General features: G+C 45.5%; 6 protein-coding genes across 14 annotated transcripts in view; 3 read left to right on the forward strand and 3 right to left on the reverse strand.

Annotated features, from left to right (window-relative positions):
* Nucleotides 1-1,093: 1,093 nt before the first annotated feature.
* Nucleotides 1,094-19,177, reverse strand: ppcdc (phosphopantothenoylcysteine decarboxylase). Of its 8 annotated transcripts, XR_008896473.1 has the most exons (9): nt 18,916-19,177; nt 18,064-18,159; nt 17,434-17,562; nt 16,523-16,691; nt 13,794-13,914; nt 10,583-12,483; nt 4,836-8,240; nt 4,287-4,321; nt 1,127-3,341 (listed from the first exon to the last, which is right to left on the reverse strand). XR_008896473.1 is itself a non-coding variant. In XM_056598392.1 (5 exons), the coding sequence occupies exons 1-5, from the start codon at nt 19,048-19,050 to the stop codon at nt 13,829-13,831; spliced, it is 615 nt and encodes a 204-aa protein (XP_056454367.1). In that variant the 5' UTR covers nt 19,051-19,177; the 3' UTR covers nt 12,567-13,828. The 8 variants fall into 7 exon arrangements, 6 of the variants coding, with proteins under 6 accessions (XP_056454365.1, XP_056454363.1, XP_056454366.1 ...); XR_008896472.1 differs by lacking the exons at nt 13,794-13,914; nt 16,523-16,691; nt 17,434-17,562; nt 18,064-18,159; nt 18,916-19,177 and having other exon boundaries at nt 1,094-3,118; nt 3,256-3,341; nt 10,583-12,480; XM_056598392.1 differs by lacking the exons at nt 1,127-3,341; nt 4,287-4,321; nt 4,836-8,240; nt 10,583-12,483 and having other exon boundaries at nt 12,567-13,914.
* Nucleotides 19,178-19,250: 73 nt separating this feature from the next.
* Nucleotides 19,251-22,921, forward strand: hacd3 (3-hydroxyacyl-CoA dehydratase 3). Its single transcript, XM_056598406.1, has 11 exons — nt 19,251-19,414; nt 19,998-20,040; nt 20,139-20,212; nt 20,301-20,465; nt 20,913-20,958; nt 21,107-21,217; nt 21,341-21,468; nt 21,553-21,665; nt 21,849-21,955; nt 22,045-22,176; nt 22,256-22,921. The coding sequence occupies exons 1-11, from the start codon at nt 19,328-19,330 to the stop codon at nt 22,330-22,332; spliced, it is 1,083 nt and encodes a 360-aa protein (XP_056454381.1). The 5' UTR covers nt 19,251-19,327; the 3' UTR covers nt 22,333-22,921.
* On the reverse strand, nt 22,770-28,763 carry ints14 (integrator complex subunit 14). Its single transcript, XM_056598403.1, has 12 exons — nt 28,499-28,763; nt 27,969-28,228; nt 27,738-27,845; nt 27,450-27,605; nt 27,045-27,163; nt 26,047-26,189; nt 25,866-25,958; nt 24,677-24,821; nt 23,950-24,083; nt 23,706-23,824; nt 23,500-23,565; nt 22,770-23,393 (listed from the first exon to the last, which is right to left on the reverse strand). The coding sequence occupies exons 2-12, from the start codon at nt 28,188-28,190 to the stop codon at nt 23,160-23,162; spliced, it is 1,539 nt and encodes a 512-aa protein (XP_056454378.1). The 5' UTR covers nt 28,191-28,228; nt 28,499-28,763; the 3' UTR covers nt 22,770-23,159.
* Nucleotides 28,764-29,681: 918 nt separating this feature from the next.
* Nucleotides 29,682-34,662, forward strand: slc24a1 (solute carrier family 24 member 1). Its single transcript, XM_056598397.1, has 10 exons — nt 29,682-30,758; nt 31,029-31,088; nt 31,192-31,300; nt 32,090-32,165; nt 32,540-32,571; nt 32,628-32,719; nt 33,106-33,363; nt 33,468-33,557; nt 33,893-34,059; nt 34,413-34,662. The coding sequence occupies exons 1-10, from the start codon at nt 29,682-29,684 to the stop codon at nt 34,660-34,662; spliced, it is 2,211 nt and encodes a 736-aa protein (XP_056454372.1).
* Nucleotides 34,663-37,373: 2,711 nt separating this feature from the next.
* Nucleotides 37,374-61,467, reverse strand: dennd4a (DENN/MADD domain containing 4A). The gene is made up of 30 exons (XM_056599712.1): nt 61,304-61,467; nt 58,188-58,537; nt 57,408-57,654; nt 57,199-57,268; nt 56,863-57,032; nt 55,681-55,916; nt 55,343-55,409; nt 55,011-55,069; nt 54,472-54,616; nt 54,069-54,244; nt 53,603-53,703; nt 53,096-53,314; nt 52,205-52,350; nt 50,271-50,404; nt 49,665-49,797; nt 48,984-49,190; nt 48,099-48,227; nt 47,843-47,987; nt 47,484-47,606; nt 46,783-46,890; nt 45,797-46,078; nt 45,141-45,706; nt 44,318-44,537; nt 42,115-42,206; nt 41,769-41,950; nt 39,878-40,271; nt 39,656-39,773; nt 38,815-38,977; nt 38,649-38,713; nt 37,374-38,477 (listed from the first exon to the last, which is right to left on the reverse strand). The coding sequence occupies exons 2-30, from the start codon at nt 58,499-58,501 to the stop codon at nt 38,341-38,343; spliced, it is 5,148 nt and encodes a 1,715-aa protein (XP_056455687.1). The 5' UTR covers nt 58,502-58,537; nt 61,304-61,467; the 3' UTR covers nt 37,374-38,340.
* An 841-nt stretch (nt 61,468-62,308) lies between these two features.
* The window catches only part of LOC130389270 (inner centromere protein-like), a 7,254-nt gene continuing 982 nt past the window's right edge, over nt 62,309-68,580 (forward strand). The window contains exons 1-14 of one of the 2 annotated variants that reach the window (XM_056598976.1): nt 62,309-62,658; nt 62,836-62,943; nt 63,226-63,929; nt 64,090-64,138; nt 64,319-64,379; nt 64,743-64,872; nt 64,977-65,010; nt 65,231-65,312; nt 66,216-66,356; nt 67,048-67,151; nt 67,256-67,367; nt 67,551-67,658; nt 68,031-68,188; nt 68,308-68,416. In XM_056598976.1, the coding sequence (XP_056454951.1) occupies nt 62,519-62,658; nt 62,836-62,943; nt 63,226-63,929; nt 64,090-64,138; nt 64,319-64,379; nt 64,743-64,872; nt 64,977-65,010; nt 65,231-65,312; nt 66,216-66,356; nt 67,048-67,151; nt 67,256-67,367; nt 67,551-67,658; nt 68,031-68,188; nt 68,308-68,416 (2,040 nt within the window). In that variant the 5' untranslated portion in view covers nt 62,309-62,518. Of the gene's footprint in view, nt 62,659-62,835; nt 62,944-63,225; nt 63,930-64,089; nt 64,139-64,318; nt 64,380-64,742; nt 64,873-64,976; nt 65,011-65,227; nt 65,313-66,215; nt 66,357-67,047; nt 67,152-67,255; nt 67,368-67,550; nt 67,659-68,030; nt 68,189-68,307; nt 68,417-68,580 lie in introns of both variants that reach the window. The other variant, XM_056598975.1, reaches the window with a different exon arrangement.

The raw sequence follows: 68,580 nt of genomic DNA on the forward strand, positions 1-68,580 counted from the left end.
CGGGGTCGAGTGCTCGCATCCCTCCAGCGCAGAGTCCCGGATGCCACAAGGCGGGATTCTCGTCACGCTTCTTTGAAGAGATCTTTCGGTTAGTCTAGACATTGCTTTAAACCAAGCTACGCAGATGACCTTGCCGTCAGCCCCGAGCAGACAGACAGACACAGACAGGTGACCGGAAGAGGAATATAGGTCTGAGGCTTGTGGAATTTATTTTGTAACGCTGTTCTGCTTTCGCATTCAAGCCTGTGTTTTTCGCACACATGGGTTGAAGATTAAATATTGAAATGTTGGCGCCCCTGCAGGTGTTGCATTGTTCAGTGTGGTGGTTGCTCTGGATGTCAAGCTCTGCTTGTAAATGCATACGTCTGTGCTACAGCAGTCTTCACAAGACTGACTGGAGAGGACACCAATATACAGCTACTAGTGCAAGTCTGAAGACAACAAGGTGTCGACATCTTTCAAACACATCCTTTACACCAGTTTAACATTTTTGGGACCTCCCCCAAAAGTTTGTGTTTAAAAAAATCTATTATTTTAATCCTAGCAAAAATTTAAAAAATGTATGGTTTATTTGAATAAATGTCATGAGAAATATCATAATTGGGAGTACCGTGTGAGTCATTAGAATAGGAGTGGTCGGGTTCATGACTAACCAAATGTTCATCCATGATGCAACCCTGTACTGTCTATTGTGAATGCACTCTGACAGAGCCCTCGTCTTCCAGAATAAGGGGAATATTGATAAAAACTGAATACAATTGTTTTAAATCAGGCCATGACCGCACCACGTAAACTAACGGTGTCAATAACGATGCCTAAGTGGCTGTGTGATGTTACGTTTCTATTCATTTTTCTTTCAGTCATTTCATAAATATAACGACAAAGTTGGGTGAAATAGGCTTATCCAAGCACCTCCTGTTTATGTCTGCTAGTAGTTCATAAGCAATTAAGTTAATATTTGCAATCAAAAGCTAATTTCATCTAATTGAGACATCCCAAAAACTTTTAATACTTTTCTACATATATCTTTTCTTTATGCTATTAAGTGTTTCTTATTTACATAGTGTAAAAATGTGGAAATACATTTTAGTTGTCTGTTTTTGAGAAATATATTAAAGTGCAAAATGTTGCAAACATCCCTTTTGGCATGGGTGATTGTTTCATAATGCATACAATATACATGTATGCTGTGATAAACCGATTTTATTAAAACTCCTTACACCCACTAAAAAAGTGAATATACACAATAGGAATGTATTTTCATGCCCCAGTTACCTATTAAGCTTGTGTTCTATACTAAAAGGAATTTAGTGATGGAAGCACACAACCATATATAGACTGGATGGAATGTGTTCTTAAGCCACAGGTTTGTGATGAACATACAATTCGGACCATTGCACAATCTTGACCACACAAGGCCTTTTGTTCCAAGTGATGCAAATCACTTGATGGTAAAAGTAATTCACCCGTTTGATATTTTACTTGGATTTTCTGTATATTCTTCACATTGAGTACAGTATGTGTATGGATGAATAGCTGCCCGCTATCCAAAATAACCCTCAAACTTAACTTTAGTGTAGACTAAAGACCAGTTTTTCCTTCAAAGGTTTACTTCATGTCATACGATAGAATCCAACAATGTTAAAAACATTTCATACAAAACAAATACAAATCTAATGAGGGGAATTTTGACAATTCAATCAGAAATCCCCTTTTTCACATCTCAGACAATTAGCAGCGCTGATATCCATAGTAATGCCAAGACCAGCAACTATAGAACATGCATTCAAACACGCTATATATAAGTGACTTGATGTTCCAAAAGCAGAGTGGTTTGTGTATGAATTGCAAACAATGTTCACTTCAGACACATAAAACAAAGATTTTGTGATCACAACCAAACCATTAACCCTTTAAGTAAGTTAAGTCTATCAAAGGTTTAGAGAAGCGTGAAATTGATCTATCCTGCTAGTTTTGAGTCAAACGAATTAAAGATTGCTTTTACCCACCAGAAAGTTGCATATAATTATAATAATAATTCAACAGCAATAAAGGGCACTCCCTCACACATTTCACAAACAGCTGTGAGATCCTACTTTAATAGTTTGATTATACAAAACGTACAAATAAGACTTAGAAAAAAGTAAGTGCAAAGTCACAGGTCTATAAAACAGATTTCAAACAGTCCAAACATCCCCCACACAGAAGAGCTCCAACGAAGACCTACTCTGCAATCTTCAGCCAACCTTTTTTAAAGTCCATCAACAGCTCCAGGAAGTACGTCCACTCAGGTTCACTGTCGTATTTGACCTCAAACACGTTCTTCAGGGGGTTGGGGTGAGCCTCGTGGATGCTCACCACATCACCCCTGTACCACACCTCAGACTTGTCGTCCTCCTCGTACAGATGCAGGATCTTCTTTCCCACCAAGTCCGGGTAGCAGAACTTGATGGCTCCCTGAGCCCTCTGCACGGCCGAGCGCAGCACCCAGCGCCTCCGGTGCTCGGCGCTGTGGCAGGCAGACAGGTACGGGCAGTACTGGATCTTTAAACGGGATCTGCTGCGTCTTTGAGAGCCGGAGAGAGAACGCAGGGCCCAGGAGAAGCCCTCCCTTCTCTGGTTCCAGTTGGGGACCTTGGTCGACCTACCAAGGAAGAGGTCCTTCTTGCCTCCCGGCTTTCTGGCCTTCAGCCTCTCTCCGTTTTTGGCCCTGGTGGGGGAAAAGTCTGAAAAGGTCCCAGAATGAGACACCGTCTTGTAGCATGCGGTTCTACCATTGAGGCCCTTACTAAATAGCACTCTCCGCAGTTTGAGAATCATGCCCGAGGGTTTCTTTGGTCGCATTTTACCTTTCACAGAGTCTAAGGCAGGGTTGACCAGGGAGGGGATGGAGGATCCCTCCATCTCCATGTCACTGGATGATGTAGATAATTCATCCGAAGATAGGGGACAAGTCCAGGTGTTCTCTTTGCTCCCCGGGGAGCCTACCAGTGCTTCAACCCTTACGGACCCTTCTTGACCATTTTGCACGTCAGTTTTGGTTTCCCCCAGTGAGTTCACGTCGTCCCAGTTCCTCTCCTGCTCCTTGTTTTCAACTTCAATGTTCGGCGAGGAAGACCTGTAATCCAGAAACGCCTGCCTTGAACATCTCTTCACCCTGCTTTTAGATTTCCTTTTGATAGGGTACAACGTTTCCCCCTCTTGCTGTGGATGCATCTGCCTGTTAGACCCTGGAAACGGTGGGGCAGTGAAAACCTTAATGTATGCAGGAGTGTTGAGGCCTTCAGGGTCCTCTGAGCGGTCTTCTAGCTCCGTCTTTAAGAACCCATCCAGCTTTACTCCTGCAACACACATAATGGAGACCAAATGTCAGTTTCAAATTTGCAAATCACACATAGTATTAAACATTCATTTAAAAGAAGCCATACATAACCTACAAGTCAAACAGGTATGCAAAACCTTTATGTATCTCAAGTCCTAAAGAAGTTGAGATTGCCATTTCACCCATAATAATCTTTAATCAATCACAAATAGCATTTATAACTTATTTATAACCAGGTATTGGTGTTTCCAAATTACATAAACACTGAATATGAGCTACCTACTCAAATTATACATTGAGATGAATCAAGTCATATGTTAGCTCTGTCTGAGAGGAGATTGTCCTCGGGCAGTTTTCATATACAAGTCAAGTAAAGCAAAAGGCAAATCAAAAATTGGAGATGGAAAAATTGCCGCTACAGAAGTAAGTGCCCCAAAGCGTGCCAAGCCAACACTACCCTCAAACAGGAATAGAACGGATTAACTGAACTTGACGGTCCAACTGAGTTCAGTGAATTATGAAAAGACAACGATAGAAATCACTAAAAATAGTCCCAGGAAACAGTCGTTCTGAGTCGTATGACAACGTTGCTGAAAAGTCAAATGGTTAATTAACAGTGTTATTAGTGAGGCGTTAATCATGGGCCTCTAGGGCTTCTGAAGAAGTGAAATCCCTCCTACCCACACAGAGCCAAAGATGCTAGAGTATCACTTCCTCCTCATGAACTCTCACATCCCATAATCTAACTCTCACAAGTCATAATGCTCGCTCGTCACATCTTTGACTTGTTCAGCCATTCAGCCAAAAGTCAAGCCAAGATCTGAATTGAATGAGGGAGAAATAAGGGTGCAAGGGACTTGAACCCTAATTTGAATAGTGAAGAGCAACTATTCATCAATAGTGATAATGGGGGAAAAGCAGTGAATAGAAAGCAAAGTTGGTGACAGCATAAAATAAAATATACCTGTACTTTCTTTTGGAGATCAGATGTGGACGATTCTGTAAAAAATAAACGGATTTGAAACGGAACACTGTCTTTTAAGAAAAATAAATTATAAGAATACAAAATAATATAAATCCTCCATCCTTTGAAGAAGTACCAACAGTCTGAATGTCTCCTTCTAGAGGGATACATGGGTTTAAAAGAGATAGGATTTCTAGGAATGTAATAGAAGGAGCCGGAAAATGATACCAATAACATCAGACTGGGGTGTGTATGCATAAGCTCGTTGTGCAAGTACTTAACATTTTTATTGTTGTGAAAGTTATATTGTTCCTGGGGAACAATGCAACCATACAATGTAGTAAGATGACACATGTAACCTCAACTTTCTTTTACAGTTGCATTACTGCTACTCGCTAACTCCTGTGAAGAAGGAAGTAGGTTCTGTTGACTCAAGATTCGTCACATGTAAATGCATTGGGTTATTTTCCTGTAATGTTGCTAAGCATCCAAATGTAATACCAAAACACAGATATTCTAAAAAGAAAATCAAAGGGATTGCAATCTTACCTAGGCGCTTGGAGACACAAGCATGATGGAAAAGGTTTAGCACATCGGTGTAGATGTGAGGCAGGTGTTTGAGGGACATCAACCTGCGGAGTTTGGACGAGAAGGCTTGTCTGTGGAGCTGAGTGAGGTGCTTCTCTTCAGACAGAGTGGTGGGCCGCAGCTCCACCTTACGGTTCTGCAGCACCTGGTCAATATGGCCACCCTGGACCTGAGGGAACAGCAACTTCTTCACCACCATCATGGGGATAAACACTGCCCCGGTCCGCATGACATGTGGAAATGGACATTGTTCCTGTGAGATATATTCCTCAATCCTGAGTAGCACCTTGTCCAGAGCCAACTGGATCTGTACATTAAGCCAAGCTTGTCCGGCTTCGACGCCCGGTAGACAGGATATCCTGTGGTTTTTGTTAGCAGAAAGTGCAGAGTTAACCTTCTCCACCTGACAAATCCAGTCTCTGAGGGCCTGCTCTGGGGAGACCGATACCACCTCAGTCACCAAGTTGCAGAGGCAATGGTGGAGCTTCAAGAAACGCTCACGGACATGTATGGGAGGTGTTTGTTGCGGAGGAGGGTGTTTGAACTCAGCCACCAACTCAGGTAGAGTGAGTGGCTTGTTGACCACCACAATAGGTTGAACAGGGGGCTTGTGGACCTCCACAATAGGTTGAATGTTGACCTCAACCATAGCCCCAATCGGAGGCTTGTTGGATTGAAGGGCTGGCTTCTCTATTGAGCGGCGAGATGCAATGCCGTGGGTATCAGGTAAGATTAATTTGTATTTGGAAATAGTAAATTGAGGGGTGCTTTGGGTGCCGAGTGTGTCCTCTGATTGCACAGCAGGTGTAGTTGATTTAGAGGATGTTTCACTCAATGCCTCCAGTTGTACAGGGGGTGGCTGGACATCTTCTTGATGGGAAGATTCTAATCCAACATCTGGTGTGGTATGGCATGTTTTAGAAGTCTCATCTAAAACTTCATTTGGAGGGGTAATGTCAAACTCTTCGGGTTCACACTTCTTGATCACAAACATGGGGCCAGTGTCAGGAATAGAAACCTCTGCGGCCTCCCCTTTTACTGCAGCCTCGGAACAGTCCGCTGAAATCACTCTACTATGACTGTTTACACAGTCATCCATTTCAAGTTCCTGCTTCTCTACCTTCATTGCTTTTTGTTCAATAAGATCTGATGTAGGCTTCACTGTTGTGTTATTACTGAAGAGCAGCTCTTTGGGCACTGGGCCGTCGTAAGGGGGCTCTGCCTCTTCTCTTGGTCCTTTATCTTGTATAGAAGGGTCTGTTTTATCTTCACATGGTTTAGTGCACTGATCAATGCTCCAAAGCCTTTTACTGGAGAGCAGCATACCAGAAGCCTGCAGGAGCGCTCTGTAGGGGGCCAAACTAAAGACATTATCAATGATTGGCATTGGATGATGATCTGTTGAATTGTCGTTCTTCATTAAATCTCCCTCAAGTTCCAACTTTTGTCTTTTGATTAAAAGTTCCTCATCGGGTGAATCACATTTTTCCATTTTTATTGGTCTGGTGGTGAAGGCATTGGGAACCTGTGAATAACTCCTCTTGAGTTTTCCTTTAAAAGCTGTTGTAGAGAAACAAGATGGCGACGTACCATGGTCTTCATTAGTCACCAGAGAAGACATGTCCGTCGTTGACGCCCTGTTATGACCATGACTGTAAACTTTGTGAATACGTTCTCCATAGTGAGTTGGGGACATTTGGACTGCTGTAGGATCTGTATGGTCCTTGGACTGCTTTGAAGTTATGACATGGACTTTATGACAGGAGTAGTCCAGCGGCCGGTCCGGGGTAATGGTGGGGGGGGTACTGAATCGCTCTCCATGCGGGCTATTGTGTGGAACTTTGTTCCTTGGTAATCTGCCTGGGGAAAGATATAACTTTTCCACATGCCCGCTGGGCCTTTTTGCCTCGACATGCATGTTCAGCGGGGAGCCACATGGTTTATCATGTGATCGGGCGCTACCGCTGTCATTATGCAAGTAGACTGGTGAACCATGGGGCTGGCCTACTGGAGATGTAGTGAGACCATTGGTGTGATAGATCAGAGGTGTGTGTTGTTCCTTTGGTGAGCCTCTCACTTGGCTGGCGGTCATGTGAACCCTTGGAACTGGATAGCGTGGATCCAAACCTCTAAAGAATGAGGGATTTGGCATGGCAACAGAGTTAATCATAGAAGTCTCCCCATGATCAGGCTGATAGAGAAGGCGATGTTCCTGTACGTTTTTGAACAAATGATTAGAAAATGCAGAGGCACTTTCTCTATGCATCTTCTCAATGTTTTTACATACTGATGCACCCTCCATCCTCAAATTTTCCTCAGGGTAATAAAACCCATGGTGCTGTGGAAGATGCCCATATTTGGACATCGGAGAGGGTTCCTGACAAACCTGTGATGGAAGTCTATGTTGTGTTGAGGTCATATGCTCGAATGGGTGAGGGTGGGATGGAAGAAGGCCATGATATCCATTTGGGGGAGTCTGCAAATTCTGTGGAGTTAATGAGCCAAACAATGCGTGAGTTGGGATGCACGGGTAACTACTAAAGGGCGACTCAAAGTAACCAGGTATAGTCCTTGCTCTACATGGTCCTAAATTCTGGTATTTTCCCCCATTGGAATCCTTTGGCAACGCCCTTTCTCCACCATGTTCAAAGTGAGTCCCTTTTTGTTGCAGAGACGACTCTGGTGCAGTTCTGTGAATGGGAGATGGACGGCTGTAGTGGGCACCAGTGTTCATCCAGTCACTCTCATGGACGGCGCTAGGCACCCTCTGAGTCACATGCTCTACACCATATCTTTGTCCTAAAACACAGCCCCGCTCAGAACAGCATGGCCTTTGTCCATAGACCGCCTTGGGGATGGCTAGATGCATGGAGGTTTGAGGTGACTGGGATGCACTGCTACGTCCTGCTGTTTGATTGATGACAGATGTTGACGAACAGGCCAAAGGACTGCTCATATCCGGACTTCTTGTGTATTGTGAGGAAACGGGCTTGCCTGGGGTGCCACACACTGAGGGGGAACGTGAATGGCATTCCTCTGGGCTGAAAGTCTTCTTGTATGGCTGGTAGACGCTCTGGCTGTTGCCCCTCATGCCAGACTGATGACTCACAGCACTCCTGCCTTCCGCCGTCAAGCCAGCACTCGGCCCACTCCAGGCGAGAATCAGCCCTGCTTCGTCCTTCTCTCTCGGGTCGTACGCATAGTAGGGCACGGGATACTTCTGACCGCGGGGACCAAGGAACCCAGGCATGGCGCCTACGGGCGTCTCCTCAAACAGGAGCATTTTACTCTGAGCCGCGGGGTCCTTGAGACTCGGAGCCCGTTGGCTGTCCATCATGTGCCCACTTCACCAACAGTCCTCCTGTCCTGAGGAACAAAAACACTTCATTAGATACCGCCTCTCTTAGTTCCATGTGTTTACTTATTTGTTGGCTGATTTAAGGCTCTTAGAAAACAGTATAGGAGTATTGGCATATTGCCTCGTTAGGTTTAGAGGAGATTATTGATATACAGTACATATGTGTGCAATGGACAAAATGTGTTTGTTCAAGTTGGTATATAAAATGAAAGGAAACCCAATTTCTGAGTGAAGAACAAATACAAACGATATTCGTTCCAATAGGTCAAAAACTCAAGGGTTCTGTCTCAGAATCAGTGCATATACAATTTTGCAATGTTCCTCTGACCAGCGCTCCTTAATGGAGAAGGAGGACAGCAGCCTGGTCTACCCAGAATGCACTTGGGCTTTGTGGGCTTGGGGCGTGGCCCTCATGTCCCTACAGCTGCAGAGGCAGGGCCTCGTCGGAAAGGAAGTGTCCGGGTAGTCACGGCTTGCCCTGCTGATCTGGTGTGTTCTGGCCCCGGGGAGCACAATATGCATCCAGGTTTCGACATGCCGACCGGTCTGATCATGAACATCCCTCTTTTTCTTTGAGAACATACTTGCTAGCCTCAGGAACGAGCTGCCTATTGAAATGTTAACCAAAAAGTATTGGCTACAGCTCAATGACGGAGTTTAGTTTTCCCCAAAAGGGGAAGAGTCCATCCAGCACGTGATAACTGCTAGTGATGTTGCCAGGCTAGCTGGAGTCTCCAGCTCTCTAACCCTGCCAACGTCGTCACTAGGTGATGGGCAACATTGGATGGCATGTTTGACATGTATGCGTCATAGCATGCTGCCAAATGTCTCGCTAGCATTCACAATTGATAATAAAGCCTGTTATGCAAATCATTATAATACCAATCAATTTATAAATATACAATTAACAGAATGTTATGGCCTGATGTTGAGACGGGGTAAAGTCATTCTGGGTAATGTAGGAAAATAGCAAACTTGAGCATATCATGGGAAGCCTGACCTGCCAGCCAGTGACAAATAACAATAAACACATATCGGAAATTACCTGTTTGTCAAAGCGTGTAAGGCTGTATTATCACTTTACTTCTTCAATCTCGCCCTCTGCCTCTTGGCCCATTCCCTCCGAGTTCGTAGAGGGCAAATTACACGGACACACTTCCCTGGTCATTTGTTTAAAGTCAAACAACCCTTGACCAGAAATCAAGTCACATAAGGACAATGATAGAGTTACATCATAGATATAAACGTCGTCAATCAACTTCATCTGTGACATTTGACGATATTAGGATAAGTAAGCTAAAAAACAAGGGCCACAAAAATAGAGGTACAATCTGATTAGACCCCCAAAACTAATTGTCAGACTGCGAAAACATACACACAAAGTCTGAATGACTTATGTCACAGGCAACCTTCTGGTAGTTCTCTGTTAACTGCTCAGACCAGAACATATGTTAGGTTGTTAACAGATAACCATACAAGGCCACTTAGTGGAGTGAATGGTATATCAGCTGCCTTTACAGACCTGTTAGGAAATAAAAGACTTCTATAACGCTTAATAGGGTCAACCACTACGATCAGCACACTCTTCAGGGAGAGCTGTGGAATGCCTGATCAGAACCCCGCGTGGACTAACATCACATCTCTTCTCCAGGAGCCTATTGGAGTTTACACTGCTACGGTCTACCTTCCTTGCACAGAAAGATAGCATATGTACGTGCATGGGAGAAAGTGAAACGAATAATCCGATCACAGAGAGACAGAGGGAGCGAGAGACAGAGGGAGACAGAGACGGAGACGGAGACAGAGGGAGCGAGAGAGAGACGGAGCGGGAGCGAGTTTAGTTGACAGGAAATAAGTAGCCTATTGCTTTTAGGACATGGGCTGACAATTTCTCTGCCCAATTCTCAAACATTGTGAAACCAAGGTATCACAACATTGGAATGCCTTGAGGTACGAACAAGGTTCAGAGGAAAGAGGATTATCTCACGTAAGCAAACAAATGACTACAATTTGGTGAATCACCTTGAATCCACCCCTCCAGGAACATGCGGTTTAAAGGCGCACATTAAAACAAGTAGTGAGTTCAAAGAACAGTCATATTGGACCATCAGTCGTATCTTAAAAGCTAGCCCTACTTGTGACTCAAAACTCCTTGCCCTATATAATGAATGCATGATATTGATCCTATCTTGGACTCACGGGTGTAAGCATTGTGGTAGAGATAAACCCGGAGACGTCACGTTAAGAAGCTCATGCCTTTCCTGTTCCCTCCAGGAGACAGATGTTCTGTGCAACTGTCACAAGTCCAATCCTTCAAATAAACACTTCAAATAAACATAATATGTCTTACCTCTCCAGTGTTAAAACTCCACTACATGCCCTGAGACTCTCCATGAAACACAGCTTGCAGGACCGTGTTGTGAGCGTGGGACCAGTGTTGACGCGTGGAGGGGGAATTCAGTGCGCTGCAAAGCTCACACTAATTCGCACACAATACACTGATCAACCAGTGGAGAAGAGCAGAAGAGTGTGTGTGTGTGTGTGTGTGTGTGTGTGTGTGTGTGTGTGTGTGTGTGTGTGTTTGTGTGTAAATGAAGTGTGTGTCTGTGTGTGTGTGTCTAAAGAGGATTGGCTTTGATCGATGGGCGGGGTTAATGGATACCCACTGACATCGTGGCTAAACTGCATTTATTTGGCAACTTATTGAATATGCATGCAGCCTTGATCGAGTATCAAAAAAGTCACGTGTCAATTAACAAACGCGGTGAAATGCGGTCAGGGATGGTGACCTGAAGTGAGCGACAGCTCGCCTGCTGCTGGCTGCTGCTGTTTACTTGTGCATGTTCTGGTGCACTGCATGCAGGGGAGACTATAAAATGCTCCCACCTGCTTGTGTATTTTGCTATTTTGAGATTTGTTCTTCTTTCTTTTTTACTTGTTTAACGGATATTAGTTTAATTTAATAAATTCGTATAAATAAATAAATTAAATTTGTAGGGTTTATTATGGTGGAGAGATGGAGGAATGTTAATTTGCGGAAAGGGTTTCTGTCTAAGTAGTTTGTGGGGGTTATAAACGAGGTCGGGCTCTGTGTAGACCCACTGTCTCATCGGTCCCTGTAGCATCTTAGGCAAAGGGATGCTTGCTAAGGGATGAGCCATCTCCCTTAAGAGAACTTTCCTGTCTCCTCATTTCCAGTTGCCATGGCGTCTCACCTGAAGACCCATCAACACGTGGCCTCCAGGGGGTAATGGATGTGGCATACACTCACAGCAACATTCAAAACGAAATAAATGAATGAAAAGCTAAATTGACGTTATGATAATAAAAAAGTTAAGATAATAAAAAATGTCATGCAATTACCTGAGCGCTCAATTATCTTGAATTCACAAACATGCAGCATTTGCCTCATAATGTCAGAACCGACCTATAAAATCAAATGTATTCCCAACATTCATTTGTATGTTTACTTGCTGAGAGATGTAATAAAAAAAGTGAATTTGCACACAGGCAACGATATTCACTGAAATGTACTAGCTATTCAAATAATAGTTGCATCGCTCTTGGCATCCTATAAACCATGACCTCTGATGGATTTCTACCGGAATACTTTATAGAACCAATGAGAACCAGGATTGAAATAAAGGGCTGATGATACTTGAGATCAGAACGCCTGGAAACGGTTAATCATAAGCAGCTCCAATATTGACTTTTCTGGGATCTTAGTGTGCTCCTACAAGGTGCAAACTTTAGACAGATGCAAAGATTCTTTGTTAGCACCAGGGATCTGCAATGAAACCTGTTCTAATCAGACCCTTGTAAGTTTAATCAATCATTCCATCATTATTCTACTTTTGGATCATGTTGTTGTTCGTTTTAGTAGTTCTGACTTTAAAGTAAGGATTCTGAGAATAAAGGCAGAATTCTGTAATTTTAATGAGAACTTTTTCTTCTTAATTTAAAGTTAGAACTCAAAAAATAAATAATCACATGTGGCCCTAATCCTCTTCCGTTAGAGAGATGGGGAGAAAGGCGCCTGAATCAAATAACTTCCACCTGTTCCCGAGGGAGCGGCTGAACTGTTTACCACCCGAGAGGGAGCCAGAGGTAATCATGTGCCTTGAGGCCAGGCGGGCCCAGGGTGGGTGATCTCCCAGGATGTACTTTCTGATGAAACACCGCTGCGGGCTCCCGGAGGCTGCAGCGAGTGACATGTTTGCGTTACATCAGACCAAGCTCGCACCTGTGCACCTGTAAACAAATATTGACACACACACACACACACACACACACACACACACACACACACACACACACACACACACACACACACACACACACACACACACACACACACACACACACACACACACACACACACACAGGCGCAGTCATATACGTTGATCCTATTTTTTATTTCCTTCATTTTTATTAGAACTGGATAAGTAAAGCTTACTGTGTAAATATTTTACTTAAATCAGCCATTTCCATTTGGATCAAACTGTCCTTATCTGAATCAACACTCCCATGTCTGTTCTACAAACCACCTGGTGTATCACTACTTTAATCTTTGACACAGTAATATTGATCTGTGTCAAAGATAGCACATAGCTAGCACATAGCTAGTTGTAAACTAAAACAATGTTAATTTGTAGGTAGCCATGAAATGCTTCCGCAAAGGCCCTCCCTGAGGACCAGGTGTGCAGAGCCGAGCAGCACATCATGTGATACACCTTCACTCGCCCTGTTCCTCCACATCATCCACAAGGCCATGATGTAAAACACAATGGAGGCTCACAGCAGCCAATGGCAGGCAGACAAGTCAGAGCTCAGGGGACAAGATTCTGTGGTTATTTGCATTCCAAATAAATCGTCTGGTTGAGAACAGGGGCCCCGTCGTGTGTAAATAATACACTTAAAATGAGATTATTGGGCTCAGTCGGGATGAGGGTGCAGACACAGACCAAGAAGTCGCAGCAACAGGTAGATTTGCAGCTCAAGCAGTTCCGGCTAAAGCCGGACTCTAAAGACGGCAGAGCAGGACTGAACACTGTCCCCTCCTACACAAGGGGTATCTATACCTGAAAAGATATGAACACATAGATTCACACACTGGTGATCTGTTTCACAGCCAGGTCCTATGAGTACCATATCCTCATCTTAGATTAGATTTTTTTCAGATTAGTTTAATATTTATTAGTGTGAGTTAACATTAAGCCATGCAATCTGCATGGCGAAAATGAATTGCAATCCTACAAATTCTCTTCATGTTTACCGCATAGTAAACCCTAAGCATATCAAGTACATGATTGACATCTGTCACAAGCTGAAATCTTATACCATAAAAATAGGAACACTTTCCGACTAAAGAATACAGTGTAAACATCTAGGATTATTATAATGGAAGTCAGTTTATGACAATATAGTTATCAAATAAAAAACAACCATCAATCAACACTTTTATATTCAGACTAATAAAGAGATTCATTGTGAATCAAAAAAGATTTAGTACTCAAGATAAGAGAGCAGAATGAGATACGAGACACAAATTTATTAGGTACCGCTCTTTGGACTCCTCATACAGGATATATCACTTTCATGTGGGGCGAGACGACTCAGACTTCTGAAGGTACTGTTTCACAACATTTATAACAGTTGACAACTCTGCCATGGCTCCCAGACCTGCAATAAAATAAACAATATCAGACAATTACAATGACTTGTTTGGCCTGCGGCCTCCTCACTACTGAACCTGCATCTGGACTCCCGATGGGAGTCCAGATGCTGCAAAGCCACGGACTGAATGGAGGGTGACAACGGATAAGTGTCGCTGGAGAGTTACTTAAGACTCTTCTGATTTGGGAAGGAGAAAAACACGGGAAAGCCACAGGAGGCCTGCACAAGGCCTAAGACGTCACTGCTTATGGTCTTCAGAGACAATCTCAGACATCCTTCAGGTACCAATGGGTATCAACCAGGGAGTAATAAGGAGTCTGCTTGACTCATTATGTGTCGACGATGTATCCTACTTCGGTATGCAGACAGTGCAAAGGACCCTTTCATTATGCAGAAACATTATGCTGGATTCTTTTTACAAACTGTAAATACCAACCCGGCCTCCTGCATGGTAGCAGGTCAATTCTGATGTCATGTATGAGGCCGATTTCAACTATTGAACTATACATGGCTCTGACTCAATGCCTTCAGTGAACAGGAAACTGGTCGAAGTTGTTGTTCCGACCGGTGCAGCAAGGCGTGGCGTTGCACAACGCTGTTGTGCTGGGAAGTTTGCTGGTATTCAAGTAGCACAGGTTACTGTCACCAGTTACGGCAATTATAGTGCGCTGGGGAAGTTTTGAAAATAGTTCATGCTTACAATATAACTGCCACAATTTATATTTATGATGCATATGCGCCATTTTATTTATGAATTATTTTAAAGTTATTGCTTTATTACAACACATATTTTGACAAATAATGCAGCTTTCTGTCAGATTTCTATAAGCCTGTATTCATGTGACCTTCTGTCAATCTGCTGTTGGTGAAATAGTGTGACATTTATCAATACATACCTTGGTAATGTTTCCGTTAGCCCCAAAAGGCTGGAAACTACCTACTGAGAACAAACTACTACTACTGTACCTACTGGCCTACTTTACAGGGCAGTCTCAAAGATCTTTAGAGGTTTTGGGGTTATGGGTGGAAGAGGAACGACCACAACATGAGGAGGATTACCACGCTATGCAACTTGATCCTGAGCTCATCCGCCTCACATGTTTACCCTGCAGGTACTCGTGTGGTACAAAATAACCAAATTCTATCACTTAAACTAACTAAGAGAGCATGAGGAATCGAAGAGTCTGGAGCAAGTATGACATAAGACTTATTGTTGAACAAGCAACAACAAGGCAGAGTAGTCTGCAAAGCACTGCGAACATAAGATCCCGGTCTTTTTTATTCTCACTCACCAAGCTATTTCCCATATGGTATCCCCGCCCACAGCACGCATTATTCTCCTTCTATGGTAAGGCCGGTCAGTCATACATTACTCTAATTATGTGGTCAACATCCGCAGCTAATCTAATTTAAACATTTGGTTAACATCCGCAACTAATCTAATCTAAATATTAGGTTGACGTCAGTACGCCTTATACTCTCTGGCGCCGTGCCGAGTCTTTCCTATGAATTCAGAGGTGATTTAGCTGCTTTCCACTATTAATGTATCTATATGATATATAGGCCTGATAATACTCATAGTTAACATAAAAAGTAATGGTTAATTTCTCCCATACTCGCTTGTTGGCTTTGATACCAAAATACCTACTTCCTTGTTCTGACGTTAACCAGGAAATGAAATGCATCATAAAATGCAAAACCTCTCTGTCTCTACAGACAATAGATCATGTCTCGACATGCCCCTGTGCCCTTAAGCAATAAAGATAAGAATAATTTAGCCCAATACAATACCCATTACCCACTTGGGCTGTTACACCAATATCTGGTCCACATTACCAGATGTACCATAAAGATGGTGAAAAAAAGGAAGTTGTGACCAGGAAATCCCTCATTGACATACACAGGAAACAAGATTAATTTACTTCTGGTCATAAAACCCCCGAGTGAACTGCTCTTCGTACCACCAGATGCTTGTGTGATAGTAAAAGATGTGACTCCGATGAAGGGTTGCTGTCTCTTTCAATGGATTCAAATGACAATTGTCTAATTTATGGACAATTCCTTACAGTCTTAAACCAACAACTCATAAACAAGCTATTTGAGAAGGAATGTTTTAACCCGTCTACCGAAACCGGCTAAATCGGTGCAATATATAATAATAAATTGTATTTATAATAATGAGTGAGTGGGACTGAGTGAGCAAGCTTTCAGATCCAGCAAATGTTTCTGGTTGTTTACACATTACGCATTTTACAGAGAACGTCCTGAGAATGTGAGTGTGTTTAAACCCCCCTGGTTGGGCCTGGCCTTTTTCAATCACTTCCATAAATGTCGTACTAAGTGCTTTTTCCGTATAACAAACAACGCTGACTGAGTATAAAACACAAGCCAGTAATTCATGAGAAGCCGAGCGGGAGAGCGGGAGAGCTGACCCCTGACCCGGTCAACGGCCATCAACTAGCTTCATGGTAGAGTGCACAAGGAATGTGGCCGCAACCTACAACAAGCCTTACTGATTCATATTGTATAAATCACGTGAATTTATATTGTAGAAACAAGATATCAGCTTTTTGAATAACAACACACACACACACACACACACAAACAAACAAACCTTCATCTCCACACACCAGTTTCTTGGCAATGCAGGGGATTTCCACGTATCCAAAGTCTTTGAGGCTGGTTATTTGCCGGGCTGTGATTGGGTGGTTCCACATGGCCGTGTTCATGGCGGGACAGAAGAGGAGAGGCCGGGAGCTCTCCCACGCTCTCACCACACACGTCTGCCAAATCAAAGTTAGACATTTATATTGGCGCCATCTATTTCATCCTTCAGGTGTCTGATGATACCTTAGTAGTATTTAATGAACCAATGGTAACCAATGGCAGTTCACTTACAAGTCCAACTGGACTGTGTAGCTGGTGGCGGATGATGTTTGCGGTTGGTCACAAGTTATTTTATTTGCTTTTAGTTTTCTTGGTTGTTATTTAGAAAAACTTCCTGTAAATATTTTTTTTCAGGAGCATTTGGGAGGTTGAGTGTTTCCGGTCCCTAAACCGGAAGTTGTGGGGCCTCAGTGTGTGGGTAAACTGTTGAGAACACTGGGGGCACTTATTGTTATGGTGCCAGGGATGTCTGCGGACCTGGGGTTAGGTTATGGGAGAAATGTACCTGTACAATCAATGATAATATATAATTCTTATTATGCCTATACGCTATATGAATATAATAATTGTGGAGAAAAGATTGAGAAGACAAGTCACCCAAGTCACCCCTTCCCTGTAAATGTGGCCTGGAGTAGCACCAGCAAGTCTGCTGACAGACAGACAGACAGACAGACAGACAGACAGACAGACAGACAGACAGACAGACAGACCACGAGGTGAACTGGGTGACAATAAGTTCCCCCAGCATTCACCAACGGTTTACCCACACGCCGAGGCCCCACCACTTCAGGTTCAGGGACCGGAAACTCTCAGACTCCCAAATACTACTCACCTTTACCACTAACTCATGGGACTTACCAGTAGATTGTCACAGATGCCACTTGCAATTTTCCCAAGGGTGTTGGCATCTAGTGGAGCGATCACAAATAGGTCTGCCCAGCGCCTGAGCTCGATGTGCAGCACAGGGTCGGAGCGCTGCGTCCACAGCTATCATAGAGAGCAAGTCATTATGGTAAGAACAGACCCCTCATCCAACCCACCATGGGGGCAGATCCTGGGGGGACGGAGGGGACTCCAACTACTGGAAAACAGAACCCCCCCCCCCCAAAGAAAAATCCATAATTGTTTAAATGTATGAAATAAGAATATATACTAAATAGCCCCATTTTAATGGTTCTATTTATGTCACCTATGTATCCTGAGCAGTGGTTTGAACCTTTGTATAGACATAGTGGCATTTGTGGATGTATGGCTCTGTAAAATAGATAAATATGCATAGTGATGGTGCAAATGGGATTCATGAAGATACATTTTGAGCTACTAGTAATGGCTGCGGGTCTGTAACAGAAGATAATTTGATATAGGTTATTATTTATGTTCCCTCCAGAAAATGCTCTGGTAAAAATTCCATGTTGTGGTCTCCCTATGTTGTAATGAGATCTGCTCCCTAATAAATGTCCATTGAGAATGTAATAAAGTCATCTTCACCTCCCACTCATCCTTGTCTGTGTAGACCTTCACCGATATCTCCGCCGGGTTATAGAAGTGATGAGCATGCTCGGTTGAAACCACTCGCACCTCCACCTGGAGCCATGAATAACAGGAGAATGTTTGGTCAGCTTTCATTGATCACAATATGTCTGCATTGAAACAAAAGGTAATGATATGCTTAAAAAAATCATTTTTTGATCATATTATATCAAACTTTCTAGGGTTTGATATAATATGACCATGTCACCATGTTTTTTAACCATGTCAATCATTTCTGTCTTAACTGTTTAAGAATAAAGAGTCATCCGAACATAACATTAGGGCTAAATCCTTTAAGTAATAAAACATTAAACAACATACAACAAACAAACAATAATACAACGCATAACAAACAATCATTAAATAAAACTATAGCATGGGTTAACCAGAAGGTAAACTATCGATGAACCTCCAGGATGTCATAATTGGGGGACCTAGTCATGCCTAATCAGTTGGAGTCCTGGCTTTTCGACTTCCCGAGGGGTCAAGAAAACAGGCACATACGAACAAATGGTAGTTAGAGAAACAGAATTTAATTTTCCCATTACACCCTCTTTCATATTGATCAATTCGGTCCACTGGGTCATATTTCACAAGTAGATGCTAGTCAGTTTATAGGAATCTCGATAGGAGATCTCCAAGGTTTACCTTTTTGCAGATTTCTCAACCGCTCTAATTTAGAGCCATCTAGCGGTGCAGTTATGTTATGTCACTAACATTAATGCACGAACGAAGAAAATGTTTCATGCACTTTAAGGATTTATATATAACAATAAAACCTTATTTTTATTGAGTGTAATGTCATCTTACCCCTGGTAATTCCAGAAGTTGGGAGACCAAAAGAGGCAGTTTTAGAGCCGCGACGCTACCCGTCACCCCAACAAGCACACGGAATGTACCACTTCCGTTCAACAAATCACATTTTGGGGACACCCCAGTCTGCATATTAGTGATAGGACGACTTCAGAACATATCGGTTTGCTTCAATAACCAAGTATTTCCAGGCCTAAGAATCCTGTGCTAAGGATTCACTCTTTCTTTCGTGTTTCCTGGTCCTCTGTTTCCGGCAACACTGACGTCTAGCCAATGACGTAACGCTCAGCAAGCAGTACCTCGTAGTCTGCGCATGCGTACGTCATGTTCTGACTGGCCGGGTTACTAATTCAGTGCTGCTGCTGTCAGTGGGGCTCAAAGACTGTTTGACGAGAATAACAAGGACATAATGAAAATGTCCCTGCTCACACCCCATGTATACTGGGCACAGCGCCATGAAGACATTTATCTGCGGGTAGAGTTGATAGACACACAGGTAGGATCGCTTGACCCACCAGGGCTGAGCTCGACCTCGTCAGTACTATGAGTTTATGGCTTTATACTACATTGTGAACTGAACTGTGAGGGTAAACCCGATTACTTCCTATAAAAAAGTCTAGATACATGCGACCAGAGCGGTCGATCTCGTGTTAATTCAGCTCATGATCATATAGTAAAATATTTTTAATAAAATTCACAATGATCCCATTTTGATATAAGATTCAGTTGTGGTTGGTGTCGAGGAGCGCCTTTTAGTAGTAGCGTTCTTTGTCCGAATATGAAGGTCCATAAAATGACTTCCTATAAAAAGTCTAGCTACATGCGACTAGAACGGTCGATCTCATGTGAATTCAGCGCATGAATCCTTTTGACATCTGGTGGGTAGATATATAGATACATATAGATATAGATAAATTATTTATTATTTTTTATTGTTATTATTTTTACAAAAAGAATCCCATGTTGATATAAATTCATTTGCGGCTGGTCTGGAGTAGCTCCTAAGTGCATAGTTAGGCTATGTAGTTGGTCGGCTGTAAAGCAAGAATGCCAATCTAACAAGTTTTTGTCTTTTTCAGAATATGAAGGTCCATATGCATGAAAACGTCCTAGAATTTAGTGGTGAGTGTCTGGTGTCATTGAGGCCTTGTGTTTCGTGTGGTTGGGAATTGTTCTGGAGTAAACCAAAGGATTTCATACCTGTTTTGGCTTGATTAAAGGACAGGGTCATGGCGCAAAGGGACAAAATGACTATCAGTTCAGTCTGGCTTTTCGGTTGCCGGTAAACCCAGAGGTAAGATCAAGCCCTGTCTATCTTGATGGTATCAGTAATGCTGTGGAAATGTATTCTGATGATAATCTTATGACATGTATGATTGTAGGTGAGCTTCAAGTCCACACAGAGGCAGGTGAGTATTACAGTAAAGAAAGCTCAGCGAGGCTGGTGGGATAGGCTAACCATTCAGGAGAAAAAGCCTCTCTTCCTGGCCCCGGACTTCGACCGCTGGCTGGAAGAGTCTGATGCTGAGATGGAGATACATGAGAAGGTGAACATAAAAGCTGTATTCTGTTTGAGAGGAACAATCGTGCTTACACCTTGTGTATGGGCACATAAAGGTATAGTGAAATACTGGCACTAGGCTTTATAATTAAAAATGTATACGGTTTATACTGTTTGCCCTGTTTGTTCTGTTCGTCCTTACTTTAACATTTACCTTAGCATCTATTTTTGTTTTCCTAAGCACTTTGTATTTTTATTTTATTGTAAAGAGCCCCCAAGGATATATATTATATCCTGTGTCTTCCACTGCTGCTGTTCTGTGACAAAAGAATTTCCCCTCCGGGGGATTAATAAAGTTTTATCAATCTATTTTATCTGTCTGTCTATCTATAGACTTGGAGTCTCTAGCAAGTGAAGCTGGGTAACACAGATTTCACAATGTGTGCTGTACATTTCATGTCCAGTTAAAAACCTAATGTCTTTCTTCCAAAAGGAGGAGAAACAGAAAAGAGTAAAGATGTCCAGAAGAGAAGAGAATGGTGAGTATTAATCACACAACAAACGGATGTTTGTTTAGGACTGATTATGTAAAAGTTATTAAATTAAATAAACATATTTTTGGTTATGCTTGTGTACTCATAGATGAACTGTTAAATGAATGAAATGAGTTAATCCCATTGTTTCCAGGGCGTCCTAGTATTAAGACGATATTCCTGTTCCTGTATAACCTGGTCCAGTTCCTCTGCTTCTCCTGGATCTTCATCAACATGACTGTGCGGCTCTTCATCTTTGGCCAAGGTTAGGATCTTAATCCCCTGAAACGTCTGTATTTATTTAATTGATTTAATCCATAGTTAGATCGATGATGCTGTTCAAATCTTGAACTGAACCTGTCACAGCTCTGTGCTGCTCACTTTCCAGACTCTATGTACGACACCTTTCACACCATGTCGGATGTCATGTTCTTCTGCCAGACTCTGGCAGCCATTGAGGTGGTTAACGCTGCTTTTGGAGTGGTCAAGACAGGAGTGGTTCCTACTTTAATCCAGGTAGCCCGGTTTCCTTATCTCGCAGCGACACACCTCGTAACTGTTGCCGTTAGGCGGCCGATAAGCTAATATTTACTGCTCCAGGTGGTTGGGAGGAATTTCATCCTCTTCATCATCATTGGGAGCTTGGAAGAGATGCATAACAAAGCCGTGGTCTTCTTTGTGTTCTATCCTTGGAGCGCTATTGAGATATTTCGGTGAGTCTAGGCGTTTGCTTTTTTTGTTTTTTTCATCTGAGGTTGAATTGGATGGAAAAGGGATTGAATCCTCTTAAAACCAACTTGGTGTGCAATAGTTTAGGCTCAAACACTTAAACACAGAATTAGATCATTTTCTGTATACATTTTGAGTGTAGATAATCGTTTTGCCATTTCCTCCAGGTATCCTTTCTACATGCTGGGCTGTTTCAACACAGAGTGGAAAGACCTCACCTGGTTGAGGTACACTGCATGGATACCCTTGTACCCCCTAGGAGCCCTGGCTGAAGGTAGGTGTATATACGTATTCCAAGTGTTTCCCCTTTTAGTCAACTGGAAAATAATAATAAAAAAATATATGTATTCTCAACAATTGCAGCTGTGGCGGTCGTCCAGTCCATCCCCCTCTTCGATGAGGCTAACTTGTTCAGTATTGATCTCACAAAGTCCATCGGCGTGTCGATCAGATTCTCCCACTTCCTGTACATCTACCTTGTTCTGATGGTCTTTGGTGAGTCTGAAAAAATAACCTTCTCGTCAGGTTAACTGAACCAATGCGTTATGTACTCTAACCAAAGGTCCATTTTCAGCGTTGACCGTAAACTTCCGACACCTCTACAAGCAAAGGAAGAGGCGGTTCCACACCAAGAAGAGGAAAGCTCAGTAGGATGAAGTAACATTTCAGAATCATCTGTCTGCCCTGTGTGAATTCAACTTCACAGTGCAATTTTTCGTTTCTTATATAAAAGTTAGATTTTAAGCTTCTGAATAGTGATGTTTCCAGTGTCCTTGGATCGTGATTTGTATTTGACGTGCAGTTAATTGAGAGGGTCCCCTTATTAAAAAAATGTATTAACTTTTTATACTGTATTACAACCTATATTTTGTAATTTTGTGAATGAAATTCCTCAAGCAATATAAAAGAAATTCTAAAAGATATTTCTAGATTTATGGAATCCTTGTAATCATTTGTTGGTATGTGGCTGGGTTTTCATTTGATTATTCCTTATGTATGGAACTACTCAGCATAGCGTTTTAGTTTCATGGTATTTTTATCTAAAAGTGATGGTCTTTAAGTTCTATTCACTCTTGTAAACCCCCTTTGATCTGTGAATTAATTTTCATTCTGAGCGAAACCAAGCTTTTTATTTTATATTTTAATACATTGATGGTACCATTGCCGATTATTTATTGAACCTAGAAATGTCAGCTACTCAGTATCCATTACAACAGTAATAACAAATGGCAATTTTATTGGAGATTGTAGTTATGAAAGGTACTATAAACAGTAGAAAAATATGTACATGCCACTGTTAAACAAACCATGGTCTTGCACATTCACAAACAACAGGCCACACAAGTACTATATTTACAGCCATCTGCTTGACTTCCACGTTGTTTCAGTCCATACTGGAGGGGCTGTCCTCGACTTGGCAGCAGATTTTGGAGCTGATCATTTCAAAGTCTTATTCTGCCCCTGGATCACTCTGCCACTCAGCTAGAGAAGTCGGTGTGCATGGGCGCAATGTTCTGGTCGAAGGCGGCGTACTGGGAGTCCCCGGCGCTGGCCAGCCGGAGCTGCTTGGCAGCGTGGGAGAGCTGGAAGGCGGCGTCAGGGTGGGCCGAGTCCGGGAGCAGGGTGCACTCCCTCTCCAGCAGGTCCCCCACCCCCTTCAGAAGCTCCCGGAATCCGAAGGCCAGGGCGGCCTTCCGCAGGCGGTTCAGCTCCTGGGGGACAGACGAAACATTTCCATAAAAAACCAAAACGAGGGAAAACTTGCTCGACCTGCTTCACTGAAGCCAGCCCGGCAGGGTGGGTTTAAAGAGCGTTCACCTTATAGAAGGTCTGGGTCTTCTCTGGAAGCTTCCGGGCGTTCCTCAGAATCTTCTGCACGTCAGTCTGTGGAGGAGGATGCATTCGACATGTGAGTGACATGCTTGAGGAACAGCCAATACAATCCATTTATACAAGGAAACTCATATTTATTAAAAGAGCACCCATGTAAAAATGCACATGTATAATAGATGGAGGCAATGTACCTGTAATCCACTAGCTTTGATCCACACCGTCACATTCTGAGCATAGCTTCGTTTAATCGAGGGTTGGACTGGGAATGGACTCTTGCTGTCGTCCTCCCCATAGGGGTTCTCAGCCGCCTCTGGAAGAACAACGCAGATAATCAACGACCACTGTCCGAGGGTTGTAGACGTGCATGGGCTTACTGCTTTGACGATGCAAAGTCATTGACATGAATGGGGTTAATTGGTTGGTGAGGTGAATTACCAGATATTGGTCCCAGATGGGCGACCTTGCCCAGCCAGGGCAGAGGCTCCGGGCCGGGCTCAAACAGAGACATCATGAGGTTGGACTTCTTCTTGCTGTCAGCCTGGGAGTACAGCATGCCATACCAGTCCGGCCTGGTGACACCAGGAACGGGTGGGAGAAGATTCCTTTCACCATGAGCTCAATGCAGTTCCAATGCAAGTGTATAGAATCAAAAGGAAAGAAGGACTCTCTGCTCCTCTCCCCACCCCAAATCCTGCCCACCCCCAAAGGAAGGCTGGCTGAAACTTGAGATTTGTTTACCCTGTAGCCTTAGAGTTCAAAGTCAACGTTCTTTCATACGCAAAGTATTACACAGGATCCTTCTGAACAGCAAATTTCCCTGTGACATGCAAAGTAGCAGAACGTAGTTAGACAGAGTCCCAGATAAGAGACAAAATATATGATGAGCAAAAAATATGCATCATAAAAGAAAACACCAGCAGCATTCCAGAGACGGTGAATAATAAGAATATAGCATAAGTATCCTGGTGGTTATAGACAAAGGAAGAGAATGGATCGACATTAAAGAATATGAAATATGAAATATTATTCATATAAAAAGGAGGTGGGCCAATGAATATGCATATTCACTTCAAGTAATGAGACCCCAGGGCATGGACTGCGTAAGTGCCCTTAATGAGTCAGACAGACCAGGGCCTCACAAGGTGTTTTTAAGGCCACTCACCCCAGCTGGACCAGTGCCACCATGCCCTCCACCTTCAAACTGCCGTGCAAAAGGACACAGAAGTTGGGACTCTTTCCCGCCATTTGACTGGCGGAGACCTCCTCCTCAGGCTCCTCCGCCGCACCGGTGCTGACGTCCTCCGCCTCTGGAAACACCAGAAACAGAGCCGCTTGGAACACACAAGGGGAGGCTTTCTACAGCGGTCGCTGGCAATAACAATATTTATTATTTCATCATTTAGCAGACACTTTTATCGGATGCAACGCACAGTGCATTGACATTCAGGTCAGTCATACACAGTAGGGCTGTCACTTTTTATTCGAAGTTCGAATATTCGTTCGAAGGTGGGGTGAAAAGTTCGAATTCGAAGTGTAATTCTCCATTCGAACTGTAAAAATACGCTATAAAGAAGAGAGCGGCGAGTGTCTTCTCCTCAATAAAGCGGCCCTCCTGGATCCCCGCTTCTCCCGGTTAGTCCACCTTTCCCCTGCACAGAAACATCTCGTGACTGAAAGCCTCTCACACGAGCTCATTGAAACGGAGACCGACACTGATCGCACACGACAGGGAGAAAAGTCCGCTGCTGCGCTGGGCGCGATGGGCAGCCTGTTTGGGGACTTATACAGCACGGCTGACAGAAGCAGCTGCAGCGGTAACGGAGAGCTGCGAGACAACTTGTAATTTTCTTTCCTTAAGGAATAAAAAGAGCAGCATGCCGTGTTGGAGGTCGGCCTCACAGATTGTTCGTTTATATAGGCTGTGTGTGCCATGGACGACATGCGCTCCGCATATCGCGCTCCGAGCAGTTATTGTTAATGCGTAAAAGACAGCCGCACTTGTGTGTCGGAGCTTCCTCTTGTTGTGTTTACAAATGTGTTATCAAAGTGTTTTTATCCTGTGCTGTTATGAATTCAGTAGGTATACGTGATTTCCACAAGAAATAGTTTTTTTATTTTATTTTTTTTAATAGTTCTATGGGGGGGGGGGGGGTCGAATGTATTCGAATTAATTATGGACATTCGAAATTCGTTCGAATTTCATTTTTGGAAAAAGTGACAGCCCTAATACACAGGATGGGGGTAAGGCATCTTGCTCAAGGATGCCTAATGATAAACCCAGTACCTCTGGCTGGGAGTTGAACCCCCTAACACCTACCCTCCCCCTGGGGTCCAAAACATGAAATGCAAACCTTTGATCACGGCGATGGGCAGAACCAAGTGTCGGGACGTGACAGGGGGGCTTGAAATGTCCCCTATCTCAATGAATCCCACAATCTCCAAGTCTGCAATAAGACAAATGGGGAAAATCTGTTGTAATCTTTGTAATCTTGATGTGAACATATATACGCCTGCTGCCAAAGGACTGGCTACCTGTGTTGACCACCCTGGGCATGGGGTCCACCTCGTCGTCCACTACCACAGGCTCTGGCCGAGGGAACACCTGCACATCGGAGGACAGGTTCCCACAGTGCAGGACCGCATGGAAGGGGGAGTACGCCTGGTCTATGAGCCTCCTGCAAGCAGAAACACACACACACAAAGAATTTGACCTTCTATAATTAGAGATGTTCCAATACCGATTCCGATAGCTGAACTTCAGTATCGGCCGATACGAGTAACATTTTGGGGATACATTTTAACAGCTGTATACTACTAACCCTGTATGAATATACCGATACAGCTTCTAGCATTGTAACTACTAATAGCATTGTTGTTCCAATACCTGAACTTCAGTATCTCTTCTAAATAACAAAATTGTAATGTGAATACATGTACAGAGAATTAATTCTTTCTTCTAAAAATCGAGTTTGTCTAGATTTATTTTCATCAAGATTTGTCTAGTTTGTCTAAAATAGATCATTTACATTGATCATTTATAATTATAGTAATACATTTGTATTAGTTTAGCGTGAGCATCCATGTTTTTCTGACTTGGTAGCTCGAACACACGTAGGTCAGAGATGACAGGTTACCCATTCAGTCCTCCAAACCTCTGACCATGAACAAACGCAGTGTAACACTGCACATTTGTGATGTTATTTGCCTGTGTCGTAAATGAGCTAGTCAAACAAACATAAAATGTGACGATATCGGATCGGCGAATGGACTTGCGTACTCGCTGATACCCGATACTGTATTTTAGGCAGTATCAGCGGCATGTAAGATACTGGTATCGGTATTAGAACCACTCTATCCAGGATACACATTATTGTGGCTCTAAAAAAGTAAATTTTCTCCTCATGTGAAGGTACTTCTCAAATTATCGCATCAGAATGACCTTCTGGTGGTTCAATTACCTTATTTTAATACATAGCTTAAGGAAACAATTGGATCCAAACAAACATAAAATATGAAAAACATAGTCTTACCCAAACATAGCCTGAACACTCTTCAGACACAGCTGCCCCTCCATAGTAAAGATCTGCCCATCCCCGCCACTCAGACGCAACAGCTCCTCCAAGTTGTCCATCGCATCAGTTGTCTGCAACTGGCAGCACAATAGATAACATTATCATACATCATATCATATACACAAGAAGAACATACATACATCATACCACATAACCTAAGAATCAACACTATATTAAACCATTAGTCACTATAAGTCAATATTATGTTGGAAGAAATATGTGGCGTGAATTAATGAACTGTCAATTCATTGTGTAGAAAAAAGGTAGAAGGGTAGTAAAAGTAGTAAAAGAAAATTATATTTTAGAATTTATCATATTCGAGAAAAAACGTGACTGAGAGGAATCGATGGACGGACTGGATACCTCCTCTGAGTTGGCAACACACATGATGAACATCTTGGTGGGAAAAGGAAACGGAAGGGGGAACTTTTTGTCATCTGCGCGCTGTTTCAGTGTTTGGAGGGAATGACGTAAGGAACCCTTCCCAATACCCAGAGAGCCATCCGTCACCAGCACCACCTGCACAACATCACAGCACAGCTCACACCCACTGACCACCAACACAGTACTTCCACCACCAGTCAGTCAAACACAAACTACGACAAGCTTATCTTGGCTTGTGGTTTAAGCAGTATAAAGGCCTGTACACACCTGACACGGACAGGAACTACCCCACTCCTGCTGGACTACGTTGCTCACTCCGTTGAGCGCTGATTCAATGCATGTTTTGTCATAGTCTTCCAGGTTACTCAGCGCCTCCTGCTCAGCAAGTAGATCGTTCAAAGCAGATAAAGTTTAAAAACAAATAAAAACAATTTATTTACAATATTGTGGCAAAATGTGAACTGAAGAGCCTCGAGCACCTTGGCGCCTGTGATATACCTGTAACGTGTTATAATCCCGTGTGAAGGGCACCAACAGCTCCCAGAGAGATGAGAAGGCAACCAGGGAGGTGAACTCCAAGCGATAGTTGGCAGCCATGTGTTCGAACAGCATGGTGAGGCCGTGGACCGCCAGGTTCTTCCTCTGGAACTCCTCGCTGCTCTCCAGGGACACCGGCCGCGTCATTGACAGCGACACGTCCATCACCACCACGGTGGGCATCGTGAAGACCCAAGAAAGACACCTGCGTTGTACTTTAACTGAACACAAAAACGAATTTATAATTAACATACAAATATTATACAAGTAGCATTTTGAATTGCTTCTTAAATATAATATATCATGTTATTCACAAGTGTTCTGCAGCCTGCAGGTCCCAGAAGGAGTTAACATGTATAAATAACATATAAACAAGCTATAAACGATGGGAGATATTTGTAACACATAATAAAAAACATGAGACGAGGACCACATTCACAACGTTAGTACATAATAACGTATACAACAACATATAACAATAACTATAACACCTTCTGCTGGGTTCGCTGCGAAAAGGACGAGCCTGAGAAGGTTGTGATCCTAACGCTGGCTAGCCAATCTGTTCGCCTTTAGATTGCATTATGCAGTTAGTATAGAACAAAAGACAAATATCTTGATATGAATGAAGACTTTAGTTAAATTCTGAATTTAGAAATGAATTATAAAGTATGATTGCGACAAAGCTTCACGTATACTATCGTCTTCTCCACCATTTGTGATGTGCAACGCTTATTGCGTCCGTGTGAAACAAGGGATGAATGTAAACGGTCCAACCAGTGTTTATTACAAAAAAATAACTGTTTGAGTCGTAATGAATGATCACATTTCTAACTATTTAATTGCTCTCACTGACATCACTGTCTCAAATTTTTTGCTGAAATTGTTATCTTTATGTACGTACAAAATTGCTTGGATTCATGTGTATGGAAGTCAATGGACAACAAACATTTTCCATGTTTCGTCGTTAATGTAAATTAATGATAATGTTCTGTATGAGTTATAGGCTTTGCACACACATTTGCTCTCAATAATAGGCAATATTGATTCAGTGTATGCCAAAGCACAAATTAAGTGAGCATGATCAAACTATATAATGTTAATGACTAGGGTAGGGAGGGGCAAGACAAAGTGAGAGTGAGACAATGCACATAAGCCTCTTAAAACACTTCAGGTATTATGTATTATGGTAATCCATTGTGGAGACTTGTCCCGCAGTGCGTCCTACATAACGCTCTGGCCACTGGTTACCATTTGGACGCTTGTTTTTCCCAGTATACCCAGCTGTGTATATTATTATCTGCTTATCAAGGCTTTGCATTGCTGATATGGCAAAACAATTAATTTCAAGGTAAGCTTGTGGCCCCTGCCACGTTTATTGATGTATTTTATCATTTGATATTTCTGCAAAAATGTTTCAGGTATAGTTTATATAACTCATTGTTAGATATGCTCTGGTTGATTGACCAACATGTTTTCTGATCATTTTCTATGCTTTAACTCATATCAGCCCGGGCTTTCAATCGATTGAAGACGAGAGATGAATCCCATCGCTGGAGCTTTCAGATTAGTCGCCCCCTGGGCCTTGGGGGAGGTTACTGGACCTGTGGACCTTTATGCCTTTTAATGCCCATAAGTTTGTCATAAGCAACCGCGCCGCCACCCGTCTGGAGCACGATGCGTTGCACACGACGGAAGCGACTTCACCTGAGCCGCGTCCTCTTCCTGCTCAGCGGGGTCTTCCTCTGCACCCTGTACCAGCTGACCATCAGCGCCCGGCTGTCTGAGCCCTGGCACCTGCCTCAGACGGGGGAGTACCCCGCGGTGGAGGGCTCCACCCTGGAAGAGGCGGACGAGCGCACCAGCCAGACCCCGGGCATGGAGGAACCCGCCACGGCGACCACGCCCCTGGAGCTCACCGACCCGACCACACCGGGGGTGCGGCCCGTGACGCATCGCATGGTTTTAAACGCCACGACGACCTCCACCGAAGCCCCTCCCATAGTAACGACCAATCACAAGGTCGTGCACTGCATTTACGTGGCGCCAGTGGTGCCAGTGTCGGAGCCGGTGGAGCCGGTGGCCCCAGAGGGGACCCCCATCGCCACGCCAACGCCCCCTCCGGGGATCACAACCCCCCCCTCTCCCCCTGGTGAAGCCCCCCCGATGATGGGGGAGTACCCCCCGGACATCTTCACCGTGGAGGACCGGAGGAGGGGCTGGGTGCTGCTCCACATCTTCGGCATGATGTACATGTTTGTTTCCCTCGCCGTCGTGTGCGACGAGTTCTTCGTTCCCGCCCTGGGCGTAATCACGGACCAGCTGGCCATCTCGGACGACGTGGCCGGGGCCACCTTCATGGCCGCCGGGGGCTCGGCCCCTGAGCTCTTCACGTCCCTGATAGGGGTCTTCATAGCGCACAGCAACGTGGGCATCGGCACCATCGTGGGCTCGGCCGTGTTCAACATCCTGTTTGTTATCGGAATGTGTGCGCTGGTCTCCAAGGAGATGCTGCATCTGACCTGGTGGCCCCTCTTCCGGGACGTGTCTTTCTACATCCTGGGCCTCTTCCTGCTCATCATCTTCTTCCTGGACAACTTCATCATGTGGTGGGAGAGCGCCACGCTGCTGGCCGGATACACACTCTACGTGTGCTTCATGAAGTACAATGTGGAGCTGGAGCGGGCCTTTAAGTCCCAGCTCCACAAGCATAAGAACATTGTTCAGATCCTTGCAATGAAGGAGCCTGACAAGGTATGAGTCACTCTGAATAAGAATGGCTTTTAAATTGAAGGACTCAGTGAAATGACTTTGGTTTCATGGCAGCTGTATTCAAGATGTATTCAATCTTGTCTCTTGTAGTGTAAAGGAACTGTAGGTATCTTTAGATTGCATTTTTTAAGGTAGGGTATGTCCTTTAGATCATTTAAAGATATCAAAACAAACCAGAATCAGTTGAGCTGTTAGCACACATTGTAGTACTGATCTATACGTCAAATCCTGGTACTACTATGTCTCATACAGGATCTTGGAGAAGAAGAAGACAATGTGCCTCCTATCAAAGAGGGCAAACAATGGTTGAAGGTAGAGTTCAACTAATGACCAACCCACTAAAGCCGCATATCATCCATAATATAGAGCACCCTGATACCTTGTAACCACTGTTTCCGTCCTCCTCTCTGGCCAGCTGAGACCCTCCCTCCAGCGCGGTGGAAGCTCTGCCTCCCTGCACAACAGCACCATGAGGAACAGCATCTTCCAGCTCATGATCCACACGCTGGACCCCCTAGGACAGGGTACGTGTCTTCACCTGTGACCGTGGTTACAGAAACAGTCTCATCATGGTGTTGTGCTTCTCCCAGTGCGGTGGATTAGCAATGTGATCCAACTTAAAGGGCAGCAATACATCTAGATGGATACTCATCAGATTAATGTCAGCTGCAATCTATACATGTGTATCTGTACTTATACTGTCATACTTTACTTTCTACAATCTGTACATTATTTGAACACAGATACAAAAAGGGCTTCCAGCAGATGTGAAATGAACTATGTTTTAGTCATCACAAACCATACCAACTATACAACAAACAAATGGTGTTCATTATGCATGACAAGGGTTAGGGTTAGTGGGATTCCTCTACAAATGGAAGTGAGTTTTATGCCAGGCCAGACCACATAGACAGTCGGTAATACAGTCTCCCGTGGCCCTCTCTGTGGGGGGAAGGTCGGCTCTCAGGCTCCAGGGCTGCAGTATGCTCAGCAGAGTAATCAGCTTTTCAATGTGTCTATCTGGATCACAGGCAGCGCTCTGTGCTTTGAAACAAACCAATCCCTTTAAAACACCTATCACTCGTTTACTACCAAGACTTTACTGCTGAGACTAATTTGCTGCACTATAGTTTCTTTATCTTAGGACTTTATTTATTTATTTTTATTATATTTTGATGGACAATTTGCATACCACTATATGCAATCTAATTATGGTCAAATCAACCCTTGCTCTATTGTTGCATATTTGCTTCACAAGACCTGTATTTGTAATCTGGAAGCATATTTCATGTAGTTTGTGTTGTCCTTTGTAGGAAAGTTTAAGGAAAAGACTGAGACCCTAAGCAATGTAGTCAGAGGGTTTAAGCAATCTAAAACTAAAGGTAAATCATTGCAGTGCATTTCATTTCTCACTTGACTGCTAAATTGCCAGAGGACAATATAATAAATCCCTTAAAGGGCTAACATGAACTCTGACCGACTCTCTAAATTCAATCAGCATAAAATATCTGTAAGCAGCCCACAGGCTAAGCCAGAAACTAATGAGGTCTAATTGCACATGTTGAACATGCCAGCCAGTGAAACACAATATGTAATATTACACTCAAGCTGATGCTAAATAAAGCCTAACAGAGGACTGCAGGAAGTCTGTTCTGCCAGCAGTCTGCACTATAGCCCTCTTTTGCAACTTCGGTACCAGTATTTATGTGGATGTTGTTTCATATTTGATTTAAAGTCAATAGCCCTTCGGTCAGCAAGTATACCGATCCCTCACCCCAACCTAATGCTTCAGACGGTACCTGACATTAAAAATATATGACTCTCATCACTATATGTATACATTGTTTCTAGATGAAGGAAGCAAGCCTGAGCAACCCAAAGAGCCAGAGCCTGCTCCAGCCAAGGAGACCGAGAAGGCTGAACCGCAGGAAAACAAGAAGGTAGTTGCCCTGGAGATCCTCCCAAAAAATCCATCTTTTAATACCTGCTTATGTAAGAGGCCAACCTGGACAACACCTATACAACCTAAGACCAAACATGCTCAGCGATTAAAGTACAGCAACGTTTAACCACTCCTGCTTATGTTATGGTCACTCCTTCGGGGTGTGGATCATATGCCTCGGCCTTCCAGTTTATAGGGTTTTACAACCTTTATATTGGAAAGCTGTAGAAATCCATACCAGCTGTATGGTCAATATATGTCTCTGCTTCTTTCTATGGCCCTGTAAACTGGAAGGCCATAGAAAGACGCAGAGCCATGTGTGGAAAAAATGCCAAATGTCTCTGCCTTCCGGTTGACAGGTTGTGTAAACCTCCTTCCCCGCTCTAGGAGGACGTGCCAGCAGGGGACAAGGGCTCGGGCGGGTCACGACACTCTGGCAGCGATGAGGATCTCAGCGAAGAGGAGAGTTCGGAGGAAAGCGATTTGAGCGAAAGCGAGGTCAGCGAAGAGGAGGAGGAAGAGGAGGAAAAGGAGGAGCCTTTGTCCTTAGAGTGGCCGGACAACAGACGAAAGCAAGCTACCTTCCTGTTCCTGCTGCCCATCGTCTTCCCGCTGTGGCTGACCATTCCTGACGTCCGCGACCCAGTAAGCCCATGTGCAGAGCAGACAGAAGACTACTTCTACAGTTTTGCTTTTCTGTATCAGAAAATTATCTTATGCTGTGTGTACCACCCCCCCCTCGCCCTCAGGCATACAAAAAATACTTTGCAATGACCTTCCTGGCCTCGATCCTGTGGATTGGTGTCTTCTCCTACCTCATGGTTTGGTGGGCCCATCAGGTGAACTTTCCTTGGGGATTATACTGTATATGTTCATGTCAACCATTGAGATGTTCCCTCTTCTACCAGAAACCCACACTCAGATAGGACCATGTAGAGAAACATTCTCAGTAATTTAGGAACACAATATATTGGATTTGTGTGAAACCTTTCTACATAAAATGGATTCGGTAGGATAGCATAGATAACAAGATTACAGACAGTGGTTCCTCCGGTCATTACTTCTAACACTGTGTCCAAAACCAGAGAGAGAAAGTATTTTTGATTATATATCTGCTGATTCTGCAGTCAGGACTCTCTCTCTGATGTGACCTCATGTGAATTTCGACTCGTAGGTAGGTGAAACCATCGGCATCTCTGAGGAGATCATGGGGCTGACCATCCTGGCGGCGGGGACCTCCATCCCTGACCTCATCACCAGCGTGATCGTGGCCCGGAAAGGTTTGGGGGACATGGCTGTCTCAAGCTCAGTGGGCAGCAACATCTTTGACATCACTGTGGGGTGAGTCTCTGTAGCACTTCAGGGACAGGATCACCTAAAGTGGTTGTAGGCGGTTTGTCTCTGAGCACAAAAGTTCTGGGTTAGAACCCCAATCTCCATAGTCTACCTGCGGGCATCCTTGAGCAAGATGCTAACCCGACACCTGCGCTAAACTGCCTTACAGTATATTAGCTGTATCTGAATTGACATCAGTTGCTTTGACAAAATTGTGTGCTAAATAGCAGATAGATTGAGGGAGGTAGAAAAAGGGAAAGTGGGATCGGTTAGGAAGATCATTCACACGGATGCATTTACACTTAATTGTGTTAATTTTGAGTGTCTTATTGTGTGCCCCCCCCCCCCCCCCTTTACAGTCTCCCAATCCCCTGGCTCCTGTACTCCATCACACACGGCTTCGTCCCGGTGAAGGTGAGCAGCAACGGGCTTTTCTGTGCCATCATCCTCCTCTTCCTCATGCTGCTCTTCGTCATCATCTCCATCGCCTGCTGCAATTGGAAGATGAACAAGACCCTGGGGGCCACCATGTTCCTGCTCTACCTGGTGTTCCTCGTGCTCAGCGTGATGCTGGAGGACCGCATCATCACCTGCCCCGTGTCCATCTGAGGAGGAAGAAGAGGAGGAAGAGGAGGAGAGGGAGGAGGCAGAGGAGGGAGAGGAGTAGCAGGAGGAGGAGGAGGAGGTGAAGGAGGAAGAGGGGATGGAGGGGAGGTGGAGAAGGAGGAGGAGGAGCTGGACGTTGAGAAGGTGAAGGAGGAGGAGGAGCAGGAGGAAGAGAAGATGAAGGGGGAGAAGGAGGATGAGGAGGAGAAGAAGGGGGAAGAGGAGGATGAGGAGGGGGAGGAGGAAGAAGAAGGAGTAGGTGGAGGAGGAGGAGCAGGAGGAAGAGAAGATGAAGGAGGAGGTGGTGGAGGAGGAGGAGAAGAAGGGGGAGGAGGAGGATGAGGAGGAGGAAGAAGAAGGGAGTAGGTGGAGGAGGAGGACGACGATGAGGAAGAGGTGGAGGAGAAGGAGGGGGAGGAGGAGAAGGAGGGGGAGGAGGAGAAGGAGGAGGAGGTGGAGGAGGAGGAAGAGGAGTCTGGCAGAGCTGTGTCATGACTGCCTGGTGCTAGAACCCTCCTCTGCTCTCTACTGTAGTCGTTCTGCATCCATTGACCTTGCCTTTGTATAGGGTAGCAGAAATGCAGCGACAACACACACACACACACACACACACACACACACACACACACACACACACACACACACACACACACACACACACACACACACACACACACACACACACACACACACACACACACACACACACACACACACACACACACACACACACACACACAAAATGGCAACTTTGTCTAGATCCCATTACATAAGCACTGTGGAGGCAGATGGACATGGGATGACTTAATCTACGAACCGTTATTAAACGAGGAAACAGACCTGAGAGGCACATCTTTGGCCATGCTAGTTTTGAAAGAGGCTTGTTGGTAAGTATAGTTTAGATTTTTGTTATAGTTATTTGATAATTCTACATTGTACAGTGTCGTTTTTCTTTCAGTCAGTTATTTGAAGTCCAGCAGAGTGTATGCATCTATGATTTGTACATGTTAATATGTATGAAAGTATATCATGACACTTAACTGTATGACCCTAACTGAGAATGCTTTATGATTCTAAAAAGTTGGCATTTGATACGGAGAGAAATGACTAATAAGGAAAGAAAAATAGAAAGATACAAACAATTGTAGTATTAGTGTGTTTATTTGTATTTGAAAACAAATTAAAGATCCAGTCAGCCAAAATAAAACTAAAATCAATTCTTTTTCACACTTCTTTTATGAAAAAAATATGTACAAATTAGTATTTGTCTTACAAAGGATAAACATTAATCCAAATTCCTTGGATTTACCAACAAAGTCAAAACTAATATTAACACAAAACAATATTTTGGTCACAGTGTTTTTGTAGACATTGGTTACAAGGTGGTGTTTACAAGGTTTCCAGAAGCAATCCCTGTGTGTGGTTATTCATGTTTATTCAACGTGTTTAAAATGTTGGAGTCTATCCAGGTTGTGATGCTGCTTCGAGTTATTTACAGACTTTGTGTAGAGATGCTGATTAACAGTTATGCATGGCATGTCCCTATTTAACTAATTATTGTCCTTGCAAGCCGGTTCCCAATGGAACAAATAAACGATTTAATATTTGTGGTTCAAATGTTGTGGTTCCCTCAATCTCATGAACGTGTAAATACCATGGGTAAACAGAAGCTGTCCAGATGGTTTATAGCAGTAAACATTTGTGGTTGATATGCAACATTTCCTTTTGCTAACTTTGAATTAAATGGGTTGCTGGGTTTCGAAACGGAAATACAAAAACATGAAAATACCTTGTACATTTTTATAACTCTGTGAAATTGATAATACATTTATTTCTTATCAAAATATTGTCTAAATTAAACGAATAGTAAACATTTTTGTTTGTTTGATTGTTCTAGGTGTGAGGAATAATTGTGGTCCCTTTCAACACTATTGCTATAAATCATAATAATCACTTTAGAAAAAAAGTATTTCTTAAAAAGGTGTCATGAAAAGACACAGTTGTTCCCTTAAACATTTTTTGATAAATTACTAATTAGGTTTGTGCCAAAAAAGAAGCTGATTCTATGCCCATAGCCATAGCATAATTACACAAGCTACTCCTGGCAGAGAAGCACGACTCCATTAGAAACATAATGTGTGGATCCATGAGTTATAAGGGCAGTGAAAACTCAACCCTACCTGGTTTATAGGGAACAGACGAGAAGGGATATTCGTTTTTTTTTTTTACATGAACGCATTCACCTGGCCTTGGAACCACACCCAACTGGGAGCTCATTTTATGTGCTATGGGCGGAGCCTATGGGAGGGCCTTATGGGAGGAGCCTATTGGAAGAGCCTATGGGAGGAGCCTAGGGGAGCGTCGCTGAGGCCTTTTCAGTAAAGGTTGGGAATGGGATTTGCGAAACGCCAGCAGATTTTGAAAATACACAACTCAAATGGTCTCCTTCAACGCTGACTCTGACTCCACCCATTCCAAGTACATGGACGCGCAATCATGCACGAGCGAACACAGATACGTGAGATCGAGCCATTAGCTAGCTCCAGTAGCTACCGCAGGATAACAACAAACAGAAGCTTGCTCTGGGTAACGTGCTTTGAGCATGTGCACGAAGGGGTCACGCGCGGGGGGAGGGGGAGGGGGAGGGGGAGTGCAGTACGACCGTTTGATCGACGTACTTACTGTCCAATGCCACTCGGTGGGTCTGGAAATCATTGGCTGGAGTTCTTCGAGCCCTGCCCGTTCCACAGATGATTGACTTGTTTAATTTTCATGTCAGTACTTCTAACTCAGTGGCTGTAAGTGGGTTATGATAAGGATTTCAAGTAATTTGTCAAAAATTGCCAAAAAAGAGAATTCCATACCCAACCTTTAACAACTAGGTAGGCTGTTGTGTCACATGTTTTGTTGTCCTGATTGGTCGTTGGCCTTTTCTATTGCTTTCAGAGGCATTTTGGTCGGCACCCTGTGATTACACCGCTTTGAAATCCAAATGAACCGAGAGGTTCAGGACCAGTACTCGGTCTGGCGGTATCAGACCAGCGTTCACTAGTAATACAGCCGATACATCCGTTACTGTAGCTTCCAATACAGCTGTACATTTACTTACATAATCTTTTATACAGCAAGATAGTGTAAAGAACTGCCAAAGTGCTTTTAACATGTAAACATCTTAAAAATGGTCTCACAGACCACAGTTGGTGTTCAGACAGCCCAACACAGACCATTACTAGTTATACTCCCACAGCTCGACAGAAAAGTAAAGTCAGAACATACACTGTATAATAATTACTTGTACAAACATATAGGGTGACATCAAAAGGACAACATATTACAAGTTACAAATACAGAGACGGTTTCACCGTACATCTCACTTGTCACGTTTATAAAAACCCCTCAGTGTTGCTTCAAGAGTCTGTTTGGTTTGTTCTGTTTTTGTTCTACTGTGCTTCAAAAACCCCAGTCTTTAACTTAACTCGAACAGAACGAAACCTCCCCTTTCTAAAGGGGAGGTTTTGTTCGGTTAAAGTCTGTTTTGTTTTTGTCTTACTGTGCTCCTTAGGTTGTTCGGTTTGCGTTGTAAAGGTCCTTGGTCCTGAGCCTGGTTCCAGCAGAGCAGCATTGAGCGAGCGACGGTGGTGGTAGTGGTGAGTTCGAGACCCAAGATGGGGCGGCAGGCGCTCAGAGTCCGAGCTCCCCAAAAGTCCTCCTGCACTCCATGACCCCCGCGCCCGGCGGTCGGTCACAGTTGTGCGTCAGCATGACCTGACCGGGAGTCAGCCGGTCGTACGCCATCTTGTACTCGCGGTCGAACGCGTCTGCAGAAGACCAAGAGAGGGTTCTGTTGAGCTCAGAGGACTGCAGAGCGATAAAACAGCCCTAACTAGTTCCTCAGCGAACTCACTGTTAACATTTCCACTTTATTTATTATGACTGTAAAGTTGCAACGCAATCAAAAGCGAATTAGATCTAGCTTCAATGGCACTCACCCATATTAATGTTGCTGCTACCCAGTGCGACCAGGGCGAGGAACAGGATGTCACGGTACAGGCTCCTTTATGGGGGAGAGGGGGAATAAATGTCTTGAGACTCCAGTTCATATCATCTAAATACAAAACCATTATAAGAACCATATCCTTCCACCCTCCCCCCTACCGCTGTCTCTTGAAGCCCATCTCGGGGCCCAGGAGCTGGATGATGTGGCTCATGGGATGGTAGACGTCGCTCTTCTTAATGGACCTCACAATGCTCTGAAGCTGCTCCACCGTGAAGAGCTGCCCCGCCTCACAAAGCCCCGAGCGGACCAGGGAGTTGGCACCTGTAGGGAGAGAGAGAGAGGGAGGGAGGGAGGGAGGGGGAGAGAGAGAGAGAGAGAGAGAGAGAGAGAGAGAGAGAGAGAGAGAGAGAGAGAGAGAGAGAGAGAGAGAGAGAGAGAGAGAGAGAGAGAGAGAGAGAGAGAGAGAGAGAGAGAGAGAGAGAGAGAGAGAGAGAGAGAGAGACAGACAGACAGAGAGAGAGAGACAGAGACAGAGAGAGAGACAGAGAGAGAGAGAGAGAAAAGATGAGATTGGGTGAAAGAAAGGGAGACATTAGGATAGAGAAAGGGAGTGAGATTCAGAGAGAGGGAGAGAAATAAAAAAGAGATGGAGAAGAGAGGGGTGAGACAGAGAGATAAAGCACAAGATAAGTCACCCTTTTCAAAGGCACATTTGTCATCGGCCATCATCACTCAACGCACACTTGAAAAGCGCAGCTGAATCCTGACGGAGGCGGGCATCAGCGACGCACACCATCACTGAAAAATGCATGAGCTCAAGTGACAGAGTGCTTCATACTCGAGCTCCACCGGCCTCGTCTCGATGACCTTGACTGCACTGTTTTGTCCACCTTGCCTCTTTCCCCCTCAATATTGTTATTGCTCAACAAGAGATTGAATCAGCCGAGATGTGTATCGATTGATCTGCCGTGTGGACGCTGTGATACTAGATTCACTCACAGTGTGTGTTCCACAGCACGTAGCAGGGCTGGACCTGGTCCTGGTGCAGCTTCAGGTTATCCCACATGATCCTCACCAGCACGTACTTATCGTCCTCCGTGGATACGCTGGGAGAAGTCTGCAAGAGCAAAACGTGTGATTAAAACACACGCGAGTCGATAACGCCCGTGGAGATGAGCAGACGCAGACGAGCGCCATGTTCAGAGGAGAACGGCGGCTCACCTGGTCTCCATGGCGACAGTGCTGCGAAGCCATGATGAGCGCGGGCAGGTTGCTAGGCAGCTCCAGCCGTTTGAAGTACCACACCAGGTTCCAGAAGACGATGGGGTGCTGGTCCACGATGCTGGGGGTGCAGATCACCTGTTCGCCCTCGTTCCCCAGAAGGCTCTCCAGCTCCTTCCACAGCACCAGGGGGCTCAGGTAGGGCACTGTCACCGGGGCCGCGGGGGGTTGCTGGGGCGGGGCCGGCTCTGGGGCCACCGGCGTGCCGGAGCCGCCGGGGGCATCCGGGTGGGAGGGAGCGGCAGGAGACGGCCCCGCGGAGGGCTCTGCCCCGGGGGTCAGTGACGTGGACGTGTCTTCCTCCTCGCTAACAGGATTACCTTCCTCTTCAGTGCTGCAGGAGGGGGGAGGGGGGAGGGGGGTGGGGGGAGGGGGGAGGGTGAGGGGTGAATAAGGCCATGAGAGGAGGACTTATATGTTACCACCAGGCCCTCATTGCTCACGGTCTCACTCGTGTGTGTGTGTGTGTGTGTGTGTGTGTGTGTGTGTGTGTGTGTGTGTGTGTGTGTGTGTGTGTGTGTGTGTGTGTGTGTGTGTGTGTGTGTGTGTGTGTGTGTGTGTGTGTGTGTGTGTGTGTGTGTGTGTGTGTGTGTGTGCATGCGTGTTTGTGTGTGTGATCCACCCCAACCATGCAAAAGAAACACAACTTGCAGGACAAAAGACGTGCGAGATAACAGAACCCGAGCCCCGGTCCACATGAGATTAAGAAGACAGGTTGTGAAAAGCTGCGAAGGAGACAGCGTTCGCAGGCAGCTGAATCTCTATCTCAAATACAGCTAAACACAGCGAGACCAGTCATGATTGCGCCAATGTGAAACATAACTCTGTTCTGTGTGTGTTAGATAACATAAATGTCTCCATTATTACTATATCCTATCCCTTTACCAGTGAAGCAGCTTAGATAAACAATGTGGACCTTTCATTTTATATCCCCTCAAACGAAGATACTACAGCTGTTCTGTCTGGGGCTTAATGTTTACTAAACTCTAAAAGGCTGCTTCACGTGACTTATAGTTCTGACTGGAATGATATGCGAGTAAATAAATACAAAGATATGACTTCCGATTTCAAGACACAGCTTAAAGGTGGTATCAGTGATGTTGGGTGATGTCACTTATGTTGGTATTTGAAGCGAGACCAAACAAACAGAGCCAGCTCGCCCCTCCCTTCCGTGTTTCGTGCATCCAGTAAAAACCATCATGAACGCAGCGCAAAACCCCACAACTCCCACACCTTTTCGGTGATTGGTTGGAATACCATTTATTTGGGTTTCGAGTGGTTGGTAGTACCATTTGTTTATGTGTACGATCTCGGAGCACAGGCTGCCCACAGAGACACATTTTTTGGACAGCCTGCTTATTGGGTGGGCAGCTAGAAAGATCAGATAATTGTGATCATTGTTTTGGCATGGAATCGCTGATACAACCTTTAAGGTTCCACCAATGCCAGCCTAATGCCTAGGCTGCGTAAAAATATATAATAAATAATAATAATCGCGGAAATATTTTCACACACCACTCGCAAATAAAGACAGATAAATAAAAAAAAATAATAAAAAAAAAAAATTAATAAAAATAAATAAATAAATAAATAAATAAATAAATAAATAAATAAATAAATAAATAAATAAATAAATAAAAATAAAACATAAGCATACCACTCGCATACCACATATAGGCGGAGCTGGGTTGAGGGTGACCTCGCGGGGTTGGCCCTTGAACTCCATACGTACTATCAAAGCCCTGGTACTAGCACGGTAGTGGCACCCTCACACAGACAGGCTACCACGGTGTGTATGCTGTATGTTGATGACAACAGAAAGGAGAGGTACCTCTGGCTGCTGAGGGGCCTCAGGTCCCTGATGTGCACGTTGAGGAACGGCACGAAGGGCGTGCCGCAGAAGGGACAGGTGCTGTTGAGGTTGGAGTCGTCGGCCGTCCAGCCCGCCATGATCTCCTCGTCGTACACCAGACTGTCGCAGGTCTTGCACAGCGAGCAGCTGGACATCAGAACCTAACGACACAGTCCACAAACACTCGGCATGATTCCTGAACCGTGTGGTGAGCTGAGTCTGACACAACGGTGTGAAGGATTCATCTGGCTCTGACGCTGGTTTCAGAGGTCCGACGTAGTCTTTAGTTCATGCGTGCGGTGGGTATAGGTGTCTCTGGACTCACCTCGACGGTGTAGTTGTGAGTGGGGTAGAAGCGGCCCACATCAGGCGAGGAGTCTGGAGTGTGGGGGCCTCTGGGAAACGGAGTCAAAGCACCTGGAAACAATACAGGAGAAATACCATAAGAAACTGGATGCTGTTCTTGGATGGTTGAACTAGAAACTATGGGCGACCTCGGCCAAGATTATACAATCTGATTCGTCAGGCCCAAGACACATCATTAACTGATCGGCGACTTGTTTTTCATATCTTTTTGCATTTATGCACCTCAATGATGCCTGACTTTTGTGACTTTGGCTCTGTTTGAACGCTTGAAAATAATCGATTGCGTTCAGGGTTTTCCAACAGCTGTCTATAGGCGAGGCGCAGTGACTCCGCTAAATGACTAACCTTGACTAATCTCTAACCTTTCACAATATGACGACAATCTGCACATCCGTTTATGTTAGCATCTGTATTTAATCGTACAGATTTATTTTGCCTAATATTCTATAATATAGGCTAATATAATATTTTGCAATTCATTTAATACATATATAGACACAAAAAGTAGCCAGTCTCTGTGGAAACCGAGATATCCTTCTACCTAATGAGGTACAGTATTCACATCCGATCAGGATAAAACCCGCACCGACAAAGAGAATGTAGAAGCGTTGACTGATTACTAATTCAAGATGCATATGATTATGACATCCAGGCGGCACCTTTCACTGCAGCACAGCGGTGGTTCGCTACCGTGAATCATTTTCTCCAGCACGAGGGGTACGGTATGAAAGCTGCTGTTGACACAGTTTGCATTTACTTTTTGCATATCATCTTTAATGGTTAGGAAACTATGAAGAGCGAGCAAATCCTCCTCCCCCAAAAAAGAGCATTTCATAACTTTTATGTAAAGGATTTTTACTTTGTAGAGGCCAAGCCATGCGGGGTATCGTTCATTCAGCACTCCCACTCTCCAAATTAAATTCCTGCTGTTAAACGCGAACTATTTTCCCGACATGACGATTTGGCTATTAAAGACGGGAATGTTTCTATCGAAGGTTTGAATCGCTGAAGATTTTGAGATAACCCCTACTTTAAACATGTTGATTTTATCAAAGGCATCTCATTGCTCGATGTATTTGTGTAAAATGTATACAATCATGAAACCTATAGCTGAATATAACTATCAAAACACATAATTATTGTCAATCCCTGTAGTGCAGCACTGCAGTACATGTGGGTGTGCTAGGGTTTTTTGGAATAATATAAAAAAAAAAACAGATTTGGTGCATCAGCTACACTGTTAAATAGATCCCATGAAGCCCTCTCCCCCAAAACACTGAATCTGTGGATTTTTGCTTTGCAGTGCAAGCCCTGCTGTACAGGGTGTGTATGGGCATGTGTGCGCACAAACACACACACACACTCACACATTCACACACATACACAGTTTGAGGAGACTTCTGCCTACACACTGAATTAGCCATGGTGTCTACTGGCCTAGTTCGCAGCAGCAGCAGCAACACCCCGCTTTCTATTCTACTAAGCTCTGCTGGTGCTCATCCTAAATATAGATCATGCAACAAATGTCCCCAATAAGTTTGGATGCGCAGTCAAGAGTGTGATAACACAAAATGACCTTCGAGCTAGCCATAAGAATTCACTGCAGTCGGGTCGATGTGAATCATTTAGTGGCCTTAGACGACAGCTTAAAAACGTTTTAACACAAGTTAGACGGTTAAAACGACAATTAACATTTACTGGCACGAGGCTTCCAGTGCAACAGATTGTTCCCGAAAAGTTTAAAAGTGAGGGTTTAAAAAAAGGTTTAAAATGACTTATTCCCTCTAGGTTAGCTCAGAGAGGTTTCACCATTTGATCCGTCCTTTCAACAAAGAATTCAGAACTTTGTGCAGAAGCCAATGATGTCCTCCTGCAGCACCAGGTCACATTCCTGCTTCGTTTGTCCAACTCTAATACGCTGTTTCATTTGGCAAGGCATCATATGATCCACGTAAGATCTGCTCCGAATGCTATTTCAGCTCTTGTCTTTAATCCTATAACTCACATCAACACGAGCCTTTTCAAATCCTAATCAGATCCTCAGCTCAGCCCTGTTCTCTATAAAGCATGGCTGAACCTTTGGCTTTCTGCACCTGGGCTCTCTCCTTCTCTGCTCTGACACACCCCAGGGGAGGGCGTCTGCTTGGGACGGTGGTGCTGACCTGAGAAGGAGTTGTGTCTGAACACCCGGCTGGGGGTCCCGGGGCTGTCCAGGGTGGTCCGGAAGCCCGCAGCGGGGCTCCTCCTGAGGCGGGCCAGGCTGCCGTGCTGGGGGGACGTGAAGCCGTCGGGGTCCAGGTAGGAGTCAGCGTCCAGGAGGGAGCAGCAGTCAGGGTCCCCCGAGGTCAGGGACGAGATGCTCATCTGGTCGCAGTTGGTGTCCTGAAGACACGGAGAGGAGGAGGAGGAGGAGGAGGAGGAGGGAGAGGAGGAGGAGGAGGAGGAGGAGCATGAGGAGGAGCAGGAGGAGGAGGAGGTGGAGGAGGAGGAGGAGGAGGAGGGAGAGGAGGAGGAGGAGAAGGAGGAGGAGCATGAGGAGGAGGAGGAGGAGGAGGGAGAGGAGGAGGAGGAGGAGGAGGGAGAGGAGGAGGAGGAGGAGGAGAAGGAGGAGGAGCATGAGGAGGAGCAGGAGGAGGGAGAGGAGGAGGTGGAGGAGGAGGGAGAGGAGGAGCAGAAGGAGAATGTCCCCAACATATACAAACACTCAATTAGACTTCGTTAGCATCTATTTGATGTTCAATACAGAAAACGACCACCACCAATTTTTTTCTCCCCTAAGAGACCTCAGTATCCTGAAATAAAGGATTTAATCAATCAAATCTGGACCAGGTTAAACTTTAAGTGTAACCATCAACAACTAACAGCCTAGCCGCCTGATCTTTGCTTTCTCTTTCACTAAAAGAGGCATTCTGGGTGTCTTCAGCGTCAGCCGCAGCCCCGGAGTGCGGCCCGACAGCCGAGCCGAGGGGATGTCTGCTCACTGACCTGGCTCAGGGAGGTCTGGGACGAGAGCCGGGAGTACAGCCGGCTGGCCTTCTCCGCCACGCCCTTCCCGGCGGAGAAGAAGCTGCTCTTGAAGATGTCCAGGGTGGGGGTGAACAGGGACTCCATGGAGAAGGAGGAGGCGGAGGGCGAGGGCGAGGAGGGGGAGACCAGCGACGAGGGCCGGTCTCTGGGGGACACGGCGAGGGGCAGCGACGGCGACGTGCTGAGGCGCTCCCGGGACCGGACCCGGAGCTGGAGGCTGGAGTTGGCGCGGATCAGCGGGGGGGGCCGGTGTGGGGAGGGCGTGGCGCAGGCGGGCGGGTCTGCCTCCGGGCCGGCCGTGGCGGGGGGGTCCCGGGGGGGGTCCGGGACAGAGCTGCGCACTCTGGAGGGGCTACCCCCGTTGTTCATGTAGGTCTCTATCTCCTCGGCCAGCCCGCGGCGGGGCGGGGGCGGGGCGCCGGGGGAGGCCAGCAGGCTCTGCTCCGCCTCGGCCGCCATGAGCGACAGGGGATCGAACCCGCGCTCCATGTCCGACTTGCTCACCGCCCCACCACTGGGCCTGACTGTCCGCCCTGGGGACTGGGTGCTGGTTGTGGGGGTGGTGGTGGTGGTGGTGGGGGTGGAGGTGGGGGTGGAGGTGGGGGTGGTGTTACCACCGGGACTCTCCGCCCCGTTCCTGCAGCTCCCGCTCTGCTCCACCAGGGCTCTCTGCTTGTTCTTCCCAGCGTCCAGCTCCTCCTCCTCCACCCCACGCAGCCTCACGGCCGTCAGGTGGGGCTGCTTGGCGGAGCCCAGGGCCAGGGCGTTGGGTCTCGGGGGCCACTGGCCGCAGGGCAGAAACAGAGACTTGGGCCTCTCCTTCTTCGGTGAGACCCCACAGGGCGCGGGGCCATCGTCCTGGGAAGGACCTGACCGCGTTCCGCTGACGCCGTCCCCTGGGAGCAAAACAAATCATTTCGTAAGAGATTGAATATTGATTATTGGAGATTACTTCCAAGACCGTGATCAAGCCAGACGTCAGAAGACGAACGGCCATCATGTAGATCTTCCTGGGAGTATAACTGACCAGCGATGCTGTTTGAAGACAGTGCACTCTTGACACTAAGAGATGCTTGGCTGAAGGGAGGGGACTCATCGTGTTCAGATGCTGTCGGTGTGAACACAGGTTACAGTAAGGACTCCTCCCTCAAAAGACGCTTTAGTCCATTTTTTGCCAAAATATATTTTAACAAATTAAACTATTGATCAGTAATGTACGTGGTCAGCATGCATTTTGGTTGAATTCAAGCTTAAGCTACTGAGGGGATTTCAGTCAGACCACAAAAGACCTTGGGTGTTCATTCGGATAAAAATGAGCCCTGTTGCCAAGCATTGATTTGGTCAGTTACGCAACAGATTCCTGCAGCTGAATCTCTGACTATCTCTATCTCTATCAAAAACAGCTAAATATAGGCCTAACAACAACAACAACAACAACAACAAAAGACCCAACAACAATACAATAAAATGTTTTGATATCAATATCATCATCATCAGCATAAATGTTGCCCGTATTGTTGGAAGGTGTCATTATCCCTGCATATCATATCCTGTTGACTCATGTTATTATGCAAGAGAATACATATCCACCCGAACTCACAGGACTTCCGATGTGTGTCTTTTGTCTTTTGGTCAACCAGTGGTGTGTTGTCGTTCACTCGTTCTTCCTCTTTGGAGAGTGAATCATAGCCTTGGTCTGACTGGCCGCCTGTATTGTACAAAAAAACAATGTTGAAAGGATGCACATTCATGTTGCTTAGTTTCCTTACAAGCACCTCATTTGTTATGCATCCTTTTTTCCCACCCAAAGGGAATATTCTAGTCTCGCCTGTTATTCTCGAGTGTGATTTCTCTGTGGTGTTTTTTTTGCGACTGATCTCACAATCCTTCTTTTGTTGTGGGAGCGAGCGTTGTGTGACGCTCCTTAGGGCTTAGCAGCGGCGCGCTCCCAGAATAGCAATGCGGCAGCTAGCTAACGACAGGAGCAGAATCTTTAAAGAGATTAGCTATGAGAGGAATGAAAACAGCCGTAATCATCAGAGGGATAGCAGAGTGGGGGGAGATTATGACATTTGTTCTAAGAGGCTTGGGACTGAGTGATAAAGAGTGAAAGAGAGACGATGTCGCTCATTTTCATGTAGGATGATTTGACATTTACTGTCAATTACTGCCAACATTTCACACATCAGCAGGGGAGTTAGGCGAGGATGAAATATAACCCCCCCGGACAAAGGCGCGGAAGAGAAGAGAGACCTACGCGCTTGAAGAATGAGAAACGACGCGCGTGACCCAGCTAGCTACCTGTGCTACATCCATCATCGCTGGAGTCCATTTTGTTGAAGTCGGCGTCGATGGAAGTGCGCTCGTTGGAGTCGTTGACGCTGTCCAGGCTGCCGTGGCTGACCGTGTCCAGATCACTGCCGTCTGAAAGGTCCAGGAGAGAGGCAGGTTAAAGCATGAACCGGGTGGCGGGAGGGGGTACATCACAATGGATCAACTTAATGAGCCAGGAGCAGGTGTCAGACAGTTGGGAGAAGAAAAGACCAGCAAGGAGGCCTTAAACGGGATTAAATCGTCCCCTTAATTGTAATGTGGTAAGTGACCCTTGATACGGGGGGGGGGGTCTACAATAAGACCCCCGACATTGGGGGTGGTCTCACCTGAAGCCTGTGGATCCCTGAGGGCCGGCAGCTCCTTCCTCCCCACCTGCTTGAACTGGAGGACCCCCAACACCACGTTCCTCAGCTTCCCCCACAGGAAGTAGCCCCCGCGGGTGCTGGAGGGCCAGGTGCTCTCCAGCACCGCCTGTAACAGGGAGACTTAGTGAGCACGCACCGCCCCTGGTCGTAGCAGTGGACCGAGTATCCCTAGCTTCTGTCTGCTGCTGGTTGAATACGGGGGGGGAGGGGAACTCACCTTGTTGTAGTAGCCGTAGGTGATGGCGTTGGGTTGCACCCCGGCTTTCTTCATCTCAAACAGCACCCTGACAGCCAGCACTGGCTGGCCGTACTGACCGCACAGCTGCATCAGCACCCGGTAGCACACCTGCGGGACACGGGGTTCCCCCCTCATCACTCAGGGGGTTCTGCTTCAGCGAGTCCCCCTCAGGGTCGACCGTATCTGGGGTCTATCCTCAAACAGCGTTGAACTCACTCAAACAGCCAGTCTACCCAAAAGGTGGTAATGTATCTGGTTTGTTCCTCAACATGCCATCTTATCACTGGTACTGAAATAACTATTTTAGAGGAAAAGGTTAAGCTCCCCAGACACTTACAAAGTATACAGCCACAGTGTGTGTGGATGGTGAGGCGGTTTCATTTGTAGGACCTCCTCCGAGATAAGCTTCTCGGGCTCCTATAATATAACGAGTGGTGGCGCAGTTGATATGCAACATCGCTCATTAAACAACCAGGGTATTAAAAAATTATCACAAATTTGCCACGGGTCGTAGCCATGGTGATAACCCCTTTTAAGCCTCTGTGAATCTGAGACACACTATTCCTTTCATTTGGGTAGCCACAAGATCTTCTCTAGTTTAGCCTATATGGACGAGCTATTGAAATGATTGAATGATTTCTGAGCCTATGGATTACAACCATTTATACTCACGACTCCGGGAAGAGCAGAGCAGAGTATAACCCACACTTGGTACGTGATTTTATGGGTGCATCTTATGTAGCGTATCATTCCTCACAGAAGAGACAGCAGACATTTTGTGCATTAGGCGGCTCAGCTTTATAGACTCCTCAGTTATTGAGCTGTCCTCATAAACCACACAAAGACAGAGTGTGTGTGTCCTACCTCGTCGGGAGCTTGCAGCTTGTCGTCCTGCATCTTCCTGAGCAGGTCGTAGGCGGTGCGCAGCGCCCGCACCTTGGAGGGGCTGGAGCTGACCAGCGCTGGCAGACTGATGAACCACAGGCCGTAGCAGTGGCGCAACAGGCACCGGGACCACAGCTGGGGCATGGACGACTGGGTTTTGGCCATCTTCTGAGCGAGCTTGATCTCCTGTAATGAAGGACAACAATGGGCGTTACAGAGGAGAAGGAGAACATGTTGCAGGAGGTTCTTTAGATGAAGCCTTAGCTGCATATTTAGGTGGAGAAAGGGTTGGATTCTGATATTTTATGAGTCAGATATGTGTAGATCAGAATGCACTGAGCAAGTTGGAGGTTCCATAAAAAAATAACAAACAATACATTAACATTAATTTAGTCCATTGAGATGAATCGTTTTAGGACAAACTAATGAACAAGATATCAGGTGCAAAATAACTTTGACTGCACACCATTGGTGTGTGTGTGTCCCTTGGGGAAGCAAACTTTTTCATTTTAGTCCGCCAACAGGCTAAGTTGTATTCTTGAGTTTTCATGATGATGAGGTTAGCGTGTCATCAAGACATCTCCAGAGAAACAGACGATAGGACAGAGCAGGCCGCCGGAGGAGGGTGAGCCGGAGCTACTGGCCCGTGACGGGGCTCACCTGCTTGGAGCGCCTGAATATGGCTGTGGGGCTGGCCGGGTGGTTGTGGCGTGGAGCCATGCTGGCTGACGGAGGATTGGACCCCACAAACGTCTCCAGAAGATTAGCGTTGAGCACCGGGAAGCCGGAGTAGCTGGACACAAAAACAGGAATCCACCCAAAAGATTCTCATTGGGCTTATCGGACCACTGAAACAGACCTCTAACCTGTGTCACCCCACGTGGACACGTTAAACACACACCATGTGCTCAGCGAAAACAAGGGAGAGCACCAAGATTTCAAACTGATGGCTCTCGGACTTAAAATGTTCACAAAGCCCTACGCCACTGACAGATTCAGCGTACATGCAATTTAAGATAAGGGTCTGGCTTAAGAGTTACACTGCAGACACTGAAATATGAGAGGTGTGTGTTCTGTGTATACACGCCCTGCTTGCATGTGTGTGTGTGTGTGTGTGTGTGTGTTTGTGTTTGTTTGTCTGTGTGTGTGTGTGTGTGTAACCAAGGGCATGTGTGTGTGCGTGCGTGCGTGTGTCGTGCGTACGTGCGCGCGTGCACCGATGTGCATGTGTGTGTGTGTGTGTGGGCCCTGTGCTGTGACCAGTACCTGTAGCAGAGCGGGTGCTCCTCTCCCGCGGGGAGCAGGGGCAGCTCTGGGGGGTTGATGTACACCGTGTGCTCCGAGTGGTGCGACTCGTCCAGGTCTATCAGTCTGGTCTCCTCCGGTCTCTCGCTGTCAACCTGCTGCACAAGAGAGACATCCGCCTCTGTCATTGTCCCTTCTACCTTAACCTTACCCCAGGCCCACTTGGGGAATAAAAAAAAATGAAAAAGGGCACACATCTATGTCTATAAAGCGACCAAGCGTGGTAGATGTTCGATCTAATTAATTAACGATACGATGCTCGCTGACCTGGACATAACTGTGTGAACTTGTGCTCAACTCTGGACAATCTCTCACCATAACAACTCCAAAAGATCTGAGCCTGGCACACTGAGCAGCGAGCAAATCCTGGGGAAAATGCTTTCATCTACATGGCCTCAAATGTCACCACTACCTTCCTTTGAGTTCTCCACAAACAACATCTAGATTCTGGAGCATTAAAAGACGTTGAATTGAAAAACACTTAGTTCAGAGAGGAGCTCACTTGTTGGGTTTGAGCCACAGAAAACGCTATGGGGTGGCGACCATGGCTAGAGGACCTCTGAACCCTTCCCCAGGTCAGGGACCATGGCCAGAGGAACCTCTGAACCCTTCCCCAGGGCCCCCTGTCTAAGCGGGGGCCTTCCGCTCAGAGAGTGAGATTCAGCATGCAGCTGTGGCTGACCTCCATGCAGCCCCTACTGCCCGGCACTGCAGTTCCCCTTCAACCCCCCGCACCAGAACGGAAGAGCTCTTTCTCAACCTCCCCTGGTTGAGAAAGACTGCATTGATTCATTCAACCTCAGCAGAGCTGAGGTTGAATGAATCAATGCTTCCACTTCTCAATAAAGGCCACAAGATCCACTCATACGCAAGGGCCAGCAGTTAACCACACACACACACACACACACACACACACACACACACACACACACACACACACACACACACACACACACACACACACACACACACACACACACACACACACACACACACACTCAGCTTTTTCACGATTGCACAAGTCAGAAAGAAACAAGGGAGGATGTCTTGTTATGTTTTGTTCTTCTCTTTGTGTCCTGATATCAACATCTTAAAAACCTGAAGCAGTACTGACGTCCGAGCCTAGACGGGGCCTGGATTCGTGTTTCTTCAGGACAGAGGGCAGGGGAGGAATGCACGGAGGAAAGCTCACATGGAAATAATTCTTCTCTGTCTCAATGTTGCTGAGGCCAACAGTACAGCAAAGCCCTTTGTTGTGGTCTGCTAGATTGACAGTAGAGTCCGTGAGACTCCAGTGAGGCTGACCGACTGACGCAGAGGGACCGGGGCGATGTGCACGCCAGCGCACAACACCTTTCATTCTCGCTCAACATCAATGTCCCTAGTTATCATTTATTCACAGTGTGTGTGCATTCGTCCAGACACGCACAGAGACGGATCGCATGCAAACACAAACACTCGCAGAGCCTAGCCCCGCACTGAAGATGAACACACCGCGTTGGACATGGATGCAGATCATTGCTGAAGGAAAATGTTTTTTGCCAAAGAGAAGCAGAACTAGACTTCATAGGACACCTACCTTGCCACCTGTTGAGAATAGCTGCTCAGGCAACGCATCATCCAGAAGAAATGAGGAAAGGAAGAAGAAGGGAAGGAAAAGAGCCAGAAGAAGAGATTAAGAAATAGAGGATTTTTTTAAAGGACAGTTTAAGGGAAATGTCAGAGCATTAATTACTTTTAGCCTGCTCCTACTAATGCCGGCGCCATTCTCATTAGGAAAGCAAATGGCATTGCACGAGACAACATGTGCATCAGGATAGAGAAGACGATGGGACGAATTGCTACCTCCAATGCATTCAGCGTCAAGCGACAAACCGTGGCTCCCCAGACCTCACCTTGTCCACACACTCGTCGAAGAAGGCCAGGCTGGTGTCCTTATCGCTGACAAAGGAGCACTCCTCGATGAAGCGGATGAACAGCTGGGTCTTGGTCATCAGGGAGTAGAACTTGTGATGAGATCGGTCACGGCTCTTGAGGAATCCTTACAGGAGATAGTGTAAAAAACACACAGGGGTTAATGACAGATTTATGAACGTACATACAGACATTCCTCTCTGTCGCCTTTGAACCTTAGGTCTGGACTGCTGCGACTTGATACGTCTCATTTGGGGTGTGAGGTGGTTTCCAGTGTGTCAGAGTCAGGGTTTTCTTAGAACAACACTCAGCATGCATGCGCACCGTTAGTCAACGCTGTGGTGGAGGCAGTTGTGTAGATTGCTTGATAACATAACAGCGTACAGATGTGTGGGAGGGGAGATCTGCTATTAATCACAATGAGTTCTCCGACATGTCACCCCGGACAAAATTCCACCCTGGGCTTAATATAAATCACCGCTGGATCCACAAAGGTGATTCAAGCCATTTGTCAACTGGACCTGGATTTATGAGAAGCTGTCTTATGTCCACCTACTACACGCTTACATGAATCATGTCCCACGCTGAAATCAATTTAACAACGCTGTTCTGAAAGGGTTCAGCTTATTTTCGATTGGAGAGAATATATCTTTAAGAGAAAATATCTATCTTTATAGTCTACTCATTTAAGAACAGGTTTCAAATAGCAATTCCAACTAAGATATTGTCCAACAAAACCTTTGTCTAAACAAGCAAATATTTATTTTATGATTAAAAACATAAATGAGTCCCCTGTCCAAACCGACGGAAACCACTTTAATATTGTGTTCCCATCCTTACACCCGCAGAGGGTCTTTCCCGCTGAGGTCTACCTTGGTGGTCAAAGAGGGAGCTGGCGTCGGTGGTCTTCTCAGATGGGGCTTTAGTGATGGGCAGCAGGTAGGAGCGGTAGCCTCGCAAGATGGCGGCCATGAAGCGCAGAAAGGCCTCCTGGATCTCCAGCTCCAGGGTGTGCAGGCTCTTGCCCCCGTTGAGCTCGCTGTCGGTGAGTGTCTGCTCCATCTGGCCCTCTTGACCGCTCAGCTGTCCACCTGGAGGGACCCACGTGCACAACCAACTGTTCCTCACAATGTGGACAAGCTATCGTTCCTGGTTTTATTTTCACCAGGGGGCTTTTGTAACCAGAGGTACAAAAAGGATCAATATAATCCTGTAAACATAAGAATTCATTATTTTGTTTGATTTATTGAATGTAGTTTCAAGTGGCAACACTCATGTTGCATTTCTTTCAAAATAATGTGTTAATATTCACAGTTCAAGGACTGGGTATTGAACACAAATGAAATAAGTGATAATAAGTGATAATGAGTTGCCCTTACCGTCAACAAGCTGCTGGTAAATCTTGCCTAAGGTGTTGAGCAAGTGTTTACAAGCCCTCCTGGGAAGGACCTTCCAAGTCAGAGCTCTCTTGTCCTCCTTACTGCAAACACAACATATGGTTTTCATTCAGCTGGGCGGACAGTGGGAACACATTTGGGAGACACGTATGGGGAGGGAGACGGACTCACTGACACCAGTGCTGACAGTTTAATCTCCCCCAGAGCAGCCTCTACTCGTGTAGGGGAGAGATACAGTGTTTCAGTGGCTGTCAATGAAAATGTTTCAAATTCCACTGGAGTTGCTTACACATGAGAGGAACTGATGGAGAGATTACGGTAGATAACAAAAATGAGGCTTGAAGTAAAAGAAAAAAGACGTGTGAAAGTAATATTACAAAGGGGGGAGGGGGGATACAAGTGCCAAAGGGTTGACATCAATCCTGAACTGAGGTCAGAGGTCACTCACTGAAAGATAGTGTTTGTGTCCAGGTCCACACAGGTGATGTCGGCGGGAGGCACATAGAGGTCAAAGTAGCGGGAGTCCATGCCCACGATGAAGGGACACGGGGCGCTGAGCACATCGGCCAGGGCCAGCGGGCACAGCGGGATGTAGGGGCACGGCCAGTGGAACGGGAAGATCATCTGGAGGCGTGGAGAGTGGACAGGCAGCATCCAGTAAGCCCGAGAATGAACCCGGTCGCTTTGGTCTACACAATGTATTTCAGTCACGGCCAACACTTACTGTCAGTGTTAGCTAGCAAACAAAATGAAATGTGAGTAACAGTCTATAAAACATTCGGTTCCTTTCAAAAGTCGGCACAATGCCTCCCCTCTTCAGCAACACGGGTGAAGGAGAGAGCAGGACTCACAGACACGAGCGCCTCCGTCACGCTGGTCAGTACGGCCGGACGCAGCGAGTGGACCAGGATCTTATGCTCGGTCACCGCCAGCACCAACAGGCTGGCCGCGTTCTTTGGACCAAGATTCAGGAGTAGTGTGGAGAGGCTGCCACCACTGCCATACAAACACAAAAATATACGAATGATCACACAAATAAAGAGGACACATGACCAAACACACAGACAGACATGCAGGCAGTTTGCAGGCACGCAGGCGCGCACACACACACACACACACACACACACACACACACACACACACACACACACACACACACACACACACACACACACACACACACACACACACACACACACACACACACACACACACACACACACACACACCTTAAGTTATTCCTGCGTCTCCTAAAATAGACATCAAGCATGTGTTTTATAACAGTGCCAACGAGGCCAACTAAGAAATACACAATGAGTAGGTGTATCTCTCCTGTTCTAGGCTCAGACAGCGGTGAGTATGTTGCTCGAGTACAAAGAGTGAACATTACCTGAGTGGCAGTGGAGAAGACACTGGCTGGCTCAGTATCACACTGTCATGCGGAGACAACTGCAGGAAGACACACACAGGCAGACAATGTTTCTATCTCTTTTTCCTCAGGTCCAATCAAACTGGGATCAGTGGGAGCAGGATGAACTCTGGTGGCTTGTGGAGACCAGAGCCATGCAGACCACTACAAATACAAGCCTGCGTGTGGAACGACTTTGTTCACGGCAGTAGGGCTGGCGTTAGGGGGGTTATCATGCAATGTGGCCTGTGAAGCCCTTTGAGACTGCATCTGATGAAGGGCTATAGAAAAACAACTGACTTGACTGGACTGACCTGCACAAGGATGCGTGGTCTCTGTGAGGAGGGGAAGGGGACGGTCCGCATGAAGTGGGAGATGTGCCTGTTGACACAAAAGGGTTTCATTGAATTGTGTAATGAAGGGCTGTATGCAAAGCTAATCTTCCCTTTGGGAACCACCACAACGACACCAGCCAAAGAACACTTCTTCTTTATCTACTACCACTATCACTACTATTGTAACTAATACTAATACTACTACTTCTACCACTACTACTTACTGCTAGTACTACTACTACTACTACTACCTCTACTACTTCTACTACAACTAGTACAACTACTACATCTACTACCAATATTAGTACTGGTCTTACTTTTCCAGTGGCAGTGCGTGCGGCCCGGAGATGGAGTATCGATAGAGGAATGTGAGGAAACTCCGGAAGGCCTGGAAAAAGGGCCAGTGGGAGAGGAGGCAGATGCTCTTGTTGCTATGGACGCTGCGGGTCCCGTCGTGGAGGTCGGACGTCTGCAGCCCCAGCTGGGCACACTGGCGGTCTGTCAGACTCTCCCGGGCGTAGGGCTCGTAGAACTGGATAGCTGCCCCGTACACCTGCACGAAAAGCAAGGCTCTCAGGGATCAGCGAAGAAGAAAGGTTTCCCAGGAATAGACCATGGAGCACAGACACACAGGAGGACTCGATACAAACATTATCGTATCAATGCCTTATAATGGATGCATTCCTGGGACTTCTTTCGTGTTTTTAACCAGGCCTGGTCTTAACGCAAATCACGATTGTGTTCTTTCAATGCAGCAGTTGAAAAAAGAAAGGGTAAGTATTCTTTCTTCCAAATGACCGGATGATAAAAGCGGCAGTGAGTCCGTCGGGACCAGTGGGCTCCCAGGCGCTTCACATTTAAGGAGAGTGCAGCCACCCATGGGAGCGATCCATTATTCAAAAGATCATCTGAAAAAAAACATATTTGATGCTCCAAAGCTTTTAAAGGAAAGCTGACTTTTAGTATTCTGTCACCAAGTCTGTGGCAATCCTCTGTGGAAGCCAAACTTCATAAGTTTGTAAAGAGGGTCTGGCCAGTACTATGATGGCCGTCATCAAGCAGCAAACGTGGAATACCTTTTTTTTGGCAGAATGGCCGTATGCAAAAGATTGGATTCATCTGCATATGTCTTTGAAAGTTTGGCCGTATGCGTGTGTATGTGTTCACGAATGGGTTGTGGAAAGAACTTTAAAAGTTTTTAACAACTGGGGTTGAAAGCTGCAGAATATTGTTTATTGCATATTTAAATGAATTGTCCTATAGGGCTTTTGTTTATCACAATGTTATCCTGCAATGCTCGCCACCATTTTTTGGAGCACAGGAGCATTTTAATAGTTAATACGATGGTAGTAATGGACTTATGATCATGTCTGGTAATCATTTGTGAAATGATTAGTCTTTATGGGATTTTACAGGACTGCATCTCTCTTGAGTCCTCTCTATATGGACGAGTATCGGCAACTACAGATCCTGAGATGCATTCTGTGGAGGGGGCTTACCTTTTCCCCGGAGGCTCCAGTCAGGACGAAGGTGGAGAAGACTGGCAGGGAGTGCTTGGTGTGAGCTGGCCAGCACTCGATGTTCGCCCCCATGGGAAGGCAGAACATAGGCACAGGCTCGGGCAGGGGGAAGGACTCATAGTCCTCCTCAGGGTACCGACACAGCAGCCCTGCGCACAAACAGAGCACAACAAGAGGGCTCAGGTTCTACACTCGATGGTCAATTTGGAAATTGCAGATGAATGACGTTATCTGCATGGTACAATGTATAGATTAGGTTTCTAACAAATTGTGACTTCAGGCTGAATTCAGACGATGGGTCATGCACTGCTTTACCTGCTTCGTATGCTATCGCGTTGGTTTTAGCCAGAGACTTCTTGTAACACAGGTAAACCGAGGATCCCCACTAGAACATGAAAAAAGCACAACGACGAACATCATCAGAACCAAGCCCAGGTCTGTTTCCTGCAGTCTACCCGGACCCCCCCACAGTCCACATTATCCACCACTCCAACGCCCCTCCCTCTGGCCCCCGGCCCACTCACCATGCTGCTGTTGAGGTTCTTGTCCACCTTGCAGAAGGTGTGTGGCGAGGTCTCCCCCTTGCCCGGGATGATGATGCAGACGTCGGTGACGGCCAGGGAGGAGTGGGGCTGGATCTGGGGGGCGCGGCGGTAGGTGATGTAGATCCGCTGCGACGAGGAGCTGCTGATGTTGGCCGGGCGACCGGAGGGCGTGGTCTGGACGATGTGGCATCCCGGCTTCAGCTTCTCCTTCCACTCGTACAACACGCTGTTAGACAAAGAAACACGTGGCGAATAGTAATATATATTTAGACATATAAAAGACTGTTAGCCTTGTTCATTTGACCCGCTACATAACCTATTTGATAAATATGCAATGTATCATTATTTGTGCAATAAAAAAGGTTAAATTAATCAAACATTTGTTTTAATGAAATACATAGCTCTGATCACAGGCATTTTGGAGTCAATAGCTGGTGTTCACTGTAACAACGAAAAAAAACCTCTGAATTTGATAAAAAACAACAACACTAAACAAAAGACACATTTATAAAATAATTAGCGACTCGAAGGATTCACAAGACACTAATCGTCAAAGCGAGAGTGAAACTGTAAAATAACGACCACACCGCAGTCCCTCCACAGATTAGCACAGAGCTAAAAATAACCCCGACCCGGCCACCCCACCCACGAGGAGGTCAACCTGCTGGATGCGCACGTGAGCGGCTCAGGGCCGTCTAAGGAAAGCGAGGGATTACTGTGGCCCGGGAGACGGGTCAGTCCCCGGGGATTAGCGCTCACCCCAGGTCTGTCAGCGGTGGCTTATCTCTGCCCCGCTTGAAGCACAGGAAGATCTGCGGCCCGCGCAGGCTGGCCCCGTTGAGCTCGGCCGAGAGGCCCGTGGGCGTGCTGTCCACGCTGGTGAAGCCGGGGGGCACCTCCTCGCCCAGCGAGCGGATCACCACCGCCACATCCGTGATGGGCGCGTTGTTCCTGGCGGAGCGGGCACAGGCGTGGTCCGCCAAGTGGAGCTCCTCCTCCAGGGGCTTGGACGTGGCGGTGAGGCCAGCGACCACAAAGTAGTCCACCACACGAGGTCCGTTGTCCTCCATCATGAGCCCATGCCCTCTGCAGACTGGGGTCTGCAGTCTCTGGAGGAGGAGAGCAGGAGGAGAGGAGGAGGAGAGGAGGGGCAGAGGAGGGGCAGAGGAGGAGGAGGAGAGCAGGAGGAGGAGGAGGAGATCAGCACGAGAGGAGGGGGAGAGGAGGGGGAGAAGAGGAGGGGAGGAGGGGGAGAAGAGGAGGGGAGGAGGGGGAGAGGAGGAGGAAAGCAGGAGAGAAGGAGGAGAGGCGGAGGAGGAAAGCAAGCGGGATAGGGTGAAGGGAAGGATCTTTATTAAAGCTGTGTTATATAAAAAAAATCCATTCAATATCATTCAAACAAGAAGCCCCCACGCTCCGTCTCACTGAGACAGCCACACACACAACGAAGAGAAGACAAAGAAAAAACCATGTTACATAAACCAAACTATAAGAAGGGAATACACAACATCTGGATGTGCTTAGTGTGCACTGCTGTTCCCAAAACAAAGCATTACGGGGAGAAATATGGCCGCGCTTTAGAACGCGACCTTCCTATGCGCCGTGACAGATTATCTAAAATAAAGCACATGCCATTGTCAAAACACACCATTTGTTAGCCTATGGGGCTGGCTCTTTGGCCTCTATATATGGGCTACAGAAATAGAGGAAAGGGAAAAATAACGGCACGGCAGGGATGTAAGGCATAGCTTGTAAACAACTCTTTTTTTCAGACACCATATACTCCACATTTCCATAAAATACTAATATAGAAGGCTTTCCATGGAGGCAGCTTGTTCTCCGGGTATCTTTACAGCGGGATGGTTTATTGTGCCTTAAACAGGGGCCTGCTTCATCTCCGGTTCCTTCACAGCATTCACCAGCAAGCTGATAAACAGGTCGTATTTCTCCAGCTGAGGGAGGCAGCAATAAGCTGCCACAGATAGCTCCAGTCCTCCTCATATATCAGGACTTAAAAGTAAGGTTTATTATCATGTCGCTCATTTAAAACCATGGTATTAGACCCATGGTGTCTCTGTGCCATCCCCTCAATAAGCAGGGGGGCTGGGACAGAGCAGTGCTTAAGGGCTAAAGGAAGGAAACTTAGGCCCAATCCCATTTCTACCCCTTACCCCTTCCCCTTACCCCTCCCCCTTGTTTTGAAGGGGTAACTGGAAGGCGTAAGGGGTATAAATGGGTTTGGGCCAACTTCAAACACTGGAAGATCAGATAAGCAATGCAAGCGTGTTGCCTGACTTGCATTGATTAAAGTCATCGTTGCTTTCGTCAATATGCATATCTAACAGAGACAAGATTTTTTAATAATCTAAATAATCATAATTGACATGCAAGTTGCGCAACCTTGGTAAATAGTGTTAATAGTTTACAGGAATTCTTGAGTCCAGTTAAAAAAAGTAAAACAATCTAATTTTGTAATTGATTTACCTGAACACTCACACGATGATTCTGCATTACCGGAGTCAACAAGTGTCCTAGCGTCGCTGGGGGGGAGGCAGGGCCCTGTTTCTCTACAGAAACAAGGACCTCATGCTGGGACGTCCCACACATATTATGGTTTGAGGCCTCTAACATGGGCTTCCGTTATGATGTTCAACCGATCTTAGCTGCACATTGCGTAAAATGATATGGGTGCAAGATCAATGACTCATGTTTTGAAACTTCCCTGAAACTACGTGCAATATGTCCTCCATCAGTAGACGGACTCTGACATCACAAAGACGGAAGTGTACAGGATGCTGCCCTGACCAGAAGCAACATCAACACATCACTTGACGTAGTCATGTGCATCACACGTAAAGCAGAACTACACTTCTGTTCCAGGGAAACAATTTCTCAACAATGATTTAAAGAGAAAAACATTGCAATTATTTAACAGTTATAAATAGAGGGTGGCTATGGACTACAGTATGTGTCGGATGTATACATTCATATCATTCAAATTATTACAGTAGCGTACAACAACTATTAGCATACTTCAGGGCTGCAGTTTAAAGACGATTTCTTGATTACAATTGAACCCTTTAACCTGTGCTTTATGCTTTAAGCAAGAGAGGGCTGAGAGTTTGTATCATTATAAATAAGAGAATGACCAGTGGCCTGGTTAGCAACAGCAGTAGCAGAAGCAGCCAGGGATTAGAAAGGATGGGCCAACAGCAGGGGGCCGGGGAGGATGGGCACCCTGATCTGGGAGCGAACACCAAAACAATCAACCTTGCATCTGTTCTAGGCTGTAACCATAGATGCCGTAGCGACTTCCTAGCCCCCCAGCGTACTGCAAACTGCTCGCACACGCCTCCCCTGTTTCGCGCATTGATACACAAGAACACAACACTGACCGAGCGGTGGGAATGCATGCATTATCGAATGGATTATAGCCCCGTGTTTCCATTTGTCCTGTGTTGCACTTGGATCAGAGCATTCACTGTGTAGGCTTGTATCGTAGGTGTGTTTTTCTCTCGCATTGTGTATCTGTAAGAAGCCATTTTACGAGCCGAAGGGATACAGTGCATATTAGCCATAGCCGTCCCCAGACTACAATGAAAAGGATGGAGCATCATAACAGAGATATATCCATACTCATATAGGCCTACACAGTTACATATAGCAGGACAAATTGTTTGTTTTCTGGATATACTGGAATAATAGGCTATATCACATCGATCGAATAGGCTACTTCAGATAACTGTCAACGAAAGCAGAAAAATACAAATGTAAGCACCACAAAACCGAATAATTATGGGCAAAATGGAAAAGGAATTTACATCTAATCTCTTTACTACACATGTTTTTAGTCTCAAATAACGGTCTGTACTCACATCCAAGATTCTCGACGATGGTCTGATTGATCTGAAGAACTGTAGATGTTTTAAATTACCCAATAATCACGTGAAGATAAACGTAGAATAAAGCATAATAAAGATCTATTTCGATTTTTTTTCTCCCCTCTTTATTATATGCCGTAGGTGTATTTTCCAGGGGAATGACAGACGCGCCGCTCGTGGCCCGTGAAGCGCTTTATTGAGAGCTGCGCTGGTCACGTGACTGGTGACCGACCACACCCACGTCATGTGTGACGTAGCCAATGCATTGGAGTTCACACGTTTGCCTCATTTTCAATTTACAGCAGTTTAAGTAAATCATATATGCATCACATATGATAACTTTGATCCCAAAAATCAGGATTACCCTGATCCCAGTTGAAGGGTGGATTCGAGTAGGCGTTCAGGGACAAAATGTAATATAACTTTTAACTTTGTGAAATAAGGAAATATATTTTTTATATACTTAAATATTTGACGTAAGGCTACATACTAAGCCTTTCAACACATTTAAGGAAAGAAAAAAGCTGTTCCTTGTTAAATATGATGATGCCTATCTGTCACTTTTTAAACGAGAAACCAAACCAAAACAAACCAAACTTAAGATAGATCCACATCCAAAAAGCAGGGCTTCAAAAAGATGGTCTCTCCAGAAATGAAAAACTCTGAACATCCTTGGTTTGGTTATTCATTTGATGTGGCTCAGATGAGGGTTCTGAATATAAAAAAAAAAAAAAAAAAGAATGGGAGGGGAGGGGATGTTTGTATTGTTTTATTGTGTTGTCTTCTGTCTCGTCAAATAATAACACTTTTAATCTTACAAAAGACAGACTGACTATTCTACCTGTTGTTCTTTACATAACCAGTAGACTACATTGTGATATGTAGTCCATTTACAGCACTGGTAATCCGGATTTGGTAATCCTGAAATTTTGCATCTGGATCAAGGTGATTCAAGCCAATGTTGCTTGGAGAAACATTGGAACAACTGGGCTAGTCAGTTTTACTTGTGTCACCGTTTTTTTAACATTGGATTGGATCAATTTAAACCTTAAACCCATATCTTCTGATGTGAAGGGGTGGGTGTTTTTTTTAAATATCTAACCAGCCCTAACCCCGCCCCTCCTTGGTCGCTGTTACTGTTCTGGGGTATGCTTGTTGTGGGTTTGTTTGTAGCCTTGTTCTGGTCGTCATTACTTTAAGGTTTGCACCATGAGCTTCAGGTTCTCCATCTTGCAGTCCCTCAAAGAATTGTCTGACAGGAAGCTGCAACAGTTCATGAGTAACATTGACGACGTCCACGGTGTTTGGCTGCAGGAGATCAAGCGAGAAGCTGACCGCGTGCTCACTGGGTAAGTTTGACCCCATGCTGTGCAGAGGCGATAATTTGGTGATTCAGTTTCCCATTTTCATGGTCGAGATTCACTCATTAGTAACTTGTTTGATGACGTTATAATTAAGATGAATCCAGAGGGGAAAGGTTTTCGTCCTGATTCGTGTAACTGAACATCAAATTATTTGGATTCCAGGGATTTGAGTGCCCCTCCAGAATTGATGCCAAAAACTCCGTCTCAGAAAAGAGGCCGCAAGAAGCGCGTCTCTCAGGGGTCGCTGGGAGGTCCTTCATCCAGCAAACGGTTTGTTATCAAAACAATGTCGTATTAATTTCCTGTTTAAACTTTAAGAATGTATAATTGCTTGTATATCAGAATGCAATATAGGATATTTTTGGTGACTAATCGCCGGTTTGAGTTGAAGATTAACTACTACTGTCTGAAAAAAACTAACTACTAACAATCCAATATGAAAATGGAGGCAATCAATGTAGGTGTATATGTTATGTGCGAGGTGACGTTGCAAGGTATACGCCCTATATTTTAATATTTGCTTTTAATATTTGCTTGCTGTTGTTTATGCAGGTTTTCCAAGGGCAAACGTAGCATAATACGGGGCTCCACTGTTAAACCCTTGGACCTAATCACCGAAGATGAGGGCATACTCCAAGCCAGCACGTCAGGGCAGGTTGTCGAGCAGCCCAAACGCAGCACTCGCAGACGCAAACAAACTCAGACTGAGGCATCACTGGAGGAAGCAGCCTTCAGTGACTGCAGTGCAGAACAGGTACCTGAGGTGGGACCAGAGGTTGCAGAACAGGTACCTGAGGTGGGACCAGAGGTTGCAGATCAGGAGTTGAAGACTGCAGTAGCTGAGGAGAAATCAGAGGTCATAGATATGGAGTTGGAGACGGCGGTATCCGATACTGAGACAGAGATCGAAGCAGAGACAGAGATCGAAGCAGATGAGCCCAAAGAGTGTTCCTCCATCCCCACACCGTGCGAGATCCCCGCCCCCACGGTCTCAGTGAGAATCTCTTTCACAGACCGCCGCTCTGCAGAGCTGGTTGCACAGTGTGTGGCGTCGCCCGGCCGAAACTCCACCAGAATAGTCATGGCCGGTACACCCAGCAGGGCCCAACGCAGCTCCAACGTGCGCCTCTCCAGCAAGCTGCGCTACTCCAAGGCCGTGCTCCGCCACAGCATGATGCGCCGGACCTCCAGGCGTGCCATCCTGAAGAAGAAATCGACTCGTGTTGGCAACACGACATGCAGTAGCAACGCTAGAGGTGAGTCTTGTTGCCAGATGTGTTTGGAAAACCACAGCGTCTTTACTGATGACATCCATTAGTAAAAGCCTAACCCCTACCCGCTCCTTAATGAATTGGATCCAGAAAAAGTTTCTTGACCTAAGCATCTGCTAAATGATATTCATTGCTGCTGTTGTAGATGATTCTTGCATGGAGACCGATGGAGAAGTGGAGAAGGATAGAGAATTGTGAGTGGTTGATCTGATATAAGCCATGCAACATGTTTGACTCAAGTAAAAATGTACCCTTGTAAACCAATATACTAAATCAGTTAAACAGAAAATAGAATATGTTTTATTATATAGCTTAAAGACTTAGTGCAGGACTAAACAAATAAAGACAAATGACATTTGAATGGTTTGCTTAAGGCCATCAGTGGAAAGCGATAAGGGTGAAACGGCGGCCGAGGAAGTCAAAGCTACTGCGGAGGTCAGATTAAAATAAATATCTTTAAAAAATAACTTGGGTGGATATTAAAGGGGCACTATTTTATCATCAGTTGTGAGCGTGATACTTGGTGACATCAAGTGGGTGTGTCCAACTATATGTATGATGGACTGAAGTTGCCAGTTGCTACAGTTCAGTAGGTAGACTGATCTATCCAGCATTCATCTGGGTGGACCTTCCCAATTGGGATGTCACTGAGTCACAGGGCAGGGCCGATTTGGAAATGGCTTGTAATGACTAATCACGCTCACACCTGGTGGTAAAACACGGTCTCTTTTTAAGATGCATGATATAAGACATGATAAATTCAATTGTGACGTTTGCTTTGCTTATCTGAAATGGCAGACGCCGGAGCCGAAGCCAGTGGACCCTTATAAGCCTGTTACTCGCTTGAGGGCTGAACTCTCTCCCTCTGTGTTGCTTTTACCTGCGCTCCCCAGCGAGGTCAGAGGCGCCCCTGCCAGTAATGGCTCAGGTTAGTAGATTTGCCAAAGCATTTCCGGACACTTAGATGCTCCACTGTTGCCCCCTAGGTGTACTGATAAGAATTGTATATTTTTTGTTTGTTTATGGACATAGGAAGTACAGAGAAAGCTGACGTAGGCAGTCGGAGGTAAGTTTGTGCGTTTTTGTTTCTTTAAATTGCAAGTAGCTAGCATCTCTGATATGCAGATGTTTTCAGTATGGTGCGTTGTTCTCAATCTGTCAAAGCATCTGTCAGGTTAAATTTCATTCCATTCACTTGTGTGCCAATTGGAGTGTGTAATAAACTTTAATTGAAAGTAGAGTTTTTGCAATGTCAACAGAGCTTTTAACATCCTCTTCTGTAGCAGCCTTGGTGTCAAACGCAAATCGCCTGACATTCAGGAGGACAGCCCAAATAAGAAGCTCTCGCCTACAAGGAAAAGTATATTGGTAAGATTAAAGTGTGTATGTATGTGTGTGTTAGGGATGAGTCGTTCAAAGATTCAGCCAATGAGAGGTAGCAATGGTGTTGCCATGGCACCTGGGTAAATGAATGACAAGGTGGTACCGTCGAATTTGCACACTTTCTCTGTCTGACGTATCTTAGGTCATACCATTCGACGTTGGGCCACTCATATATCCCCCTACATTTCCGAAAATAGACTTGACCTCCATCTGTTTATTGGATAAACGCATTTCCCAATCCCAGGAGTCTTTGCTCCATTCTACGTCAATTCAAGAACAAACAAAGAAATTAAACTGCAGTTCGTATTTTATATTTATGACCATGAAACTTCTGTAATTCCTGAATTATGAAGAATTAAATGTAAAGTAAAATTATAAATATAAAACCATGAATGACATGAAGAGAGTCTGCAAGTGGTATAAATATTGGTGGGACATTTGGTTGTACTATATATAGTATATCTTGTTGATTTTCACGGGGGGCAGAGCCTAGAAGTCGCTTAAATTATGCTCAGGGCCGTCTCTCGCGGGGGGGGGGCAGGCAGACACCTGTGAGATTCCCTGTCAAATGACGTAATCTGACGTAACGAAACAAACAAACAAACGCATCGTTATAGTGAACTGAACGAACTAGTTCCCTGAAGAGTGTGTGTGTGTGTGTGTGTGTGTGTGTGTGTGTGTGTGTGTGTGTGTGTGTGTGTGTGTGTGTGTGTGTGTGTGTGTGTGTGTGTGTGTGTGTGTGTGTGTGTGTGTGTGTGTGTGTGTGTGTGTGTGTTCATTCCAATGGCTTTTATCCAAAGGGTCTTGCAGGCATGAGTTCAGACATTCTTGGCATGGGTGGCCCGATTGGGAATCCATCCCTTTATTTAACCCTTTCTATTCATCCAGGTGACTAGGCCAAACAAGAAAGCCTTCCTCCAGAGCGCACAGAAGAAACAGAGGCTCATGAGGACTCCAACGTCTGGGGGGCGCAACACTGTGATCAAGTCCTTCATCAAACACACCACGCCGCTCCAGATAAATGCAAAGGTTGGTCTCTTCTGCTTTGTCTTGGAAAAAACGGCAAAGCACAGAAATGAAACTGGTACTGATTTTGTCTGAATTGGTTCAGAGTGTTAAATCATTGGGTAAATCTTTGCAGTCACTACAACTCAAACGGCGAAGGCAGTCTTTTGTTTTCTTGTGCTTCTGATTCTGCAGAAGAGAAAGACAGTAATTTATCCCAAGGACTTGAAGTATGGTCTTGTGGCAAGTGAAGGGTCAGAGCCACAGTGTGTCTGATGGCATTTTCTTAATGCTAGTGGATTAGTTAGTGGAGTTGTGTCTTTTTCACCCTTCCCCTCTTCTTATTGGCTGGAACCATCTTTCCTACTTCTGATTCAATACAGCTATACCATCGTTATTTTTCAATTAATCCGTAAAAATAATATAAGTTATGAAATGGCAACCTCCATTAAAATATTTTACGGAGCTATTCTTTAGGATTTGAATCCCATTTCTTTTCAGAGGAAATGGCAGGTATTGCCTAAGATTAGACACAACTTCGAGACTCAAGTCTTGAACTACACAAACCTGTTTATGTTATTGACTCTGTGTGAATATTAAATGAAACATTGTGGATTCTCACAAATTAGCACAACCTATTTATATTCTTGCAGTCCTGATTAACACTTTCACCCGTTTTTGGTAGACATGTTTCTTCTGACTCTTCTCCCCCTAGTCAAAGGAACTACTGGAAGCTCTCAAAAAGAAGCAGGAGCAGGAAGAGGAGAATTTGAAGAAGATGGAGGAAGAGAAGAGACGAAAGCAGGAGGAACAGAAACGGTCGGCACAGTTCAGAAGCTCGCGTTGGGACTTTCCAGGGCCTTGTGTTTGCCTCATGGTTTGTAGGTGAACCTCAGGTCTAAGTCATGTGGGTGCTCTTACAGGAAGAGGGACGAGAGGCTGAGGAGAGTGGTGGAGGCCCGAATGAAGGAGGACGAGGAGAAGAAAAAGAGAATCGAGGAGAAACTGTCCTGTACCGAGGAGAAATCCAAAAAGGTTTGTAACGAGATCGCTATGTATTGTATTATATGAAGGATACTTTAATTTTGGAAAGCTTAATGATTGTGTGGCTATTATTCCAAGCCACAATGCGTTAGAATATATATTCTTTATTTTATTGGATGTACTTACCTTTATTACGCTCTTGGTATGTCATTCTTTTAACGTGTCTTCATACAGATGGCAGGAGAAAAGGCCAAGAAGAAAATTGCCGTAAAGCATCAGGAGGAGGTGGAGCAGAAGAGGAGGCTGGAAGAGAAGGCCAGACTCACGAAGATCCAGAAAGACGTAAGACTTTCAGTCATAAGAAGGTTGAATGGTGTGAATGTGTTTCTACCAACCTCATTGCAGTAGAGGACTAGTTGTTGCAGCCTAAATGTTCACTAGAATATGTATCTTTGCTCAAGAGTAAACGTGTGTGTGTGTGTGTGTGTGTGTGTGTGTGTGTGTGTGTGTGTGTGTGTGTGTGTGTGTGTGTGTGTGTGTGTGTGTGTGTGTGTGTGTGTGTGTGTGTGTGTGTGTGTGTGTGTGTGTGTGTGTGTGTGTGTGTGTGCCTTTTGTGTATCCAAAGTGGCAACCTATAGAATGAGTTGAGCTGTGGTTTACTCGATTTAAAAGATGGATTTAATCATTTTTATTCCCTATGAATTGCTCCTGAAGGAGAAGTGGCAGCAGGAGCTGGTGGCCAAGCGGGCAGAAGAGGAGGTAGAGCGCGATCGCAAGCTGGATGAAGCCTGCAAAACGCTGGAACTGAGGATGGAGCGGGTGAAGGAGTGGGAGAAGGAGCTAGAGCAGGAGAGAAAAGCTCTTGCTGAACGGTTATTAATTTTGTATCATCATGATCCTCATCATGCCAATGAGCCTAATATTCTTCAGTGCCGTGTTGATTGTTGGTATTCACTCTGTTAGTGACTTTGTTTTCTTGGTATTCGTTCAGAGAGCGTGCAGAGAGGGAGAAGGCTCTGCAGCGTGAGCTGGAGAGTGCAGCGAGAGAAGAGAGGAGGGAGCTGGAAGAGAAAAAAAAACTTGAGGAAAGGAGATGGAGGGTGAGCCCTTAAAATACGTTCCCATATCATCCACAACCAAATGTGGATGTTTGTGTGTATATTGTTGTATATTAATAAATGGGGGTCAATATACTGTACCATTTCCTGAAATTGAGTTGAGAGATTCCAATAATATGAAACTAGCCGTTCTACAACAATGCAGC

Source organism: Gadus chalcogrammus, chromosome 9 (assembly GCF_026213295.1).
Source record: "Gadus chalcogrammus isolate NIFS_2021 chromosome 9, NIFS_Gcha_1.0, whole genome shotgun sequence".
Taxonomy (NCBI): Eukaryota; Metazoa; Chordata; class Actinopteri; order Gadiformes; family Gadidae; genus Gadus; species Gadus chalcogrammus.

Bases quoted from the DNA above. Each gene is read 5' to 3' on its own strand.
- ppcdc (XM_056598390.1), bottom strand. From the start codon at position 8,211: ATGATGGACAGCCAACGGGCTCCGAGTCTCAAGGACCCCGCGGCTCAG. The intron at 4,322-4,835 runs GTAAGATTGCAA...TATTTTTTACAG, and splicing joins TTGTGTCTCCAAGCGCCTAG to AATCGTCCACATCTGATCTC.
- hacd3 (XM_056598406.1), top strand. From the start codon at position 19,328: ATGAAAATGTCCCTGCTCACACCCCATGTATACTGGGCACAGCGCCAT. The intron at 20,213-20,300 runs GTAAGATCAAGC...GTATGATTGTAG, and splicing joins GGTTGCCGGTAAACCCAGAG to GTGAGCTTCAAGTCCACACA. The intron at 20,466-20,912 runs GTGAACATAAAA...TTCTTCCAAAAG, and splicing joins AGATGGAGATACATGAGAAG to GAGGAGAAACAGAAAAGAGT.
- ints14 (XM_056598403.1), bottom strand. From the start codon at position 28,190: ATGCCCACCGTGGTGGTGATGGACGTGTCGCTGTCAATGACGCGGCCG. The intron at 24,084-24,676 runs GTGAGTGGCCTT...TGGTGTCACCAG, and splicing joins GTGGCACTGGTCCAGCTGGG to GCCGGACTGGTATGGCATGC. The intron at 23,566-23,705 runs GTACATTGCCTC...CCTCCTCCACAG, and splicing joins TCAAAGCTAGTGGATTACAG to ACTGACGTGCAGAAGATTCT.
- slc24a1 (XM_056598397.1), top strand. From the start codon at position 29,682: ATGCGTTGCACACGACGGAAGCGACTTCACCTGAGCCGCGTCCTCTTC. The intron at 31,301-32,089 runs GTACGTGTCTTC...TGTCCTTTGTAG, and splicing joins GCTGGACCCCCTAGGACAGG to GAAAGTTTAAGGAAAAGACT. The intron at 34,060-34,412 runs GTGAGTCTCTGT...CCCCCTTTACAG, and splicing joins ATCTTTGACATCACTGTGGG to TCTCCCAATCCCCTGGCTCC.
- dennd4a (XM_056599712.1), bottom strand. From the start codon at position 58,501: ATGATGGAGGACAACGGACCTCGTGTGGTGGACTACTTTGTGGTCGCT. The intron at 55,917-56,862 runs GTAAGCCCCCTC...CTTTTCGTGCAG, and splicing joins CTGGAGCCTCCGGGGAAAAG to GTGTACGGGGCAGCTATCCA. The intron at 55,070-55,342 runs GTCAGTCCAGTC...GTCTTCCTGCAG, and splicing joins GACCACGCATCCTTGTGCAG to TTGTCTCCGCATGACAGTGT.